The sequence below is a fragment of the Pyrus communis genome, chromosome 3 (assembly GCF_963583255.1).
Source record: "Pyrus communis chromosome 3, drPyrComm1.1, whole genome shotgun sequence".
In the NCBI taxonomy this organism is placed as follows: domain Eukaryota; kingdom Viridiplantae; phylum Streptophyta; class Magnoliopsida; order Rosales; family Rosaceae; genus Pyrus; species Pyrus communis.
This window is the reverse complement of record NC_084805.1, coordinates 3,438,899-3,507,962: the sequence shown is the minus strand read 5'-3', so window position 1 is coordinate 3,507,962 and position 69,064 is coordinate 3,438,899. Positions and strand designations below refer to the sequence as shown.

Sequence of the window (69,064 nt, the reverse complement as noted above, 5' to 3'; positions counted from 1 at the left end):
TGCATCACTGAATCAAATTCGAAACATATTAATGTCATTAGACATTTGGTTTCAAAATTTGAGATCATTGTTTACATATTTTGGTGTAAAGGATATAATTCAATTAAATAGGTTGAATGTAATGGTGTAAAAAGATGGATCATATATAGTTAGTTTGGTGTCTCTGTGTAGTACAGAGATATAGTTTGCTGAGTTATTTTAGCCTCCATTATTTGGAGAAATAATCATCATTTTCATCTTTTCTCTTCAGAGGAATCGGTTGCTACCAATTTATATATAGAGGCTTTCTTATTTTGATATGTTGTAGACACATGGCTAATTGGCTGGTTGTTCAATGAGGGGTTTGAGTTGGACATGCAAAAGTATAAATCTAGATGTTCCCATCGAAGATATTCTTACACATGCCCAACTTAACTCATCAGTGGGCAAGTAAGGAATTAGGCATATATTCAGAACAGGTAAAAAGAAGATAATTTGTACATATATTGGTAGCAGCCAATTCCCCTGAAGAGAAGGGTAGTTAACATTGAATTTAAACGCAAGACACCAAGAAAAGAGAGTTAAGAAAACATAACATTAAATCGTTCCATTGTGGTTGAGGATTTAGATATCATTAGGGGAAGATGTTAACACCTCATTGCATATCTAAAAAGCAATTATAAAAACTTTGTTTATTAGAACATGTTTAATCTCTTTAAAAATTCCTTAATTTTAATTTTTTTTGACAGAAAATTTGAAATGGATAAATGTCAAATGTTTTTTGCAAAATATTAAAAAACAGGATAGATAGAGGAAGGAAGACATTGTTGAAAAAAGGTACCTGATTTTGAAGATTAATATGATGAAGCAATTTTATAATTGGAATATGTAACGAAAATAGACCACAACAAGAATCGTCGTTGAAGAGTATATCACAGTGAAAGACAGAAAACACTCATAATCTTGCCTCCTTGTTTTGACATTGTGTCTTTTTAATCAAAGCAAACTCAAAAAGAAAGAGAGATGATTATTTTTATTTACGAAAGTATCCAGAGCGGTGCTAATAAGTTTAGTGTAAGTTGAACATGTGCAGGACAATTTAAATCAATGTTGCTGTAAAAATGAGGACATAGAGTGTTGAAAGATGGACCAGACAAAACTTATTCGATGTAGATAAACAATCATCATTTCCATTTTTCCTCTTCAGAGGAATGGACTATAACCAACTTATACACAAACATTTTCTTCGTTTTACCTATTTTGGATACATCTCAAATTACATGGCTAATTAGTGATGGGTTTAAGATGAACATCCAAAACCATGAATGCAGTTGTTGAAACTAAATATATACTGTTTTCACATGATTCAATTGAATTGAAGAACATGATAAGAATAGTGGAATTGTGAAATTTATCTAACTGAAAATGAGATGTTTCAATAAAATGCAACAATTGCTCTATTACTAAAGTGTTCTGTGGTTTTATTAAGCTATGTGGAATGGGTGTATTTGTTGTGATAGTGTGTTCACCAATGCTCTTGAATGTCCAGGTTAACTAATTGGTAGGGTGATAGGTAATTGGACATGCATTTTGACCATATAAAACGAAGATAGTGTGCACATACATTCGCAATAGCCAATTCCCCTGAAGAGAAACATTAATGCAGATAAGCATAAAACAGTCATAAAAAAAAGGGCAGAAATTTTTGAGTATTTTGATATACAGTTTGAACGGAACAAGTGATGAGCATGACAAATAACCTGGCAAGATGATTTTTAATTCAATATTTCACATGTTTGATCTCAACCTCAATTGTTTTGGAAAGTGTGAAGGTGATATGTCTTCTTAAGTGTCCATACGACATCTGCAAAAGAAAGAAAGCAATGGAAGATTTCAATGATAAGTGAAAAATCTTCAGTATAGTTGCAAGAAATAAATAGTTTACTCATAAATTTTGCAATACATCTTTAAGCACTTTGCTTGCAGTATAGTTGTTTACATTATTGTCTCCATCTAGAATCAAAATCTTCAGACATTCTTTTGATGTAACTCTATGCTACATATAATTGACGATGGGTGAAAACAGGTTCAAGAAGATATAAACCAACTTGTTTCAAAGATTGTCATTGACTTTTGTTGATGGTCATTGTATAACATGGTCTAACAGGGAATTGACGTCTTTTAAAAATAAAAGGCCACTTATTTTCTATTGCTGTTAGATTGATTCTTGGAATGAATACTTTGTAACCAATATTATTTCTAGCAAGTATTTTAGCTTCAATAATTGAGTAACCGCTAATCTAGTTCCATGCACAAACCCAAAGATTGATTTAAATTTCGTAACATCATAATTGACTTTCCTATTTTCAAAATTAGGTTATGTGTAGGTAAACCATTGAAATCGAGCTTATTAAAAAATTCAATAGGATACAATGTTTCTAAATTTTCATTATTTTCATTTGAAGAACACAAAGAATCATAGCTTAGAAACACATGTTCTTTTCCAGGTAAAAAATCGGTTATATAATTGTTTATATCTATAACAATTGTGTTTCGAGGTGTTATAATAGTACATTCTCTCAAGTAGGCAAAATCTTGATAAGAATGTTTAAAATTGGGATAAGTTGCAAGAAAATTTGATAAAATTGGGTTGCCAGAAGAATCAACTATCAAATCTTTAGGTATTTCAATTACAGATGTATCTTTATAATTTGAATTATTTTCACCAATTTTTCCATCACTTATTTGTAAAATCCAATTTGAAAAATCATTGATTCTTCTCTTTTCATCAATGCTTAACCCATTTTTTGATAATCTCATGTTTTATTTTATATAAAATATTTTAAAATGTGACCACAAATAAGAACTATTTAAAGAAGCATTTATTATGTCCTATCTGCTTCCTCCAAGTATAACATATAATATTTGTTGAAAATCACCACCTGATAAAGGAGGTTTATCACCAAATGGAGTATTACCTTGTGAATCATTTAAATGGGACATAATATCAGAAAGTGATTTATCCAATGCTTCAAAACAATGTTTGTGATTCATAGGTGCTTAATCCCATATAATCAAATCTGTTTTTTTTTTTTTTTTTTCAATTAATGTAACAGGATGAGTTTTATTTTTTATTGCACAAATTGAAGAATCAGTAACAACCAAGGGAATTTTAAATCTGGAATGTGTTGTTCTACCAGCTGGTAATAACAACGAAGAAATTCCTGATGATGCCACAGGTAAAGCAAATTTTCTTTCAGATCTAAGCTTACTTATGATAACATCTCAAAAGAAAGTTTTTCCAGTGTCTCCATAACCATAAACAAAAAACAAACCACCCTTTTTTTTTTTTTTTTTTTTTTTTTCCACAGCATCTATAACACAATCGTAGATAAGTTTTTGACTTTGATTAAGTTGCAATTTTAAATTTGTGTGTTTTTTTTTACAATTCTTCAGAATCATAGTTTAATTCTTCTTTTAGAAGCTTATTGTTAATTTCTAATATTTTCCTTGCATCAGGCATTGGTAAATGATAATTGGCTAAAGAACTTGATGCATTGTTAAAAAGCGATTCTAATTCAAACAAAACATAATTTTTTTAAATTCATTTTACGGTATGATCATATTAGGAATTGCAAAAGTTTTTCGCAAGCTGTACAAAATGTCATATATGTTTTGCCAATGAGCATAAAAAAGAATTTCAAGATTTACCACATCATAATATAAAATTAAATTAACATATAATTGCCTCAAATGAAGAGATGACGCTACATTTACAGCACTTGACAAAGCCTTAATCCATTCTTTATCATCTCCTAACAATCCTAATGATTGACATGCAACATGATATGAAGGATGTAAAATACCATTAACTATTTTGAGATCATCAAGGTTTAATGCATATTTTTTCAAGTTTCAAAAGCATTTGTAAATAATACAATTCACTAGATGCATGATGCATATACGTTATTCTACCTATTGAACCTTTTTGTTTTCTAGGTTTCCACATTTCTTTACGTATGTCATATAAGAATTTTGAAGGAATTTATGCATAAGTGAGTGAGCACGCTTCGTTATAAATTTTGTTGGTTTCAAACCAACTTGTTAACATTGTATATCAGAAGAGTTTTGTTTGAAAATTGATTGGAGTGATTGATTACCACTGAAGACAATGTTCTGTTCTAACGGTAAATGCACTGGTAATTGCTCTATATAAGGTTCCCTATAGTGTATAGAATATTGAAACAATCTCCAAGCAGCTTCGTGAGGATGTATCTATAGTTTAGATATGTTAATATTTCATCATTTAGATCTTGTTGGATAGTCAACCGTGCTCTATCTAAATATTTGTTTACATATTTGAACAAATATTTTATGAGCATGGATTGACAACGGATTCAATATTTACATGAGCATTATATCTCAAAAGTAGTTTAGGATTGTTAGCACAAAATGCTTCAGTGCTAGTTAGCGCAACAATTTGGTTTGTAATGTGAGGAAAAGTAATAAAAATATGGGAGCATGATGTGATTTGATGGAAAAGTCATTTCCAAGGTGCTGTGAGACCCTAGAGCAAAATACATGGAGAAGAGTGTCAGAGAACATTAATTGAAATAGTAAAGAGAGTCAACAACTAGATTTGTCTGTCACATCAAATAAAAGCAGTGAAGCAGCCAATTCCAAACCTTGTTAAAGAACAACAAAACTGTTATCAATTTTGAGTTCATTTTTTATAACAAAATTTGTATCATCATCCCGACGCCTATAAATTGGAAAAACATTTTGTTCAAAAATTGTTTCATTTTTGTAAGACTTATGAAAGTTTTTGGAGCACTTATTTTCCCCATGCACGGAAAATTATGATTAACGTGCCCACATGGACCATGAATCATAAATTGATTAACAATCTCATAAAGTCGAGGGTTAACAAATTTGTTTGGCAATTATGCACAAATAATTGAATTTATATCTGATGACACATTGATTTCAACCATATCAATGTATGAGAACAAGGCAAACTTCTTTTTTGAAATTCAGTTGTACAAATATCTGTTTGGAAAAGCAATTGAGACAATAAAAAAACGCAAAAAAGAAAAAGAAAAAAGGAAAGCAAACCGAGATAAGTAAAGTAATAATTTTTTAGAACTCACTTGCTTCAACTTGACCAAAATCAAGTTTCATTTTAAATATTCTAAAAATTATATTTGGTTTGTCTTTAGGTTTGTAGCCTAGCTTTTTTTCAAATTCTCTTATAATTTCTGTCAACTTCACATTATAGGTAAATGTTATAAACAAATCAGGATGTCCATGTTCTCTAAAAATAACCATAGCATCTTGATAATTAGTAATCATATATCTAAGATGTAAGATACCACATCGCCCAGGGGAGTGATCCTTGTTTGTATATTCTCATCCCTACCTAGCACGAGGCTTTTTGGAAGCTCACTGGCTTCGGGTTCCATTGGAACTCCGAAGTTAAGCGAGTAGCGCGCAAAAGCAATCCCATGATGGGTGACTTACTGGGAAGTTCTCATGTGAGTTCTTAGAAACAAAACCATGAGGGTTTGGTCAGAGCCCAAAGCAGACAATATCGTGCTACGATGGTGGAGTGGGCCTGGGATGTGGTGGACCTCGGGCCAGGATGTGACATAAGACTTCTTGTGTACGAAGTTGGCAAAACAATTTTTTGTCCCAAACTGTTTGCATCATTGTCACCTCTTGACATAGCGTCATAAATTCATCTGTAAATCTCACTTCTTAAATTTTTTTGATTCTGTCTTATGTAATCCAACCTATCTTCTTCAAGCGTCGCATAAGAATCTACTAAATACTGTTGAAAAAGTCTACCTCTTTTCAACAACGCAATTAAGTATGGATCTCTTTCTTGAATCTGATAAGCTATATAAGGTCTCATAGGTATTCTTTGTCTTTTTGTTTTCGGACCGTTGTAAGTTTTATTCCATTTTAAATCCGGCTTGTAACCATCTTCACCATATGGAAAAATAATAGGGTACTGAAGAGCCATAAATTTTGGATTCAATTTTGTAACATGTTTTAACCCTTCACTCTTGCAGTCTATAATAATATCTCTATTAGAGTTTAACAAACCTATATCACCAACTATTAATCCACATGTTTCATCGCTTGATGGTTGATCATATTGCTTGCTATCATTTGGTTGCATGCCCAACAACATCATTTTTAAATTGACTAAACCATCATTTTCAAAGTTGTCTCTCGTTGTTCGAAAAAGTTTTACCAGCTCATTTGACTCATCAAACATCTTAATCAAGTTTTTAACAATTCGTGATTCAAGTTTTTCATTTGTTCTATCACAATTAATAGCCCTTAGATGATTTTGTGTTTCATTATATGTATCATAAATTTATAATTGAGCAAATTTGGGTGACTTATTATCAACAAACAAAAGAGATCCCATCAAATGACAAACTTGACCACTAATTTTAAAAATGTGAGGACTTGATCCGTCATTAATTGAATTACCAACTTTTGCTCCCATTGAAGTAAATGAAAACATAGAGTTGTAAGTTCTAATATTTTCTCGAAATGATAAACTTTTTTTACCTCCGTTTGGATCAAGAAAGGTTTCTAAAAAAACAGGTGTCGACTTTGGAGTTGAAAATTCAATCTTTCATTGTCTGCAATAGTTTTGTTTCGTTTCACGGCGTTATTTGTTTCATCGTTTGCACATTTTTAAGACATCATGCAAACAAAAGAGCACACCTATTCGAAAAGAAACAACTGCAAAACAAATTAAAAAAAAAAAAGCAATAAGAACAAAATCAATAAAAACTGACGACATGCACAAAAACAACAATCATCACTCTAAAACCAATGACAGAACCAAACCAAAAATTTCATTTTAATGTTCCAAAATGCAAACAGTAGACCCATATTGATTTGAACCATAAAATACGAAAAGCGCATATCTAAACTCTTGACAAATAGTAGCAAGAGTTTCATTGTTTACCTTGAGGATAGAGCGCCTTGGAAACCAAGAATAAACACCCTGAATTCTGGACTAACAAAGATTTTTCAAAAGCTGCAATATATATATATATATATAACATTAGCCATTGTCACATATAATTTGTATTCAAGGCAACAACAAATTTGTATAAACACTTTTAACTCAGCACACACATAATTAATTAAAAAATATTAAGTGAATTAGATCTATAGAGCAGCAACAATACAATAAAAAATAGCTAAAAGAAAGTAGATCCGCTTGGTTATCTTTCTTAGCCAACCATTAAAAAGAATACAATTAACATGAAACTACCAAAGTAAATCCCAACAAAAGAAAGTGCTCGGCTAACCAAGCTTAATAAGCACTCATATAAATCTATTAATCACTATTATTGATTGTATATCTTTAGCCTCATTTTCGACTGGCTCTTTACTTTTTCAATTGTTTTCACACCAAAACCTCATTTACGACCAATGAATACACATTTTAGAGAAAGACATATCACATCTCATTCCAAAAAAAGAAGGAAACGACTTGATCACAGTACAAAAGACATAAATAAAAATACAACTTTAACGTATGATGATATTTGATATACATGAAATTTTAAAGGATGATACAAATACTAGAATATATATATATATATATATATATATATGTACAAACAGGATTAACAAAAATTTGTTAAATTCTAAAGTTTACACTACTTTTCAGTCACTTACCCTTTTTTCTTTTTCCAATTTGAGCAAAAGCATTTTCTAGCTCAAATAAATTGTTGCGACAATAATCTACAACAGATGACGTAGTTATAAATAAGACATACAAAACAACAACATTGTAATAATCCATTTTTTTATTTAAAGGAATAATTTTTACGGTTAATAAAAATTTATAAATTCTAAACTTAACACTACTTTGTAAGCTAACTAACCTTTTTTTTTTTTCAATTTCAACAAAAGCACTTTGTAGCTTATATAAATTGCTTCCATAATGACCTGCAATGGAAAATGCAGTCACAAATTAAATACTCAAAACACAAATAGTACTATAATGATCTTTTTCTTTTTCTTTTTTCTTTGAAAGCACTGCATAATTGGGGAAAGAAATGAAAACTTAAATTAAACTATCAAGAACCAAATGATCTAACACATTTTAGTTATTCTTAAACTATAACAACACAGTATATTAATCCACCACTATAACAATACAGTATATCCATCACAAATAGTCTGTAAAGAGAACCATTAAAATCTCTTGACCCCAATAAGCATCTTTTGCCTTACAAAAATTCTATGGATAATGACTTCTTTATACAACGTTACTATTCCAAATACCTAATCTCACACTCAGTAACCAAATTATTACATGCTTTTAATGTTACTTTCAAGTAACAGTAAAAACTAAGAAAAAAATTGAAATGCCAAGATCCTCATTGCTTGTAAAAAATACAGAAAAAAGAGCAACATTATGTTTTTGGTCCTTTATTTTAGACAAAAGAAAAAATAGTTGTTAGTCTTTGTACTTTAAAACAGATAACAAAGAGAAAGCATTTGCCACTTTATGTATAAAAGGTCGACACACCCTTTGTAGAAGAACTGGAACAAAGAGCAAAGAGTTGGACAAAACTTTGTCCAGTTAATGGACATCATGGTTTCTGCTTTTATTTAAAAAAGCCATGTTACTAGACCACAACCTCCCTTATCACAAATTATACATAAAGCTTTTCATATAAAATTGCACACACACATACACACACATGTATACAACCTCTATACAAATTATACACAAAGCTTTTCATATAAAATTGCGCACACACACACACACACACACACACACACACACACACACATATATATATACTAGGAGTGGGTTCAAAAAACCGAAAACTGAAAAAAATCGAACCGAGATCGAAAAAACTGAACCGAACGAAAAAACAGAACTAAATTGAAAAAACCAAACCGAACCGAATTCTTTTGGTTCAGTTTTAGTTTTAGTGGTCTCAAAACCGAATCGAATTGAACCCCACCGAATTAATTAAATTAATATGTTTTGGGTATTATTTTCTAAACCCAATTTGTAAGCCTAAATGTGCTAAGCCCAATGTGTTGCCAAACTTTGAACCCAAAATATTTATAAAAAAAATAAAAAATAAAAACCTTTAGAAACTCTAAACCCTAACCTATTATTTCACCCCCTTCTTTTCCTTCACCCTAGCCACACCTTACCATCTCTCCATCTTCTTTCTCCTTTTCTTTTCTATCTTTTTCTTTCATTTCTTTATCCTAGACTCCAGCCGCACCTTCATTCTGTTTTGCTCTCTAATCATCCTTTTTTTTTTTCTCCCTCTTTGTATTTTGCTGCATCAATAGCAACCCACAAGTTTTGCAAACCCTAAACTTTGCCCACACTTGTCGAGTGAAACCCCAAAGAAAATAAGTAAGCCAATTTGTAGATTTTGTTCGATTGTTGTGTTGTGGGGTTGTTAGTTATTTAAACTTTGATGTTTATTTTAAGCTTGGACTTTGGAAGACTTGATTGATGATTCTACTTGAACTTTAAATGTTTATTTTCATTGCCTTTGATTCTAGTTAGACTGCTTATGATTGTGTTGGAGATGTTAAAACCACAAATTTTTCCAAGATTAACGGACAAAACCACAAATTCTAGCAAGCCAAATAACAAACAAAGACAGAATTAGGAAGCAGTAGAGGCAGGAAACCATACCCAAAACAACAATTGCAGTTCGTGGGAAATTTCAGATCTGTTAACGGAGGACAGCAAAGTAAGAATCCGCTTTTAGCCCTTAAGGTCTCAACAACACTACAACTGACCACAAATCCAAATTGTTAGGGTTTCCTCAAAATCAACAAAAAAATCCAAAATTAACAACGCAAAACAAAAACCCAAAAACAATCATTATAAGCATGAGTAAAAGTCCTCTCCAAGCCGTCTGGAAACACGACACCCCCAAACTGGGCTGGAAATCAACCAAAAATGCAGATAGAAATTGAAAATCCCAGATGGACAAAAAAAAGACGAACACAACATATTGTTTTTCCAAAATCCACCCAGCCTTTGCTCTAAAGAAACAACGATCAACAAAGGGAAACACAGAACTGGAAGCAAGAAGGAGTGAAACGAAAACGACAAAACCCAAATGAATAAAGAGAACTGTAACCAGCTAACAATACTGGAAGTCAAGGGGAATAAGGATGGGGGACACGTGGAGAATAGGGGCAAAAATGTCTCTTCACTGTGCCAACCAAGCAAGATAGACGGAAACAAATGAGAACCGTGAGGGCAAATCCGTCCGGACACTATAGATCAACAATGCCAACCCCAAAACTAGGTTTTAGTATATATAATTTGGCAAATTGCTTAATGTAATCCGGTGACGGACATACTCAGACCACCAATCTGGATCAATGTAAACATTTTAAATATGATCTAGACGGCTCACAACATATTAGCTAAATTGAGCTCATTTTTTTTTTATAGGAAAGAAAATTCATTAAAGAGAAAACCCCTCACATAGCCGGAGCTGATACAATCAAAATGGAAGGCCAAGTTTGCTTTCACAAGAAGACAAGCATCCCAAATACAAAGGTTATTTATCTTAAGCCCAACAGACGCCATGGTATCTGCAATAAAATTTGCTTCCCTGAACACATGACCCTACTTGATGTCTTGGAAGGACGAGGCGCACCACCTGATGTCTCTGATAATAGATCTTAAATTCCACGACACTTCACAGGCACCACGGACATTATCAATGATAAGCTTAGTATCACCCTTCACAATCACGTGCGTCAGGCTCCTCCTCCTAGCCCAGATCAAAGCCTCACATAATGCTAGAGCCTTAACAATGTTAATGGTGGTAGACCCCAAGTTTATAGCATGAGCGAGGATATGTTTGCTGTTCTAGTTCCTAATAACGAAGCCTCCGGCAGCCAAATAGTTTGACACCGAACCGTCAAAATTTAATTTGACGTAAGGAGACATCAGACATTTCCACTTGATTAAGTTATTTTCAACAGGCACTTTTGCACTCTCTAGATTAGCAACATTATCCTTGAAGTAATCATTAATCGTAGCCATAACTCGAAGAAAAGATCTACTATGCAAAGGCTTTTCATTCCTGAAAATACTGCCATGTCTACCATTCCATATCTGCCAGCAAATAGCCAGAGCTTTACTTAAGTTACTTACAACATTCTTATTACAATGAGAGAGGTCTCTAAGCCAGTCACTTATCTTAAGGTTAGTATCAATATTTGATAATAATGTATCATTGGAGCAACTCCAAACTTGCTTAGCATACTAACAATGGAGAAACATATGATATTGATCTTCCTCGTTGTTGTTGCACAAAGGACATTGAGTATTTATATTTGTTATGAACTTGCTTAGTTTCTTCTTAGTTTGTAACTTACCCTTGATAAGGCTCCAGGCAAACAACTTTAATTTGGGAGGCAAGATTTGTTTCCAAACTCTATTGATAAGATCTTGAACCGGTGAAGGGCCAAGATCCTCCATTTAGAGCCAAGTTGCAGATTTAACTAAGAAGCTACCATTATTACTTGTGTTGGATAAATATCAACAATCAATGATAAATTTATATATGCTAATAAATAATAAATGCGAATAAATAATTTAACAGAGTATGAACAAAACGAAATAATATTAAACAAACAAATTGAAGATTGAGGCTTGCTTACCGTAATGTCCTTGAAACAGAAATTTTGTCCCTACTCAGTGCTTGTAGTTCTACGGACATCTGCTTCACCAGGATTCAACGATCTACGTCAGAATTCTACCACCGGAAAACTCGACTTCTAGCGAATTTCTTTGTGGTTCTCTTAGTAAGAATGTTTGGGATTGTAGAAGAAGAATTTTATTTCTTTGTGTTTGAAGAATGCAGCGTGGACCAAAACTTAGAAACAGCAACAAATTGTTCCAGAATTTAATAAAACAGAGAGCCTATGTTTACTGACACAAAACACTACTGAAAAACTATCAAAATGAGATCCCTCCCCAAAACTTGAATAACGCATTGTCCTCAATGTGAAGTTAAATATAGGGCATGCAATGAGTTAAATAATTAAGGAAAAGTAAAACTAAATAAAAATAAGATGAACAATAAAGAGTAAAGTTTAGAACTCCCTTGGTTAAATGGTTGCTAAATCGAGACTTGCCGCACACACCAGCTCCATCTTTCTTCTTCAAAAACTTGGGTTGCCTCCTAAGAAGCGCTAAGTTTTAAGTCTTCAGCCAGACATAACAATCTTTATTTAGGAGCATTGGGGTACAAAACCTCCTCATTCATTTGTGAGATAGGTTCCAGGTATTGCTTCAAACGATGGCTATTCACCTTAAATGTCAAACCACTCTTCATATTTTGAATTTCCACATCACCATGGGGATACTCTTGCACAACATGATAAGGTCCAGTCCATCTAGATCGAAGCCTAGTGGGAAATAACTTGAATCTTGACTTTTTCCACAAAACTTTTTGGTTTGGTTCAAAATATTTCCTAAGTAAAGCTTTGTCATGAGCAACCTCAAACTTTTCTTTCATTCGATCCACAACATCGATTTGAAAACAATCATGAGGATCCAAATGACTCTTCAAAGCTTCAAAGATCTGAAATTTTATGGTAACCTTTTACACAGTCATGGTTAGTAAACCAGCTTTTACATCAATTTTAGTACCTGCAGTAGCCATGAAAGGTCTACCAAGAGTGAGAGGTAGCTCATTGCCTGGAATTTCAGATTCTTCCATGTCCAAAACAATGAAGTCATTAGGGAGAATGAATTGATCAACCTTGACAAGTACATCTTCAATAATATTTTATAGAACGATCTGCAAGTTGCAAAGACATGGAACAAGGCTTTAACTCCTCCAAACTTAGATGTTTGTACGCAGAATAAGGCATAAGATTGACACTTGCTCCCAAGTCAAGTAAAGCTCGTTCAAATTTTCTTTCTCCAATAATGCACATAACTGTAAAGCTTCCTGGATCCTTGAGTTTTGACGGCAATTTTCGTTGAAGCACTGCACTTACTGTTTCTGATAACATCACCTCTTCATGTTTTCCATACTTTTGCTTGTGAGTACACAATTCCTTCAAGAATTTTCCATATGACAGAATTTCTTTGATGGCTTCAAGCAATGGAATGTTGATTTGAACTTTCTTGAATTGGTCCAATATATGCCCTGGGTACTGATCTTTTCTTCCCTTCTGTGCGCGCTGAGGGAATGGTAGAGGAGGATCATACACCACTTCCTTAACCGTTGGATCGAATATCGTTCTTTTCGGCTCAGATGGTGGTTGTTTTGAACTCTTAAAAGAATGATTTTGCTGCTGGTCATTCATATTCGTGTCCCTTTCCTTCTTTTTTTCAACTTTCTCATGCATCTCTACTTTGTTGTCGATCATCTTCCCACTTCTCAAGGTTGTAATGGCCATCACATGCTCATTATTTCTTGGATTAATTTCTGTTTGGCTTGGAAATTGCCCTTGTGCTAGCTCCAATTTGTTCAAAGTAGTAGCTATTTATCCCAACTGAATCTCAAAATTAGATTGAGCCCTTTCCAACACCGCATGACTTTGTCTAAGCGATACAACTTCCTGTTCATAACGGTCGGTTTTCTTTAAGAGTTGAGATAGCATGTCCTTGATAGAAGGGTCTTGTTGTTGAATTGGAGGAGCTTGATAAGGCTGCTGATATTGCTTTGTTGAATTTGATGGTCTCATGCTATTTTGCGAATCTCTCCAAGATAAATTCGGATGTTCTCTCCATCCCGAGTTATAATTATTGGAGTACGGATCATTTCGGGGCCTCCCACTAAATGCATTGACCTCTTGTATGCTTTCTAGATTAGGATTTGCTGGACAATTTTCCATGTCATGGGCGACGCTTGCACATAAGGTACATGGTTGCGTGGCTATCTTACTTACTAGTGGTGTGAGAAGCTTCGTGAGGGCAGCCACTTGTGCCTCTAAACCCATCCTTGCATCAACTTCATAAAGGCTGTTGTGCCTTGGCCCGTTCGTTAGTGCGGAACCGAGATTCAGATTACAACTCACCAAAATCACACACAGTTGAACAAAATAAAATACAAGAAATAAAGACACAGAGAAATTTGCGAGGTTCGGCAAAAAACTGCCTACGTCCCCGGAGAGATATTGCTCTTCACTATGAGAATAACAGTACAAGTATACATGAGTTAAATCGACATAACCCAATCCCATATCCCTTGTACACCCACTCACAGAATTTTCCCAAGAGCCTCACTCTACCCCAAGAGTTCTTTCACTAGAATACTTTTCACTCTAGCTCTCTTGATTTTCTCTCAACCCATGTTCAACCTTTTCCATGGGAGAGCCGAATGCTCTCCCCCTTGGATGCTCTCTTTTACACTACACAAAGGCATAACCAAATGCCTTAATATAAACAAAAGGCCCCGCCTTCTCTCTCTCCTCTTCTCTCTTTCGGCTCATCACACAAGGCCAATTCTTTGCCTTTGTAAAAGCCACAAATCAAGGGCTAGACATCATAATGATGTCCCCCTTTTTCTTTGTCTCTTTCTTTAGCCGAAAGTAGCTAGCACTCCACATGGTTGAGATGAAATTGTTGCCAACTCATAATATGAGCCAATCACAACAATCTCCACCTTGGCGAATACACCATGCAAAAATCCTTGCACCCATCACCAAAGCCCATTGGCCTTACGTACCAGCATGCACACTCTGAATCCACCTCGTTGGTCCTGTTCTAATTCAGTTACTGCCAATGCATGTGCAGCTGCTGCAAGCTAAAAAATCACCATTTAGCTTCAGACAGGATCTCAACACATCCTCGTCTCCTCCAGCAGGTTTTCCTCCTCTTCATTGTCTGCAACCTGGAAACTCGTCAGCGCGCCTATTTCCAGCAACAACCCATCGAGCCAGACAAAATTCCCACACTTCCTCCTACCTCAGGACCTTCTCATCACCTGTGAATCCCATAGCTCCACATGCTGCAAAACCCCTGCAACACTTGAGACTAAACATCACCAGGAGAAGTGTTGCTTCAAGTACCTAGAGGGCATACTCAAAGTCTTCCACCACAAACTTGCTAACCCGGCCTTGCACCCGTAGCACTGTGGACCCTTGCCTCCGGAACCGGATCCGAACCTGCTGTCTCTCTCAGATCCTCTTTCCAATTTTCTTCCACGATTTCAACCTTGAATAGCTTAAGCAGTCTTGTGCCCACCATCATCCATGGTCTCTTGTGTGTATCATTCCACACCAAAGAAGCTTGCACCTGCTCCAAACTTACTGTTTCTTTCCTTGCAGTAAAGTTTCACAAGGTTCTCGTACAAATCTGAAAGTGAGGTAAGAAGAAAGAGGCCTTTGTCTTCTTCCTCAACATCAACTTTCGCAGTTGATCCAAGCATTCCTAAACACGGCTTCCATTTCTTCAGGCTTCCATTACTCTCCTTTACCAAGAGCAAAACCGCCTCTCCCTTTAAACTGCTCAACTGAAAATTCCATGGTGAACAACAAATCTGGACCTCCAACGAACCAAAGCCCCCAACGATGCTCTGATACCAATTGTTGTGCCTTGGCCCGTTCGTTAGTGCGGAACCGAGATTCAGATTACAACTCACCAAAATCACACACAGTTGAACAAAATAAAATACAAGAAATAAAGACACAGAGAAATTTGCGAGGTTCGGCAAAAAACTGCCTACGTCCCCGAAGAGATATTGCTCTTCACTATGAGAATAACAGTACAAGTATACATGAGTTAAATCGACATAACCCAATCCCATATCCCTTGTACACCCACTCACAGAATTTTCCCAAGAGCCTCACTCTACCCCAAGAGTTCTTTCACTAGAATACTTTTCACTCTAGCTCTCTTGATTTTCTCTCAACCCATGTTCAACCTTTTCCATGGGAGAGCCGAATGCTCTCCCCCTTGGATGCTCTCTTTTACACTACACAAAGGCATAACCAAATGCCTTAATATAAACAAAAGGCCCCGCCTTCTCTCTCTCCTCTTCTCTCTTTCGGCTCATCACACAAGGCCAATTCTTTGCCTTTGTAAAAGCCACAAATCAAGGGCTAGACATCATAATGATGTCCCCCTTTTTCTTTGTCCCTTTCTTTAGCCGAAAGTAGCTATCAGTCCACATGGTTGAGATGAAATTGTTGCCAACTCATAATATGAGCCAATCACAACAAAGGCCTCCTTGTTTGTTGATGGTGCAATTGGCACTCTCGAATCTTTTGTAGGAAAATCCCAATGCTCAGAATTTTCGCATATAGTTTCAAAGGCATGTATGGAGTCTTCTGGAATTTTGTCCATCAAGGTTCCACCGACTGTTGAATCAACCAAACTCTTACATTGAGAGTTCAAACCTTTGTAAAAATAATGAACCTTTTGTCAAGTGTTGAAACCATGATGAGGACATTGAAGGAACAAGTCCTTATATCGCTCCCAACTTTCATGAAACTGTTCACCCTCTTGTTGCCGAAAGCTCATAATTTCATTGATCAGAGCATTGGTTCTTCGAGCAGGGAAGAACTTGGACAAAAACTTCTTGGATAATTCTGTCCATGTGTAGATAGATGCTTCAGGAAGAGAATCCAACCAACTGCTTGCTTTATCCCTCAAAGAGAATGGGAAGAAACGAAGTCGAATTTGTTCTTCAGTAACATTGGTGAAGGTGAATGTGGAACATAGCTTGAAGAACGCCTTGATATGATGGTATGGATTTTCTTCCTCCTTCCCAAGAAATATAGGCAGCAACTGAAAAACTAGTGGACGAATCCAAATCGCTGCGCAATTGGAGCCTACACAATGCATGAAGGTGTGTTGTACTCCGTTGGTTTTGTATAATCACGCATGAGACTTGGTTGTGGTGGTGGCAATGGTGGAGGATTGTCTCTACCATTATTGACTACTTCCCCCATGGCTGGTTCTTGAAACAATCGTTGTCTTCGTTGTTCTCTTAAAGTATGCTCAAGTTCTTGATCTATAGGAATCAACTCAAGTTGCAACGAACGTCTACCTTGCATATACGATCAGACTTTGCTCCTTGTTTGACCACTGCTGGTATTTTGCAAATTTCTTGCAGCTCAAATATCCATTCGTTGATCTGTTTTTTGGGTTGAAAACTAGACTTTTGGGGCTTTCCAACGGTATACAATTTGCCTGTAAAAAATTGAATAATTTAGTCCAAAATTGTGTCGAAACAGTGATACAGAAACTGAAATAAGACAGTGACGAAAGTTACTTCTACTCGTCTTAATAGTTATGACTTTTACTCGAAACTAGATAACAAACCAAAATCAATTTGAACAAACTACAATAAACGACTTATTAGATATGGAATAAGATATCAAATTGGGGAACTCAATTAAAGTCCCCGGCAACACCGCCAAAAACTTGGTGTAAACTTGCAAGTGCACAAGATAGTCGTAATATAGCGTTTTGCAAGTCCAAGTATCGTTCCCATAAGGATTCTAATTCAATCTCCAATTTGATAAACCAAACCAAATCTAATTATATTAAAGACACACAAATCCAAAAATATAAAATATAAACCCAAACAACGAACTAGACTTGATCTTAATTAATAAATCAATCAAAGGTGTGAAGAGTTTGTTGTGATGATTTTATAAACAAATAAAAACAGAACCTTGAATAAAAATTAAAATTAAAGAGAAGAAAACGTTGTGTTTTAAAGCAAGTGATGAAAAAGTCTAGGAATTCGGAATCAACCACAAGCAATCTAGTTTAGGTTTCAATGCATTCAATGGATCTTTCGATTCTTTAGATGATAATTCCCGTATCTAAGTCCTTATCAGGCACATTAGACCATATTTTTCCTTAAGTGAATGATTCTCTCCTAGTTCAGACAGAGGTTGTATATCCTAACATGTAACCTATCCTAGTTAAGGCATAAATTTAACAAATAGGACTCTTTACGCTCTAGAAAACAAGGGAACCAAGCAAACCATTATTCTTTGTCGAGCAACAATGTAATTTACCACACTTAACCACAAGGAGCTAATTGAATTATATTGCTAGTTCAGCCTCAAATTCATCTTCCAATCTTACTAGATGCAAAGTCCTAAGGTGATCAATCAAAGAACTCAAGCAAAAAGTTTCAATTCAAACAATGATTAAGCATTCATCTAAAAGAAACTAGAAATCCAATGAATAACAGTAAAAACCATAAACATCCATACGAGGGCATAATCCTAACCCTAGGAAAAGAGTTTAGTTACTCATAGAATACGAAAACATAATTAACAATCTTAAAAACATGACGAACTCCCTAACGATGAAGATGGATCTCTGAGTGGTCGATGGCCGCTGCTCTTGGATTCGCGTCCTTGCTGCGACCCGCTCCTTAAACTCTCCAAAAGCACGTTCCCAAAAACCCCCGTTATATGGTAGACAAGTCCTAACATAATTAGGTCTTGTGATATCCTTTGTATTACATGACTGAATGATGTGGCAAGTAAATTTCCCAATTAATTACTTCAAACCCATTTGAAATAGGATTAACGTCAGCTCAACACATTCAATCTTAGGCTTTGGGCTTCGACTGAATCATGACTTGACAAACCCAATAGAATTTGCAATTTCCGTGTAGACTTGGCTGACCGACATCTGGTACAAGAATCACTATAACGTCTTCTAGAAAACTCAGAATCACAATCCGTAAAATTCTTCGAAAGCTAACTTTCATATCTTTCCAATGGTATAAGGCTCAACCGCTAGTTTCTTCTGAGGAAGCACAGTTTAATCCGTAAAGTTGGCTGATCTGCACAAACAGCTTCTGCTTCTAGCATGCCAAACTCATTTCAATCGCAAAAGTGCTCATTTTTCTTCTTTCTTCCTCGTCACTCATCAAATCTAACAAAAACATAAAGCTAGTGAAACAAACTAAATTCACTCAAAAACATACAAAAATCTAAATAAAAGGGCATTAAAATGTATGCAATATTGGTCGTATCAGTAGTCCTTGAAAATAGGTTTCGCAAATCAATATGATCCTTCCGTCATAATTCTGTAAAAAAAATTGTTATGTGTTGATGTGGGTTTAATAATTAATTTAAAAAGTTGTCTAAATACCTTTTTGCACAATAGAATTTTTTTTCTTATAGTAGGAACTACTCCGAAGAGAGATCCCTTCCATAAATTCTCAAAGGCACAAGGGTTAACCAAGGCCTGAAATGGGGCTTGGAAATAGTTTTCAACTAATAATAGATGCACCTCAGTTATAACCTCGTTATCTCAAGGTAGACCTCACCGTTATTTGAGTCACCAGATCACCAGAAAAGTCCCGAACAAGCTCTCCAAGATTAAGGTTGTGAGGATGTTGATCGCCTAAATGTTAACGTTGATGTCCCATAAGTCGTTGCCCATCAGCCAAGCCATCACCAAAGGTGATCTCGATCTAGGTTCATTTCGGTGAAGGGTGTCGAAATGTGTATTGAGATTTTTTTTTGGAGGATAGACAGCGAATGAGGTAGAGGATGTGCACTGGGATCGGAGGTGATTATAGGACTGGATTTTTGGGTTCACAACTTTTTATTAACTATTAAATTATTAAACCTATTTGTAATTTTTTTTTAAATTTAATTAGACTCATGTGATCCATTTATGTGTTACATCAGCACATAATATAATTTTTGACAGAATTGTGACGGAAGGCTACATTGATTTGACACACTTATTTGCAGGACTACATTAATCGATTTTCAATTTCAGGGACCATTTTGATGTCGCGGGTCAATTTCAAGGACCACTTGTGAGAAAAAAAAAAAAAAAGACTTATGGGACCCATTTACGTGCCACATCAACACTTAACAGAATTTTTAATAAAATTGTGACGGAATGACACATTGATTTGCGACATCTATTTTCAAGTACTACATTGATTGATTTTCAATTTTAAGGACTATCTTGATGGTGAGGGTCAATTTCAAAGACCATTTGTGATAATCCTATATGAAAATCCCAAGTGCAAATGCATGAAATGTATGCATGTGATCATACCTTGAACTTGTACCAAGCTACTTCATTTCCCTCATGAAATCAACCTTCAATTGCCACTACCATATGTCTATGTCTATCATATTAGGTGACTGAGTGATAATAGCAATTACAAGTAAATATGCGTGTAGTTTTATAGTCAAGAAGCCAATAGACAAAAAGTCCTAACTTAGTACATTAGTTCTAGACTAACATGGACCTTCGCTCGATCGGGAACCCTAGCCGGCCATCTCACCAGGCTCCTCTTGCCGGCCGGCCTAAGGTAAAATGGTTTGATAGATGTAGATGAAATGTGTAATACAGGTACAGAAAGGGAAAACTAAAAACTATTCCAAGTTGTTTTGTTTTTATTCATTCTTCTTTATTTCTCTCTCCCTCTCCACCACTGTTCTTTCATCCATTTCGATACTTTCCTCACTTCTCAACAAAAGAAAATTGTTATCAAACGGGTTCTTAGCTATCTGAATATGGTGTATTTTGTATCAAAGCAATGTCAATTATATATATATATATATAGGGGACTGGAGGACGTTCTTAATTGATACTGAAACAGATGAAATAAAATGGAACTGCATTATTCTGATTATCTGAGTTGATACAATATGTGTAAAGAGTCAATCTAATCTATGTGATCATGAACAAACAATAGTTGCTTAAATTCAAAGTTATTATATCTGAAGAAGGAGAAGAAGGAGAAGATTACAAATTGATAATTAATGAATGTGTTAGTGCTTATTAGTATATATAGTTATGATACAGTACAGTGCCATGCGGAGACTGTAAGCAGATGCCTGTCTTGCCACCCAAGAGATATCGTCCGTCCATCTTCTCTTTCCAAAACCTTGAACCCAGCTGCAGCTCCATTACTCTCTCCATCAAACTCAAGGGAACAATAGTGAGTCCTAATTTTCAAAAGAAGTCTTGCTTGTATCTTGGACCTGGTGCTTAGATTTATTCCTTCAAAACCATGACTCTCCATCCTCGCCTTCCATGTTTCCATCTTTTCAATGTTTGGACAATTATCATCATTGTTATTGTCATAATTGAGCATGCTTTTGATCTCTTTTCCAAGGTGGTTCTTCTCAATGCTCAACCTTTCAGCACTCTCTAATGGCAGACATTCATCTAAAGAATCAAACATGGCTGCAAAATAATGCAAAGACTCCATGAATCTCGATAAGAATCTTCGAGGACTACTGGTCCCTTCTTGTTCAACCAAGATTACAATGGAAGGGTTAAGTAAATGTACAGATTTTAACAAGTCAGATATCTTCAAATTATTGCTCAAAGTATTTAAATGAAAATCCAAATTCACTGCCAGTGTTTCGTTCCTCTTTTTCCTCAAGTTTACGAGCTTTGAACCTCTCAACAACCCTTGAAATTCAAAAGCAAGATTCTGAAACCCCTTTGAGAAGCTTGTCAGTCTGTTCTCCGTTTCCCGTAGCTCGTCCACGCTTCTTCCAAACCCTGTTATTCTAAGCGATATTCGCTTCCTACTGGTTGCCTTCTCGGAGAGAGACTGTATAAGAGATGCCCACTGAAATCCATAGGAGACATCGAAATCAATAACATGTAATGCACGATTGTTCTTCTCTTCTTCCTTCTCAAAGGCCTCAATGATTGCTTGGATTGCCGTGAAATGAGCAAATTGGTAGTACGGAGACACCCGATAGAGAGCAGTGAACGCTACAAACTCTTCTTCACTCGTCGGTTCCTTCATGATGATGTCATAAAAGGGAGATCTTCGTGTGAGAAGCCTTGCAGCCAAGCTGTCTGCGAAATAAGCCACTACTCGTTGGATGGAGTCACCAGATAATGAAACACTCTTGTACAACTCAGTGAGATGCTCCAAGGCTGAGCCTACATTGTTTTCGTTGACTGCAGTGGCTGTTATGAGCAACATGTGGATCAAGTGGAGTCCTTTTCCGTTTTCATCATCGACATCAACCCCTTTCTTCTTGTGGTGGTCTAGGTTTTTTAGCATTTGTTCCCTCATTTGAAGAAGCCTGAATATCTTCCCTTCACAACCTTCATAAGAGTTCAGAGGGCTCACCGAACTATTAACAACACCATCATCTCTTGATCTCTTCCTTTTTCTAAATCTTTCCCTCCCCGAACTTGTAACAATCGCAAGGCTAAGATTCAAAAGCTCCTCCTCCTCATCTATGTCTTCCATGGATTTAGAGAGAGAAAAAACACAAAACCCTAAAAAATAATAGAGAGAGAGAGAGAGAGAGAGAGAGAGAGGGAATCTAGTACTAGATTGAGAACATGATGAAGGAGATCATGAATGAGCATTTATAAGGCAGGAAGGGATGGAATATCTCATTCTGAAAATTCCTTTCTGTCATTATTTTTTATTACTTTTTATTTTTTTGTTTTTTTATTTATTATTTTTTGTAACCTATGAGATGGAGAGACAAGAGATGGGTATCTTTATATTCTTCTTGAGAGAGAATTATGTCTTCGGTTTAGAAAACATATTTGATGAAGGCTGTTTTGGAAATTTATGAAAAGTGTTTGATTTTATATCCGTAAATTAAACCGTTGGTTTGATAGATCCCGACGGCTAAGAAGATGCCGTATGCATTCTGACAAAAAAAACAGCGGGAAAAAATTAGGGTATCAAACCTACCGTCTTGAAACATTGTCGTCGTCGGCAGCATTTGGCTACCCTAAATAGGCCGGGAGGGGAAGAGCTAAAACCTCAATGGAATTGGGTTCTTGGATTTTCTTTGAAACAGCCGTCTGAATGAGTCCAAAGATGGCCTCGAATCCTCAAAAATCATATAAAAACGTGGAAGCATCAAAGTTCTCTTGGTTGTTTTCGTTATGGAGGACATGGTTTAATAAATATGGAACTTATATTGTGTTGTTTACAAGTATTCTGTCGAATCGAGTCTGAGGTCGACATATGGCAGATTCCCAGATGCTCTTTCAAATACAATGCCAAATTTTAAATCGACATGATCCGCTAAAAGAGGCTTTTGCAGTCTCATGAAACCTGGAATTGTTTTTAGGAAGGCTGCATCATCACATAGCAGCAAGCAGACTCACCATTTTTACATGCCGGGTTATGCAGACCAGTTTAGCTCATCATCAACTGTACGTGATGTTCTTAGACTACGGTAAGTTTACCATTTCAATGATACAGGACCGTCTTTGAGATTTTAGAGGCATGTACGAGATTTATAAAAGTGCTCCTCCTTAAGATAGTCTTAAAAAATATAGGACAATGTATTGATATTAGAAAACAATCACTTAAATCAAATCAAAGTTTAGCACTCACTGATTGAAAGTTTAAAAATGTTAATAATAAGTAAAAAGAGCTACAAACATAACGTTCACTAAATAATCAAAAGCATTTCAATGTTAAACAACCAAACAAGAAAACAAACTTCAAAAACTTCAACTTTAAAGTTTCACTTGAATATGTAACATTATTATATAATAATATTGAAATAATACCATCTTTTATGATGTATTATTGGCACTCAAAATACCTTATTGTACTCTAAATTTTTATATTTAGAAAGGAAAAAAAAAATTATGCTTATAAGGAGTGTAAAATGAGATTTTAAAGTGCTAACAAAATCAATTTTTGAATATAAAACATTATTTCATAACAAAAGCAATTTTAAATATAGAATATTATTACATATAAATATTAGTGACAAAAATTTTGGAGGCCCTTCAAATTTGGAGCCCTGTGCAACTACACCTTTCGCATCCCCTCAACGAGAAATTTTTAGTTGTGACGGGAATAAGGATGGTACACCACATGTTTTTATGTAAGTGGTGGAAAATTTTAATTTTTAAGTTATTAACCTTTTAACACACATATCCCACAATTTATATAAAGACACGTGATGTACCATCTCATATGATGGTCACACTGAAAAATCTCTCCCCCTCAACGCCCCCTTTGCAATGGTAGTTGGTGACATACCCTGGCAGTATGTTGGGATCTCTCCATTTGGTGATCACCTGGTCAGATGCAATGAATTTACAGTATTACAACTCTTAGACCTACTCCAATCATTGGAGTAAAATTCAAATTTTAGGTTCTAAACTTACTCCAACTTGCTCCAATCCTTGAGGCAAATATGAGTTAAAACTCAAAACTCATTTCTAAGTCAAATTTTACCCAGGGTTAGTGAGGCTGGCCCATCATATATGTATATTTTTTTTAGTTTTATATTTATAAATTCATTGAATCCAACAGTTAAGATCTAATTTGATGAAATCCAACGTTAAAAAAAAAATCTAACGGTCTAAATTTAAATCCAACGGCTAAAGTAATTAAAAAGAAATTCTTTTATGTATTTTATATTTTTTTTCATAGTGTTTCACGAGTTTCATAGTGTCGGTTAGTGATTTTTCAATATTTATCAGAATCTAAATAATTTTAGGTTAAAATGTTCATAAAATTAAATTAGGATAGTCTACATAAATTTTTATTTTAAAAAAGTTACTTTAAGAAAATAAATTAGCCTAAATTCATTCTTTAATAATATGGGGCTAAAATTTTAACCTAGAAGGGTTGGAGCAAAATAGTTATTTCTGAGTTAAAACCTAAAATTTTAGGTTTTAACCCAAGGACTAAAGATGGTCTTACAATGTGGCTTTTTCAAATTGAACCCAGTTTGTAACTCTTACGTTTTGGGTCGGCTGTAACTCTTTTAATGTAAGGATGTAAAATTCTCGACCTTTTACTTTAATATCAACGAGAGTAAAGGTCCTGGATTCAATTCTTTATATTTTTTGTGATTAAACCGTTAGAATTTAGCGGAGGTAGTCAACCAAACCAAAACCATCCATCCTCCACCGCAGAAAAGATACAGTTCAATTTGCCGTTAATAGAGAAATAACAAGTCCAAGGCAGCAGCCAGTGAAACAATCAGTGCATATTGACCATACAAAACACATGCCCTCGTGTGAATATAGAAATAATTGTAAAATATTCAGTTTAAAGTGCAGACGACTGAAAGACGAGCACCAAAATCGCCACCGATAAAAATAATTCATTGGGTGGTGGAAACGTTTTGGAACAATCCTAACCTCCAGAACTCTGGTGCAAAGCATATATTATCTTCCCTTTATCATTTAACTCAACTATCCTAAGTGAAAAGAAACAGAAGAAATAAGCAAAACAAAATAGCAAAATTCAATTTATTCCAATACCACAGTGGCACCCAACTCCTTAAGCTTGTCAACAATGGGCCCCGCCTCCTCCTTGGTTAACCCTTTCTTCACCACAACAGGGACCTTCTCCACCAACTCTTTAGCCTCCTTCAGTCCCAAGTCAGTGAAGGTCCTAACCTCCTTTATGATCTTGATCTTTGCCGCGGCGTCGAATTTCTCAATCTTTATATCAAATGCAGTCTTCTCAGCGACCTTGGATTCTGTTGAAGCAGGCCCAGATTCAGAAGATGCCGAGCCAATACCCGAGACTGCTGGGCCGTACCGATTGAGGCCCATTTTCAGCCTGAAAAGGATGGAGTAGTCGTGCCTCTCGAGCTTTGTGAGGTCAAGGAGCTCGTCGGCAATGCGCTCAAGCTTCTGGGTCTGAGTCTCACTTGCTGCAGTGGCTGTGCTGAGGGCACGGGAAAGAGTGGAGGAGGCAAATCTTGATAAGGACCTGCAGGGAACTTTTGGTAGTTATGTGTTGGACATTCCGGCAACCTTTGATATAAAAAATATTTGGATACTCCGACTATTCATAACCTAGCAGCAATAAAATGTTGGCAGTTACACCCTCGTCAAGTAGTTTGGATTTGGTATTGACTCTAAAAAGAGCGGTTTGATTAGTCACTATGCAAAGAACTCAAGATGAAATATAAACACATATTTAGATAACTTCAGTAGAAAACATAAATATGATTTCTGACGGAACATTTACATTGTTTAGCAAATACCCTGGTGCAGAAGATTACGTTAAGCATAAAGTATAATACCTATGTACCACTATTAAGTTATTGATAATAACAGAAAACATCCTTAAGACAGTGACTTCTAGCTGATCATTTACACCGGTGAGCAGAACATCCAAAAACGGAACATACTTCCATTGATTTTCCACCTCTCAACTTACCCTGGTCCTTGTTGGGTTGCAGTTGTGGCAGGTAAGCCCATTACATGCTGTCATGTAACAATGAAAGAATTAGAAGAAAAGACAACAGACAACAGATATTACCAAGCAAAAATGCACAATTACTTTTGATAGCAAAAACTGGCTTGGTGACTATGCAGAACTTGGGAGTTCATGGAAAGAAAAATGTTCTGTCCTAAATTTTTTTATTTTCACAGGAATATACCAAATTGTGCAAATGCCCCCATTTTATTGCCATACCAAAACTGTTTCCCTAACATAGGAGATTACTTGATAAAAAAAATGGATTATGTGCCCCAATGGAAGACTCCGTAAAACAGATAATTAATCAGATTAAATTTTAGTAAGAAAGAGGTTGAGGGTCCACTATGACTATGTTCTTCTCAAAGCCAAGGATCATCCTTACCTCAACAGGTTTGATCTCGACAAATGTGTCCACCAAGAAAGGTTTGGATCCTGAGACAACAGTGGTTTGAGAAAGACGAACATGGCTGGAGAAGCGTTGCAAAGAGCTCGCCATCAGAAATTAACAAATCAATTGGAGAGTCAAGCTTGCACCCTGTTGAATGCAACATCATCAAGACATCTAAAAAACAAATCAATATATGACATTCTTCGTTCACAACTAATTGTAGATACTGCTTATCTTTTAATTTAGTGATAATCTGTACATAATTAACTCAAGATTCAAAAAAATAAGAGTTACAAATTCTAAGAGCTTGATGGTTGATAATTGGAACAGGTAGACACATGATGATGAATACAAGAAAGGAAGAAAAATCAACCATCCTCAAGGTAAATGGCCCTTCACAAATGAACCATTTATAAGGATGGTCCACATAACTACCACATAATTAACCCAATCAGTACACTTCCTCTAAATTGTCATGTCACATTAGTACTCCACTCAAAACATAAATCGCAAATCCTTTGAAAAAAGTTCGAAAAGAAAGATCAATTTTTTTCTAGTAGCCAGACAATTCTTAGAAACTAACATCACTCTTAGAAACTAACATCACAGAACAAATTTAGGTGTAAACCTGGCCCAAGTTATTGAAAACAAAATGGAACAGCCAACCAGTCTTACAAGAAGCATGGTATACTTGATTGATATTCCAATTTGATGGATGTTAATGTTTTACAAATAGAAGGTGGCTATACAAATGCAGCAACACAACAGTAATTTAATAGGACTTTGATAAAATGGATCAATGAAAATGCTTCGAAACAACAACAAAAAACCGAAGTTCCTTTAACAGTAGTTTACAAGCCTTTTGTAATGGGCTTATGTCTCAAGATAGAACGCCTACCGTTATACAGACATTGTGACTAGTAAGGTAAACGCACATTGTGAGCAGTAGTAATGCAGTCGCCAAGAAAATGGCAACCTATACCCTTTTTTTCAGAAAACTTTATAGCAAGTCCAAAGAACTGATTGCATTTCCAGTATTTCACAAATATGCATTTGTTTTAGTTCATACAGCAAATTATCAATACGTCAAAAACTATCAAAAGATACGGAAATTCAGAACCACTCCGAAATTGATTGACCTATGGTAGAAAGCATTGAACACAAAATCATATGAGCCAAATCTCAATTCAGACCATACCTACAATAAAAAGAGATACATTTGTACGAAAAGCCGCACCGATAAATGTAGCAAGAACTAAACAAACAACACTCATACACAATAACATCAGTTGGGTCCCTCTATACCCTTGAGAAAAACCCCAACTTGTTTTCTCCGCTCTACTATTGCAGGATCACTTACACAAGTAAGGTGTTCACACACTAATGCTGAGGAGGCAATTAAAACCAAGATATTAAAAAACAAACAAAACAGGGAAATGAACAACGTTTGAATACCCAGAAACCAAACATCACCAACCTTAATAGGAACAGAGCTCAGATAACATAATACACAAATTAAACGAGAAATCTTTGTATATGTAAATATATAATTCTTTCGTTTCCTATCTATGATTGGCTATTTAATAGCTTCCATATAATTTACCTCTGGAGTGTGGAGTGTGGAGTGTGGACTAATCTGTGGTGGCTCCGTGGCGGATGTCGGTGGTGGTGGTGGTCATCTGGGAAATGATTGCTAGGAGGGCATGAGACAACAAGAGAAGGTGTTTAAAGGCGGCGTCGGAATACAGAGAGTAGGGTCGCTGGGGAGGGGGCGAGAGGGTGAGACGGAGATTTAAAACCCATTGGTGATCAGGTGTTTGAAGGTTCATGTTATTTCCTCCAGTAACCACTGATGTTGTGCCACGTCTACAATATCATAAGTAGTGGTATTCACATACCCTTTTTACTCATTAGACACTCCTGTTGATTTTTATCCATTGATTTCTCCAATTCATTACACCCTTATGTCCACGCCCTAATCGCCACATGGAGGAATATGTGCTTCCCCCAATAGTCCTAACTGTAAACGATAGATAATAGACGTTGTGCATATCGATCCGTGCAGTGCTATAGCTAATGAGTTAAGTATCCCGCTTGGGAGTACGTTCGCGATAATGAAACTCAAAGAAATTGACAGGAAATCTTGGTGATCTTCTCTATCTAATGAATGGGGAGTCTGCTTTGAAATCGTCCACCCTGCACCCATCCCAAGTATATGCTTCAATAGGAATCACGACAGTCAGAAACACGTACCTCATCGTCAATTTAAGAAAACGTGCACCATCAATTGAGGACATACCATATTAATTGAGGTGCACCGTCGAGTGACAAAAGGTTTCAAAATATCATCGTAGTCGACTGATCCAGACTCAACTGGTTTATCATCTTCTCTAATATGTTTAAAACAATGTAAGCATTACAGCGACGATCTTCTAGGACGAAACAAGTTTCTTACATGTATTATCATTTCCTAAATTTCTCGGATATTAGGGGTTGGCAATAGAACCACCAAAACAAATTTCTGAGCTTCCTTTGCAAGACAATTTTAAGTGCAGAACCAACCAATGGCCAACTTGTGACGATGGAAACATAAACAAGTGATAGGAGCATGTGGTGGTCATTTTGTCACACATATGCATGTGGTGGTCATTTTGGCACACAACGCACTGCCCTCAAGGTTCTAGAGTGTGGTTTTTATTGGCCGACTATATTTAGGGATGCTAGAACTTTTTGTATGTCTTGTGATCATTGCCAACGAATGGGTAACATAGGTACCAAGGACCAAATGCCGCAAACCCCTGTGTTTAATGTTGAAATTTTTGATGTTTGGGGCATTGATTTCATGGGCCCTTTCCCTCCATCTTACGGTTTCACTTATATCTTGCTAGCCGTTGATTATGTTTCTAAATGGGTGGAAGCAAAAGCCACCCGTACTAACGATTCTAAGGTGGTTGCAGATTTCGTGAAAACTAACATTTTTGCTAGGTTTGGAATGCCGAGAGTAATCATAAGTGATGGAGGGTCTCACTTTTGCAATCGGACCATTGAGGCGTTGCTAAGAAAGTACCATGTCAACCACAAGGTCTCCACACCTTACCATCCTCAAACAAATGGCCAAGCCGAGGTGTCTAACCGAGAAATCAAACAAATTTTGGAGAAGACCGTTGGACCAACAAGGAGGGATTGGAGCTTACGTTTAGATGATGCACTGTGGGCATATCGTACGGCATACAAAACACCCATTGGGATGTCACCTTTTCGGCTCGTCTATGGTAAGCCATGTCATTTGCCCGTAGAGTTAGAGCACAAGGCACATTGGGCCGTGAAGACTTTCAACATGGACATAGATGCAGCGGGATTTCATAGGAAGCTCCAATTGAATGAACTTGAGGAGATTCGGAATGAAGCCTATGAGAATGCCCGGATGTACAAAGCCAAGACCAAAGCATTCTATGATAAAATGATTCGAACCAAGACTTTCACAGTTGGGCAGAAAGTGTTACTTTTCAACTCTCGCCTACGTTTGTTTCCTGGTAAGTTGCGTTCTAAATGGATTGGCCCGTTTGTTGTTACTAATGTTTTCCCTCATGGTGCAGTGCAAATCAAAAGTTCAAGGACGCAGCAAGAATTCAAAGTGAATGGGCATCGATTGAAGCCCTATTACGAGATGTTTGAGGAGCATGTCGTGGAGGAGGTACCCCTCCATGCCGTGGAACCTAGTCAAGCTTAAACGGAGGTACCGTCCGGCTGCAAGACGTAAAAGAAAGCGCTACTTGGGAGGCAACCCATGCATTCAACAAAGGAAGACTTAGAAAGCACTCCAAATCCAGATTCCTAAAAAACTCTTCTCTTTGTTGCTATTTCGTTTCTGCCTTGTTAGGTTGTTTAGTTGTTATTGTTTGTTTGTTTATTAATTGTGTGAGTCTATGATTGTAACATTAAGAAAATATTTGATTTATTGATAGGCACTGCTAAACAAAGAAAGATGGTGCTTCACAAAGGTTGTTTGCTTGAGGCCCCACTACTGGGCAAAACTCTAGAAGCAGGAGGCATAGATGCGGAAGGCATCGGAGCAGAAGGCATCGAAGCGGAAGGTATCGGAGCGGGAGACATCAAAGAAGAGGCCTCAATACTTGGCCAAACGCTGGATGAGCCCGGAAAAATGTGCCTCTGGAAGTAAGCCGCAAGCCTTTGACGGTCACTTTGACGGTCACTTTGCATTCGACCAGTGGATTCTTGCAGCTCATCAAGCTTCCTCTTCATGCCCGACGAATAGTTATTTGCAAGCACATGCAAACTTCTATTCTCATACTTAAGCTGCTGGATCTCCTGCTTGAGACTTTCCACCTCTGTCATCAATGATTCCACCTGACGGGAGCGGGCAAGCAGGCGTTGGCCCATGTTGGACACAGAACTCGCACACTGAACACTAAGTGCGAGGGACTCTTGAACGGCCAACTCATCGGACCGTCCTGACAGCAGCCTACTATCTTTTGGAGTGAGGAGGTTCCTAGCTACTATTGTAGCTGTTGTGGTGTCCTGCATCACGGAGTCTTCACCTGTGAGAGGACCGTTAGAAGAAAAGAAAGAAGGGCGCCATACGTTACCTTGACGCGGCGCGCCCGTATCACTGCTAAGGCTCAATTCCAAGCTAAGGTTCGATGAGTTTGCCATTTTCAAAAGTGTTCAAAGAGAAGGGGAGGATGAAGTTAAATTTCAAAGGGCCGGAGTCGGTTTTCAAGAATGGGAAATCTTCAGAGTGTGTTTGTTGTGGTGATCGATAGCTCAATAAAAAAGCCAAGGCGACGCGTCCACCAATTCAAAAAGTCGGAATTTCCGGCGTAATTTAGGCGACGCTTTCTCGGCTTTTCAGAAGGCGCGTTCAACTTTGTCAAAAGATTTCTTCTTTTCAGACAACACGTGGAGGCCATCATCACAACTACACATCTTTAGCCAACAAGCGCAAAGTTCGGCGACGCTTTCTCTGCTTTTCAGAAAACGCATGCAGCTTTGTCAAAAGGAGCCGCATCCGCACTACTACGTGTCGTTCAGAAAGCAAAGGGGCGCCTGCTCAGAAATCGAAGAGGCGTCGTTCAGATATCGAAGAGACATTTGTCGACAAGGGTAAAAACACAGTACCACCACTTGATATTTTCTCTATATATGTCGACCTTCGTCTCTTATGACAAGGCAAACCTGAAGAGAATGCCCAACTCTCCCTCACCTCTGAGGGCGCACTCCCAGCAAAGCCTTTCGAAATACTCAATTCTTTCTTCTTCCCCAAAGATGATACCAGATGCCTGGAGTACATATGACCCAGGAGGAAACGGCACAACAAATACATGTGCTGATTCATTCACCGCTTATTCAAAAGCAAAGGTATCTCATATCATCAAGGTCAAAAGCAAAAGTATCTCATATCATGCTCTTTCCCTGTCTTTTTCTTTGTCCTTGTTCTTACTTGCATGGCAAAGTAAAAGAAGCAATCAGCCGGCACTTGGAGTCAGTCTTCTGATCTGGAGCCAACTGCCTGGAATCTATCCCTGATTGCTTACCTGGCGTTGCTCTCGAGTAGTCATCTTCAACGGTTGATACACTTCCAGAGAAGGGACCACTCCTGCAAAGATTGAACAAAGAAACAGATAACAGGAGGAAGCTCAGACCTTCGGGGGAGACCAAAAGAACCATCCTGCTGCCCAGTTCAAGAAGTAGCACAAAGGAAAATCAACGATGGGCAGAAACCAGTTCAAGAGTAAGCCTGTGGAATCACAAAGATCAAAAGCCTCAATGCAATCAACAACGAGAAGAGGGAATTTACACTCCATAACCAGATTTGCGTCCCTAAACTCTTCTCTTTGTTAATTACATTTTGCCATGTTTAATATGTTTAAGTGCTTTTTGTGTGTTTACTTATGTTTTGTGTGAATCTATGCTTAAAACATTGAGGACAATGTTTGATTTAAGTGTGGGGGGGGTAACTAAGTATGTTGATGCAAATTCGTTGGATTTTATCACCCATAACTTCAAATGTTGTTCCTTACTGTTTCAAGATGTTTTTAAGTTGTTTTAGAGTGTTTTAGTATGTTTGTTTTTATAACTCCGAAAATCACATAAAAATTTGAAAAAAATGTTTTGAAAAGCTTAAAAAGAGTGTTTTGAGTCGTTTTTGTGTGTTTATGTCTTAGGGTACCTTCCAACACAATGATAAGGATTTGGTTTATAATTGCATGACGGTTAGAAAGAGTTATAAACATAGAGAAAAGTTTGATTTACTCTTGGTATATGCTTGGTTATGGTTATAATGTATGACTTCACATGCAATCATAAAAGAAAAAAAAAAAAAAAATTCATTTTTGTAACATGCTTGAAGGAAGGAACTCAAACAAACGCTACAACCCTGAGAGACTTGAGCCTATAACGTTCTTTGGAGAGTATAATCTGTGATTTCTTGTTTTCTAAAGTCGTTGCATGATCTCATTATTCTTTGCTTGGTTACTACTTAGAAGGCGTTTCATCATATAGTTCCAAATGCTAGAACTCATGCCCATTTCATCCAAAGCATGTTATTGATTTGCATAACATATATCAAGATGAAGTTGTGTAGTTGCCACCATAGCCAAATTGCCTCACTTCCCATATTTCGTATTTGTTGTAAGTTTTAACCCCGTTGAGCCTTGTTTAGCCTCTATTCTTTGTTTACCCATATTTTCCTCACCTAGCCTAGTTTAGGACAATCCACACCCTTGTTCTTAAAAAGATAGTGAGCATGACTTAATTGAATTCCTTTTGAGTTACATTATGAAAGAAAATAAGTGTGGGGGAGAGATTGTTTAAGTGTTTATGTTTTGAGATTCAAAAGAAAAAAAAAAAAAAAAAAAAAAAAAAAAAAAAAAAAAAAAAAAAAAGAGAAAAGAATAAGTGATTGAAGAAAGGTTCCAAAACACCAATTCTGGGCGTAAATTGTCTAAATTCCCCCTTTTTGTTCAAAAGTTGAGTTTTCATTCAAAAGTGAATTCTAAGTTGATTCAAATGCTTTGCTCACTATTTCTTTAAGAACCTTTGTTTTCCATATCCCTTCTTTGTTATCCACATACCCCAAGCCCCGTTACAACCCTTGACTTCTATCTTGAGTGTTGTGTATTTCAATTTGTGGAGTTTGAACTTGGTATGAGCTTATGGTGTCACTGGTTCTCGCGTCTAAGTAGTAGCATTCCATTCATGAGATCATATCTAAACATGCTTATTAACTCCAGAAATTGCGTTCTTTGTGATACTTATATGTGAATGTTCGTTTTCATGTTACATCAATCTTCTCACATATGACTAGATTAGGGTGTGTAGTTAGAAATTCTGAGTGAAAATCGAGTGCATATCTTGTAAGGAATTGAGCAAATTCTCTAAGGCATGTTACTACATTCAAAACATGGTTTTAAATGCTTAATTGTGAACTAGTATATGGTGACTATGATTAAGAATGTACTTAAGTGTGAAGGTGACTAAAATCTGTGAGAATGATGATTTTTAACATGTCATGTGCATTGGAAATCCCTAAGACGGTTGTTGGAAGGTTTAGGTTGTGTTTTACGTGTTTAGTGTCGTTTTGTTTATTTGTTTTTATTCTGTTTTGCTCGAGGACTAGCAAAAGCTAAGTGTGGGGGTATTTGATAGGAGCATATTCATGCGACTTAAATGGCTTGTTCTCGTGCATTTACGTTATGTTTCTCTCGTTATTTTAGTCCTTTATGTTTCTTTTGTGTGTTTTCAGGTTCTAAGGGCCTAGGGAGCAAGAAAGTGCATTTTGAGGCCATTTGGAGCATTTTTGGGCATGGATTGGATAGCTTATCCATGGAGCCAAGAGGATGGACGAATTTGAAGGCCTTGTATGCACTTGAAGACACAAAACAATGGCCCTAACCCAATTACATTCACCTTGCCTTGGGCTTAACACATTATGCCATACAAACCAACCTATTTTAGGCCCATTCTATGTACTTAAACCCTAGCCCTTTAAACTAGTTCATTTATCACTCACCACATATCATTCACTTATCACTCACCACATATCATTCACTTATCACTTAACATATCATTCATTTATTTCACTTCCATACTCCTCTTAATTCCACATGCATTCTCACACATGCACATCATTCACTCACATTTCCACCATTCATTCTTTATTCCACAAACAAGTCACATGCATTCACACATCAACAAAACAACTTCAATGTCGTGGGTTCCCATTTCCTTTCCAAACATCTCACATGCATTTCCACCTTCCTACTTCATCATTTCACCACATTCTCCCTCTTTAACTCACATGCATTCATCATAATTCACAACACAAAACAGCCAACACATGCACCAAAACCTTCAATGCCGTGAGTTCCCTTTGGAATTCCAGCATCTTCACATGCTTTTCTAGCTTTCCCTTTCATTTCCACCACTCATTCTTCATCATTTCAGCCACCTACATGCATTAATTATTAATATCTTCATCATTGCATCCAGAAAATGAGCAAGAAAGCTTCCCAAACACATGCATACACACACTATTTTCAGCACACACATGCAATTCCAACATCAATGCCGTGGGGCTTCCCTTTGCTTTCCAGATTTTCACATGTGTCCTAACTGTTTTCTCATCATTCCTCCACACAAACACATTAAACAAACAGCCATTTACACCTCCACTCCTCCTATAAATACCCTTGCATTCATTCATTTAGGGATCATCTCATTTCATACACTTCACACAACACAAACACAACCCTTGTGCCGCAAATCCCCTTCCATTTCTGTGCAGTTTTTCTCCTCCATTGCAGCCACTATCCAACCACTTCCCATTCCTCCAAAACACTTCACATAATCCCCAAAGCTCACTTAGACCTTGTGCTACAACAACGAGGAAGAAAAGAGTGCCTAAACGTTCATACAATTCAAGTTTGAGTTGTTGGAATTTTTAGGTGTTTCTTTGATTTCAAAGTTTAAATTTAATTCTCTTTGTTTTGTACGTATGAGAATGGAAGAGAAGAGTGCCTAAACGTTCATACAATTCAAGTTTGAGTTGTTGGAATGTTTAGGGGTTTCTTTGATTTCAAAGTTATGAGGAACTAAACCCCCTTTAGCTAGGGGGTGATTCGAAACTATGTTTATATTTGCAATATGAATTGATTACTTTTGGTTGGTATTTCATAAGTTGTGGATTCAATTCGTTTAACTGTTTGATTGATAAATTATTTATGTATGTTCATTAAGATTGCAAGCTTAATTTTCATGCATGAATATGACGCTAGAATATAAGTGAGTTTCACCTAATCGTTATGAACTTATATTCACAAGTAGTGGAGGTTGCTTATAAACAATCGCGTTAAACGAATTCTTGGCATAAGTTTCATGCGTATTCCATAGTAACGAATGCCTCGTCGATGTTTATGATTTCCGTTGAACTTAATGATCTTTGTTGAATGTCTCTATCATGCGTATTCCATAGTTAGGGACTTTGATTAAGAATAATTTGGTTGTAATGCGTATTCCATTCAATCCAACGAATCTAGGGAAATCTGAAAGTTAATTTAAGCGGACCTAATTAACTTGGAGCATTGAGTTTCACAACTTATCGAAAGACCAACTGAGAATCAATTTTGTATGCAAGTGTAACATGTGTGGAGAATAACCCCTTGGCTATTCCATCATCCATATTTTCATCACATTCATATTTACATTTTGCCTTTAATTATATTCTGTCTTTTTAATTTAATATCGTCCAAACACATTTCCCCCATATTTCGTTGAGTCTTAATCATTCGTATTTGTTTTATTTTTGTATCTTTAAGCTTTTGGAGTCATAAACACTTGCAAATTCGTCTAAATCAAGTTCTAGCTTCTATTTGAGTCAATTTGATTGTTTTAGACAATTTGAGTTTTTCAAAGCCATTCTGAGTCATAGTAGTCTTGTTAAGAGTATTTTAATTTAGTTTTTATGTTTTTAAGTCAATTTAGAAGGTTTTAGCAAGCCCTCCTAATCCCCGGTCTAAAACGATCCCTCACTTATCCATTCTACTACAATTGTCAAACGAGGGTTTAATTTGAGTGTCAAGTAAATCTCGCATCAACAAGCAACCACAATGACCACTTAGTCTGTTGGGATAGCTGATCTAAGCATCTTCCAACAGTAGTAGTTACATCGAGAGGCTTCGCATCCTGCATGCTCGTAACTTGTTCGGATGATTGTGGGAATTCTGCAAACAAGTGTGATTCTGCCTGAATCATCCCTTCATCTTGTTCTCCAGAAACCATTTCGTTAGTTACTCTGTAATGGATCTTTTGCGGTTCAAGTGTCCATCGCCTGTTCATTTCCCACGGCAGCTGCCATTCCATCTTCTGCAACGTTTACGTAGGGATTTGATGATCTATTGAAAAGTCCAACGACAACTGTGGGCAACTACTCACCATCTGAAAAGCATGAAGATCAACAATATTAATCTGCAAAAATGGCCCGTATCCTGCTGCGTACTAATAGTAGAACACAATGTGATGAGAAACTAAAACGCAGACTTCATGCACCCAATAACTAAATTACTTGGTTAAGCACTCGAAGACTAAGGAAAATAAAATTATACCTTCTGTACATGCATATATTGGCTAGAGTGTAGAATTTTGAGATATTCATCAACAGCCCTTACCCACCCGCAAGGGAAAGAAAATCAATCATGCATGTTACAACAAAGTTATGACGAGGTTGCCCAAAAAGTGCACCTACCAACCATATCAAAGAGAGTATTATGTGTTGATTATTGGCTCAAACAAAGTAGTCTAAAACCAACAAATGATTTCGGCTATTTTTGTGGTCAAAATTGATGGTTGGCATGCTACATGTGGGAAATAAAAAATGGATGCACTTACATGTGGGAAATAAAAAATGGATGCACTTATGCCTAATTTGTGGTCAAAGAATGGATGCACTTATGCCTAATTCTTTTTGACTTGATGAGAGGCCTTGGCCTATAAAAGGAGGTGTAGGCATAACTCAAATATAACAAGGAAGAAAGGAAAATAGCAAGAAGCCATTTGGCATAGAGAAGAATTTTCTCAAATTGTCTTGCTTTGTATTTTTGGTTTTCTCTTCCTATTGTAAGTGTGTGAGCTTGGGTTATTCGGGTCTTTGGGAAATTGAGTGATAAACACTATTGTATGTTCTCATTGATTATAGTAGAATACTCCGTCGTCTCCAAACTGGATGTAGGCATTGCCGAACCAGTATAAATCTTGGTGTTCTTGTTGGTATTGTTCCATTTATCTTTTGTCAGTTATTGTGGTTTATTTTCACTCACACTTGGTTGACGCTTCCGCACAACATTATGATCACAACAGCCGCAACAAACATATGATGACACAAAGACACCATACTACGACAAGCTTAAAAGGACAAAGCTATAAAGTAACATGGAATCATGAAGTACCAGATGCCAGAAGCAGTTAATCCTTCAAACAAAACCAGGTGTCCACCATGCTTTGTTGTAGCCAATACAATATTTTTGTTTGCCCTGTTGAAGACAAATACAAGGCATATGCTTAAATGATGCGAAAAAAAGAAACCGTTAAAAGAAAACAATTTAGGAGGTCCACCTGCATTCATCCCAAGGAATGGCTTCCCTGGTGCAGACTGGATCATCTAAAGCACTGATACAGAGTAACGGGACAGCTACATTTCCCACGTAAGTAGCACTGGTACAGCGCCTGTAAAATGTGTCCACAGTCGGTAAAGAAAAAACAGAAGCTTAACGCAATAGATAGAACAAAGGTAAAGTGAGAGGAATTAGTGAAATCTCAGACCTTATACCTCAAATTTCCCAACAATGCAGGTAGTATGCTGATCAAAATCACGAACGGAGCGTGACTATTGAAGAACAAGAACAAAATAAGGATTAAATAAATATATTAGCGAAGCACAAGAAGTGAGGCTGGTGTCTGCATTAACCATTCATGATTTGTCATAAATATATTTTAAAAAGGATAGAAACTGCTGTTTAAATAAATAGATCCCATTCCCACCTTTTGTATATTGTAGGAAACTAAATGAATATGGCGCATGCACGTTGAGAAAATATATATACATATAAAGTAGCACACTGCATAATGTTTTATGAGGTATTTACTACCCAAATTAAAAGAGAGGAATAGACATACAATTGAGCAAAGCCTTGAAGGCCAATTGTTAGAGCCTTATCATAAAACTTCTGCAACAGCCTACGGCCTATAAATCTATGACACATGTGAAAGGAGCAAACACCGTTTTTCAAACAACAGCATCAAATGCACAATTAATTTTCTTATCTAGCTGAAGGCAGACAGGTGTCGGGGGAGGTGAAGGCAACAGCAAAATGGTTTGTTTGCCCAGCAGTATATGGTACGACAAAGGATGACCCATATTTCTTTTTCCATTTTCTCAAACGGATGTCTAATATGTCTAAGATATGTAGTGCTAAATTAGAGTTGCTGCTACATTGGATGAGCTAAAAGAATAAGATTAAAGTTCAAAAGTTGACATGACCTATGTGACTACAATAGCTAAGGTCCAAAATAACAGTGATGTCCATGCAAGCCCAATGAAGAACATATATTAAGTCATTCTGCCATACCAGCATGTTCAACCTCTACACAATTGCTTTACTGAAAAGTACCTCTGCTTGGCTAACTAACATATTGAGCTCTTTCTAACAAAGTTCAGACCAAAAAAAAATGTTCAGAAGTTAAACACTCAATTCTGAAACCCACACCAAATTTTAACCCCCGAATCCATACTACTGAGCCATTATTAATATCCCCTGCTGACCCCCTTATTAATCACCATGGAGGCTTGGAGACACGCAATAGCCTAGAATGATTAATGGTAGAAAACAAAATTTGAGACAAAATCATGTACAGAAACTTGCCCACACATGCGGCCAATGCATTTAATCACAAACCAGAAACATTGCCCTTCTCATAACCATTACGTTGAGGCACTAACCAAAGGGTCCCAAGGGGAACAGATGGCTACAGCCCAATCAGCAGGAGTCTTCTCGCCATCCTCCCCAAGATTCTTGACCTAAAAATTACTTCATATATTTTATTCCTAGAGACATACACCAGAACAATAACTAGTAGAATTAAAGACACTAGGAAATTAAGGTACCAATAAGGGTTTAGTCAAGTAGCTATTTGCAAGAATTTCCTACCTTCTAAATTGCAGGGTTTGATAGGTGACACCAGTTTCAAAGCCCTTGATGTGGATTTGGGGAATTCTCTATATACAAAAAGGCAAATAAATAATGAAGCACGATAGGGGTGGTGTCATCTTTAGGAATAGCATTGTTTGTGCTAAAAGCACCTCCCATAACTGCAATACAAGCATACACATGGATCAGAATAGAAAAAGCATTTATAACTGCTACTACCATGAAATCAACTGAGTGTCATAGCACTTCATACAAGTGCATGATAAATACATAATAAGTAAAGACACCGTCACCAGCGCACGTTTTACTAAAATGATAAAGTAAGTATAATTTGGTTCCAACGACATTACACACCCTTGAAGTTTGGGGTGATTTTCAAAATGTACCATTAAGTTTCAATTTTCTTATTTAACACCATAAAGCATCAAAATATGCATTTGGTCGGATTGATTGCTTGATCCTTCATTAAATTGACGAAATAGTGAGTGTGAGATAACTATATGGGCTAACGTTTAAGCCACATTTGCGCCACATTGACAAAAAAATCATCAATTTAATAGAGGGTTAGATATTCAAAGAGCAAAAGGTGTAAATTGATACAATTTCAAAACTTAAAGGTGCAATGCAAGAAAATTAGAACCACATAGTCCATTTTGAAAATCACCCTCAAACCTGAAGGGTGTAAAATGCAGCTAACCCAAATAATAGTTACCATCAGAGTTCCTTAGCCAATCCAAAGCAATGGTGCCACCATCAGATAGATGAAAATTTTTCTCTGAGAGGGAATATGCATGGCTATCTGTTACTCAAAAGCATGAATCAAAATTCAAGAGGAAGAATAGTCAACTGATTCATTTCCCCAAATAGCCACATCTTATGTATCTTTACGGCTATAAATCACAGTGTGGTCGCTTTATATCTATCCTTGGGTGTCAAACAGGACAAAAACCACCTTATATAAAATTAAAGTCAGATTCCAGGAAGCTCGTTACGCTTCGGTTACAGCAGGGCTTAGAGACCTTTTTTTCTCTGATGGTTAATTAGATGGAGGGCAGCTGTGTGTTAATATCAGCTAGGATACGCTATACTGTTTCCCTCTAAAACCTTGTTCAACAACCAAAAAATTCAGATGACTGTATGCTAACCTTAGTGATTAGGTGTAGGAAGGTACATGGTGTTTCCTCCAATAACCGCTCATGTTTGTGCCATGTCAGGAAAAAATAAATAAATAAAGGGGCTAGTGTTATTCTATTATTTTTACTTCTCACACCCTTGTTAATTTTTATCCGTTGATTTTTTCACTTCATTAGATTCGACAGTCAGAAATTAAGAGGGCACCATCCAAAATAATAAAGCATGACTTGTATGTCGGGTTAATTTTATTGACACCTCAAAAGCTTATCAATTTTTACAAAAATTAGGTTTGAGAAATTACACTAACACATACCTCAAGTTTGGCAATTTTAAGAAAACGTGCACCGTTAATTGAGGAAATACCATGTTAACTGAAGTGCACCATAAATTTTTTATTTTTTATTTTATTTTTTTTAAGGGAACATCTGGTGGCAAGTTACATTTATCCACTCTTTTCGGAAGCCGGAAAGACTCACAGAGGCATTTCAGCCTTCCCTTGCCACAAGTTGCGTCAAAAATCTTGTTAGTCCAAAAATATGGCACAGACAGAAAAAGTTAAAAGACAAAGGGTACGAGGATGCTGTGCCTGAGATTCTGTATGGGATTTGTTTGGCTCTGATGAAGGCATTCACTTGTTTCATGGATGCAACGATCGCTGACAAAAAGTTTAAAAATGTCATCGTAGTCGACTGATCCAGACTCAACTGGTTTATCATCTTCTTTCATAACAGTTTAATACAATGTAAGCATTCAGCGACAATCTTCTAGGGCGAAACAGTTTCTTATCATTTCCTAAATTTCTCGTATATTGGAGGGTGGCAATAGAATCACGAAAATAAATTTCTGAGCTTCTTTTGCAAGACAATTTTAAGTGCAGAACCAACCAATGGCCAACTTGTGGCGATGGAAACATAAACAAGCAACCACAACGACCACTTACTTTGTCGGGATTGCTGATCTAAGCATCTTCTAACACCAGTAGTTACATCGAGAGGCTTCGCATCCTGCACGCTTGTAACTTGTTCAGATGATGGTGGGATTTCTGCCAACAAATGTGATTCGGGCTGAATCATCTCTTCATCTTCTTCTCCTGAAACCATTTCTTTTGTTTCTCTGTAATGGATCTTTTGCGGGTCAAGTACATCTTCTATCTTATTGTCCATCGCCTGTTCATTTCCCACGGCAGCTACCATTCCATCTTCTGCAACATTTACGTAGGGGCCTTGATGATCTACTGAAGGGTCCAATGACAACTGTGGGCCACAACTCACCATCTGAAAAACATGAAGATCAAAAATATTAATCTGCAAAAATGGCCTGTTCATCAAGCACTCGAAGACCAAGGCAATCAAAATTATACCATCTGTACATGCATATAATGGCTAGAGTGTAGAATTTTAAGATATTCATCGACAGCCCGTACCCACCTGCAAGGGAAAGAAAATTAATCACGCACACTAGAACAAAAGTTATGACGAGGTTGCCAAAAGTGTGCATGCCAACCATAGCAAAGAGAGTATTATGACAAAGATACTATATTACGACAAGCTTAAAACGACACAGCTATTAAGTAACATTACAGAGGTTGCTACTAGGCTAGCCACCTATAATAACATAAAGTTTACGGGAAGAAAATATATCAAGTTAATCTCCAATGTCGCGACTAACACAAAAGAGAAAGATATAGAAACAACATGGAATCATGAAGTACCAGATGCCCGAAGCAGTTAATCCTTCAAAGAAAGCCAAGTGTCCTCCATGCTTTGTTGTAGCCAATACAATATTTTTGTTTGCCCTATTGAAGACAAATACAAGGCATATGCTTAACTGATGTGAAAGAAGAAACCGCTGAAAGAAAACACTTTAAGAGGTCCACCTGCATTCATCCCAAGGAATGGCTTCCCTGGTGCAGACTGGATCATCTAAAGCACTGATACAGAGGAGTGGGACAGCAACATTTCCCACGTAAGTAGCACTGGTACAGCGCCTGTAAAATGTGTCCACAGTCTGTAAAGAAAAAACAGATGCTTAACGCAATAAATAGAACAAAGGTAAAGTGAGAGGAATTAGTGAAATCTCAGACATTATACCTCAAATTTCCCAACAATGCAGGTGGCATGCTGATCAAAATCACGAATGGAGCGTGACTATTGAAGAACAAGAACAAAACAAGCATTAGTATAAGGCTGGTAGCGCCACTAAATGAAGCACAAACACACACACACAGATTATTTCCACGCAACTGTTTCATTTGGATGTTTCTGTTTTTCATGAGTAATAGAAATCCACAATCAACTATTTTGTGGTGCATGGGTTCAAAAGTTGAAAATTCCAGAAGTAAAATTACTTGTTGCAGGTTTTAACAATATTTCATAATGTGATAAATCGATAATTCAGTGTTTCCTTTCAAAGCAGAAAGAATCACAACGTAAAAAAAGTTGTTTATTCTAATCAATTTGTTTCTAGCAGGGTACAGAGGTCTAGTATCAACTTTATTCACTGCTCTAACAATGATGCCAAGCTAAACCAAAAACTCTTAAAAACAACACCAACCTTTTTTATGCCTTCCCAATTAGCAAGGCGCAAGAAGTGAGGCTGGTGCCTGCATTAACCATTCATTATTTGTCATAAATATATTTTAAAAAGGACAGAAACTATTGTTTAAATAAATAGATCCTATTCCTACCTTTTTTATATTGTAAGAAACTAAATGAATATGGCGCATGCACGTCGAGCAAATATGTATACATATTAAGTAGCACACTGCATAATGTTTTATGAGGTATTTACTACCCAAATTAAAAGGGAGGAATAGACATACAATTGAGCATATCCTTGAAGGCCAATTGTTAGAGCTTTATCATAAAACTTTTGCAACAGCCTACGGCCTATAAATCTATCACCAAGCTGCAAAACAACAAAAAACATAGGATAAGTAACTCCATTCAGTATGAAACTACTACATAAACCAAATGAATAATTACAATTCCATGATACATGTGAAAGGAGCAAACACCATTTTTCAAACAACAGCATCAAATGCACAATTAATTTTCTTATCTAGCTGAAGGTTATTTGGTAACTTGCAGACAGGTGTCAGGGGAGGTGAAGGCAACAGCAAAATGGTTTGTTTGCCTAGCAGTATATGGTACGACAAAGGACGACCCATATTTCTTTTTCCATTTTCTCAAACGGATGTCTAATATGTCTAATATGTCTAAGATGTATTAAATTAGAGTTGCCGTTACATTGGATGGGCTAAAAGAATAAGATTAAAGTCCAAAAGTTGACAAGACCTATGTGACCACAATGAGCTAAGGCCCAAAATAACAGTGATGTCCATGCAAGCCCAATGAAGAATATATAATACGTCATTCTGTACCACACTATACATCCCCAAAAACCGAAGGCCAGTGACACTCTTATGACAAGCTACAATCTAGGTGAGGCCAACCCACTCAATGTCATGCTACACTGTGAAAGCAAGCATGTCTCATGCTATTATGCCATACCAGCATGTTCAACTTCTACACAGTTGCTTTACCGACAAGTATCTTTGCTTGGCTAACTAACATATTTAGCTCGTTCTAACAAATTCAGACCAAAAAAAAAATGTTCAGAAGTTAAAACACTCAATTCTGCAACCCAGATCAAACTTTAATCCCTGAACCCATACTACTGAGCCATTATTATTATCCCCTGCTGACCCACCAAGAATGATTAACAGTAGAAACCAAAATTTGGGACAAAACCATATACAGAAACTTGCCCACACACGCTGCCAATGCATTTAATCACAACCCAGAAACATTGCCCTTCACATAACCATTAAGTTGAGGCACTGACCAAAAGGTCCCAAGGGGAACAGACAGCTACAGCCCCAGCAGCAGGAGTCTTATCGCCATCCTCCCCAAGATACTTGACCTGAAAACAGTTAATTAAAATGGATGTTAACTTCAGGCGATTAAACGAAACAGAGGATGTTGAAAACTAAGTTTATAATGAAAATTATTTTAAAAGATGTCCTAAAACTCACATAGCTAGGTGCCAATATTAATGGCAAATGAGAATACAGAGAGATAATGAAATTGACTTTATAAACATTCTATAAGGATCCGTTTGATATCAGAAACATTAGAATAGTTCTAGAAATTGCAAGGCGAGCGCCTCCATAGCATAAATGAAGTTAAGATATGATAAAGGGATCCAGAATTAGAAAAAGTAGTGAATTCAAATGATACCATAAAAGATCAAATCTAACTTAACAAAAACAAATTGCTTACTAACGAATCTAACATGGCTAAATAGCATACCAAAACATTGGCACCTATACTTGTTCCAACAAGAAATAAAGGAGCCTTGGGGTATTCATGGTGGAGGTTGTTAACAATACTCCGTAAATCCTCTGTCCATCCAGCATTATAAAAGCAATCAGACTGAAAATAACAAAAAACAAAAAACTTAGATTACCAATATAATTCATTGGCTTAATAAGAAAACTGATTATTTAAAGAGAAATGAATAATATCCAGAAAGTTAGACAAGGAAGAAGCAACATACAACTCATTACTATAACAAAATGCTTGTTTGGATCCTTTTTTTTTTTTTTTTTTTTTTTTTCTTTTTTGTCTGTTTGTATTTGTAGAAGCTGTTTAATAGATGCTATTTGTACTTCAGTGGATAGCTTGTCCACTTTCATTCTTTTCTAGTTCATAGATTATGAATAAGGTGTGCTTCTCAGTAGAGAAATAACAAAAAAAAAAAAAACTAAATTTTAACAATAGAGAATTATCAGAATCTTCAAATATCATTAGCTTGTCCACTTTTGTTGTTTATAAAACAGCTTCTTACAGTAACTGAAACGCCACCCAGTCCTCTGTGATTGCTAACGACAGCATTCCATCCGTTTTTTGCTGTATTGAAAGCAAGATGCTTTATATACTGCAGCAACAAGTAACATCAGCTAATCATCATGAAAGCACACAAAGCATATCTTACACATGCAAAAGCTTATTATGGAATGAGTCTAAAGAAGATATCAAGAGGACGCTTATAGTTTTTTTTATAAATGAAATAGACTTTGTGATTCATATCATGGACTATATATTCATGAGTTAAATAGAAGAACATGAATTATTGATGTAAATCCTGCATAAGGGCGCGGAATTTCTTTAGATTCTGTGGTCGCTTGTTTATTGTAGGTTGTGGCCAGCTCTTTAGTTTTTATGGGCTGTTGGTCCACTTAGATTGTACATCCTTCAATTTAATCATTATGTTTTCTATATAAACAAATGAAAAATCGTAGTGTTTCCTATTGTAACGGCACAATGAATCAAATATGAAGCATAAAAAACAAAGTAAAAATAACTTTAAAGCTAGGAGTTGGGTCCTCTCCTTTTTCCATTTCCTCCTTTTGATGTAGTAGAACAACAGTGAGAGAAGGGAAGAGGAGAGATTCTTACCCTAAAACCTGAAATCTGGCCTTTACAATCCCAACAAATGTGTATTTTGTTTTTATAAGAAACAAAAGCACAGGTACATGAATAGTGAACAGGAAATCCACTTCTACTAAATCATGAAACCTAAAAATCAACTCTACACAAAAGAATAGATGCTAAGGTCAATGTCTGACTTTGTTACAACTGAATCGGGTCAACGCCTGACTTCTGTGTAAGTTAACATTCCATGTGTGGTGAGGAATGGAAATACGCTCTTAACTGGAATTCTAATACTCGACTTTGTTAGAAATTTAGAATTGACTGGAAATGCCAGCCTGACAATGTGCCAAACATCACATCTTGGTAAAATAGAAATTACTTTCCCATTCCTGGACTGGATTATGACAATACAAAATGACCTAACAGAAAGGGACAACTCCTCCAACTCTACAGATGCCCAAAAAGAAGCCCAAACTAAACACTTTTCCGTAAGCCCTCCACTTTCTCACCAATTAATTCTCAAGCACTCTCCTAATCCTTTCCACCTATACAACCCACAAAATTGCTAACATAGCATTTCCACAGAAATATGACCCATTTCTTTCCTTCAAAAGATTTAAACTTCTCACATTATAGCGCATTACAAGAAATTGGGATAGACCAACTCACGCTTCTCCTTCAGTAATCACGACCATAAAGGCCCCATCCACTTCCGGGTACATTAATGTCAACGTCTATGGAATGGTGTAGGCAGTACAACATCTATCATGATTACAGGGTGCGCTCTTGTTGTAGATCGGATGGCATGGTTTGGGCCAACTACTTCGGTTTGAAAAACCCTGGAGAATTTAATTCTATTTTGGCTGAGACTAGGACTGATGTTTCCATGGCCAGGTCTAGTTGTAGTTAGTTATGTGTTTCAGACATATAATAACCAACAGGAAAAAAAAAAGGTCCTTGCAAAGATCTTAAAGTTCCCAATGTAGTACTAAGTTTTTAACTGCCAGGGAGCTCTAGCTCAAATTCCATTGGGATAGGGTGGGAAAGTGGTAGGTCCTATCTTAAAGACTTTTTTCCTGAAGAAAAAGAAACCCAGTTGAGATTCCAAGATTCAACAGCTTTTCAGGTTTCTTGAGATATTTATTTTACTATTTTAACTTCTTGCTTCACTAAAACCAAAAAATTCTATTTAAACCAACTAAATTAGTTCATATATTTTATTCCTAGAGACTGACACCAGCACAAGAACTAGTAGAATTAAAGATACTACGAAATTGAGTACCAATAAGGGTTTAGTTGAGTAGCTTGCTCCCACGTGCTCAGGGGTTCAATTCTTTGTAGTACCAATCTAATCTAGCTATTTGCAAGAATTTCCTACCTTCTAAATTGTAAGGTTTGATAGGGGACACCAGTTTCAAACCAGAGCCCTTGATGTGGATTTGGGGAATTCTCTATGTACAAAAAGGCAAATAAATAATGAAGAAATAAAGATGAAGCTTACAGGAGATTCAGAATCGCTGGTTAATCCAGGAATCACCAGCACGATAGGGGTGGTGTCATCTTTGGGAATAACATTGTTTGTGCCAAAAGCATCTCCCAGAACTGCAATACAAGCATAACATGGATCAGAATAGAAAAACCATTTATAACTACTATTACCATGAAATCAACTGAGTGTCATAGCACTTCATACAAGAGCATGATAAATACATACTAAGTAAAGACACCGTCACCGGCACACATTTTATGATTATGAAAAATCTCTTTGTAACCAATGAAAAAATGGTTTTTATTTTATGATAAGAACCAAAATAATCTTTTCGGTGGGTTTGGGTATACAGGGTTTTAGAAGATAAAGGGGTTCGAATCAAGGAATATATATCAGAAACATAAAATTAAAATGATAAAGTATAATTTGGTTCTAACTACATTACACACCCTTGAAGCTTGGGGTGATTTTCAAAATGTGTCATTAAATTTCAATTTTCTTATTTAACACCATAAAGCATCAAAATATGCATTTGGTTGGATTGATTGCTTGATCCTTCATTAAATTGATGACATAGTGAGTGTGAGATAACTATATGGGCTAATGTTTAAGCCACATTTGCACCACATTGACAAAAAACTCATCAATTTAATAGAGGGTTAGATATTCAAAGAGCAAAAGGTGTAAATTGATACAATTTCAAAACTTAGGGTGCAATGCAAGAATATTAGAACCACATAGTCCATTTTGAAAATCACCCTCAAACCTGAAGGGTGTAAAATGTAGTTAACCCCTTGCTTTGCATTCATAAATGTCTATAAAAGGATATATGTATATGGTCATTAATTTCAGGTAAATCAAATAATAGTTACCATCAGAGTTCCTCAGCCAATCCAAAGCAATGGTGCCACCATCAGATAGATGAAAAATTTCTCTGAGAGGGAATATAAATGGCTATCTGTTACTCAAAAGCATGAATCAAATTCAAAATACAAGAGGAAGAGTATTCACTGTGGCATTTTATTATCTGTATTTTAAATAAACAATAGCAAACCTATGCGAGAAATCAAGTTCATGGAAAAAAGATGTAAAGTATCAGAGACCCCAGTCAACCTCTCAAAATGAGACAGAAAAACTTTAAGGATCAAAAGAGAACAATACAGAACAAAGTTACATTTCTCATTTTGAAAGCAGTAAATTAGTAAACTAACAAGACAACAGGTGCATTTCCCCAAATAGACACATCTCATGTATCCTTACGGCTATAAATCACAGTGTGGTCACTTTATATCTATCCTTCGGTGTCAAACAGGACTAAAACCACCTTATATAAAGTTAAAGTCAGATTCCAGGAAGCTTGTTAAGCTTCGGTTACAGCAGGGCTTAGAGACCTTTTTTTCTCTGATGTTTAAATAGATGGAGGGCAGCTGTGTGTTAATATCAGCTAGGATACGCTGTATTGTTTCCCTCTAAAACCTTGTTCAACAGCCCAAAAATTCAGACGGCTGTACGCTAACCTTAAAGCCCGCCGGAAAAGCATACAGAATTAAGTTTCCCCTTCTGCGTTCTTTCCTTTTACAAGGAAATAAATATATAAGCCCGATTTAAACAACACCAAACTGGAAACACAATGCAATTTATATACATCAAACGCCAAAAATGGCCATCTTATATGGTGTTTTTATATCGAGTGTTAAATGTGAAACAAATACGGTGGATGAAAAAACTTACGAAAAACCTTTATGAAACACGGTACACAGATTACTATCAAATTCCTATTCAAATGATCATTGTTATAACATTTTTAAGAATAATATATCGACAAGACTACGCCTGAACCAAATGAAATCAAACATATATCAAACAATATATAAAATCCACTGAACACTAAAACCCCCTCACACAATCACACTAACTCAAAGACTAAGAGCACTCTGGTTTAACATATCTACCAGACAGACAACTCATATAATACCTCACCATTTGCTTTGCAGTTTGCAGTTTGCAGCAAACCCCTTCAAAATTCAAAATAAGTCCAAGTCTGAAATTTTGTTTTAACAAACTAAAAGAATAGTAAATTAGTGTGTCTTTACTATTCTTAAAATCCTAATCCACATACGAAGATTTGTAGTAACAATCCCAGCTGAATTGGGTTTTGCAGTGGTACACTAATACTCTAAACATTTCACTTCGAAAAATGCACATTGCACACAGATGCAGCATAACCCATCACACAAAAACAACCACAAATTTCAAATCTCGAACTGACCCAGATGGCCAAATGCGAAAATATAAATAACCCCCTTTTGCCCACAGAATTTGATAATTGGGTCCACGAGTTAAAGACAGATGCAAGGGTACCTTCGGTAGCTGAAAGCAGGAGGCCGCCCAAAGAAGCCGACGAAAAGAGTCTGGAAATGGGGGCTCGAGAGCCACAGCGTCGCCAAATACCTGCAAATTAATCGACTCATTAGTTAATTGAACAACAAAATAAAAAATTTAATTGGTTAATCAGAAAGTATTAAATTGGGACCTGGAATGGAGAATCCGGCACTTGGAAACGACGTCTTGGTAGATGTGGGAGGAGGGGTTGAAGGTTAAGGAGACGGCGGAGCCTCTGAAGGCGGTGAAAAGGTCCTGGAAGAAATGGAATTCGAGGAAGTGGTATAGAAATGCAGAAGAAATCGCGAGGGAAGCGAAGAGGTAATGCCCAACGGGAATAAGAGAGAGGTCGTTGAGCAGAAGAATGTAGGGGTTGCCGGAATAGGAATCCTGACGGAGGAGGAGCTCCCTGCAACTGCAATCCATCGTATAAAAAGAATGACAATTCATGAATTTGATTGAAAGATTCTCGAATCCGCATAAAAAGAATGAATATGATTGAAAGCTCGTCAGATTCTCCAATTACAATGTACAATGAATGAATATGATTGAAAGATTCTCGAATCCGCATAAAAAGAATCTGACGAGAATCATTATGGGAATGGGATTGCCATTCAACCGTCTCTTGAAAATATAAGAGGGTGGAAGTGGGAACATGGACTCGTGGATTACATCAAAGTTATGATTCCAGTGTACTAGTATTTTTCGAGTATTTATCAAATGTAGCCAAATATTAGCATTTAATTTCAAAAATGTTAATTTTTATAAAAAAATTCAAATATATTCAAAATATCGTTTAAATAGACAGAAATACCCTTAATTCATACAAATAACTAGTTGTTAATATAAAGATTCTTGTACCATAATCAAGTGGTGCTTATGCACCCGAAGATTTTCTATTCTATAAACCTTAAAATATGCTTTTCGCACTTTCTAAGAACACAACAAATCTCTCGATTCACTACAACAGTCAATGATAATCTTCAAAACAGAATTCAGACACGGACAACACCCTTAATAATGCAAAGGTGGAAAATTAAATACGAAGCACATATAATCTAAAGGAAAATTGAGATAAATAATGTTACAAAAATTGACAATTCATTCTTCCATAAATATTCAATCGAAGGAAGAAACTACAAAAACAAAGAGAAAACGTAGACAAGGAAAAGGGCAAAAAATTAACCATCTACACCCATCTTCGTTTAGGAATGCACAATTCTTCACCAATAGTCGATGCCTTTACTAGGTCTCCTCCAATGTTAAGGTTTAGCTGTGAGAACTCTTCATCTAATAAGGTTTTGTTTTTTAATTTATTAGGTTTAAAGTTTAAGGGTATTTATGTCTATTTAAGTGATATTTTGGATATATTTGAAAGTTTTTATAAAAACTGATATTTTTGAAATTAAGGACTAATATTTGGTTATATTTGATAAATACTCGTATTTTTCTTCAATTGTAAGTAGTAGGTCGAATCTTCCATATTATTGTTAATTTTATTATGAGATTAAACCCATAAATAATATCGTTTGTTTGAAGAAAAAAAGAAAAGCAAAGTTATGAATTAAATCGAACCGTAGGTTAAATCGAAAGTTATGAATTGACCATCTAGGGAAGGTTCGATTTGATTAAAAAAAAAATTGCGTGGAGCCATAATTAATTTATAAAATTTTGAGGGTGTCACCTAGATTTTGACGAGAATATATTTATTTATTGGTGAGGCTCACACTCATTCTAATGGTTCAACCAACGAAGAAACATACAATTTTTCATGCTTCTTTGCCTATACTATGGCAAGGACATATTGACAAGGGATTTAAATGTAAAACTAATAACTAGTTTTTACCTTCCTAATTAGGAACATTTCTTTATTCAAGAAACACAATCAAATTTGTCAAGGATCTCTAACATAATTCATATATTATTATTATTTATTTAATAATATCTTTAAGAATTATTCTCTATCATACTTAAGATATTTCAACATCTTAAAATTCTTTTCTACAACATCCAACTAATAACACAGTCTAGCCAATTAGACCGACACATAGCATGAAAACTCTAAACATGTGGCTCCTACACTCTATAACTATCTCAATCTACACATTTCTCAAGTAAGTTAATTCTACGCAATTCAATCATAAATCAATCATTATTTCCGTAGAATTTCTTACTCAACCATCAACAATTGAATCTAGCAACTCTCATCAGAAATTGATAACATCACATATTCTTGAAAATGATGTATATAATACTATCTCAATTTACACACTTCTCAAGTAAGTTAATTTTACGCAATTCAATCATAAATCAATCATTATTTCCGTAGAATTTCTTACTCAACCATCAACAGTTGAATCTAGCAACTCTCATCAGAAATTGATAACATCACATATTCTTGAAAATGATGTATATAATACGATTACACCGTCATATATCATTATGTTAATCAAATTAAAATATTTAGACAATTATTTGCCCCGTACACCACGGTCGCAACGCCCAGGCGCCCGCACCACCACAACCGTAACGTGTTTTTATTTTTATTTTTATTTTTTTTTTTGTCGAATGCTAACCGTAACGTTTTATTCTTTCGCATAACAACGACCACTACCAGCCACACCCAAACCCACGCCGCTCCAACGTCTACCCACAGCAGGCCCCGTAGAACCTCCGTCTTCTTCTCTGGCTGCCAAAGCGCAGCTTCTTCGCGCCTCCTCCACCGTATTACAGCTGTAGTGGTGTGATTCTCCGGAATCAAAATTATCAACATAAACTCATCAAACACTTCCAAAACACAATAATCAAACTTTGGATTTGATAGCTTAGCTTTGTCAGGGTTGTGGGCGGCGTCTCTTTCCATCTCGATCGTACTTCTTCTTCTTCTTCTTATTTTCTAATTATATGTTGTTCTTCCTCTGCAAATATTTAGTTTCCTTCTTTTAATTATACAGTTGTTATGCTCTGAATTTCTGACTTTTAGCTGCTTTGTATTAGGGTTTGGGATATAGGAAATTAGGACTGACGAATTTAGAAAATTAGGGATTCAGATTTCAGCTTATGTTTCTCAAATTCAGTTTTCAAGTTATGGGCTGGAGAGTTTTCTTTTTGTTGTGCTCTGAAACTTCAGTTTGGTCCAAATTAAAATTTAGGGAATGCCATAAAAAACGAACTCTGAAATTTTTGATACTTTCCTCTTAAGTAGATTTGGCTTAAATGTTCAGCTCACCCCAATTTCAAATTATGTCTCTGCGTGTGCAGCCGCGTAATTTATGATGTTCCTCATATAGGGTTTAGTAGCTCTTATAACAAAACAGATGGTTTTCATGATTCCTGCTTAATTTTAAAATGAAACTAATTGAAACCTGGAAAATTCAACTAATACTTTGGAGAAAAAAAAAAAATTGTTACAGAAAAACCCTTGAGCATGAAAATAGTGTGCGAAGAGGCTAATATGCAAGAACGGATAGACTTGAATATGTGAGTGCTTAAATTGCTTCTTTTATAGTTTCTAGCTCTACATGAACTATTGTCAAATTGAGCTGTGTGATGTTTGATCAAGATAAGGTGGGAAATGGCAACTATTTCTGTGAATAAATGGCCGATAAATTTCGGTTGGATTGAAATTTGGTGAATTTCTTGGATTAGTTATTAGAATTTCAATCAATGAATTTAAAAATCTGTCTTTGCTTCAGATATATTTCAACAGTGGGAACATAAATCTAATTGTGAGTCTTCTGCATAATTGGGAAGATGTCAACTGCACGGCCTTTAAAGAAATTGGTGTCCTGCATTATCCTTGATTTGGATGGTACACTACTGAACACAGGTCTGTGCCCTTAAGAGAATTTTCAGTATTACTTTAACGTCAGTTTAGTGTGGTATGTGATAAGGGCCTGATGCTTCTTTTGGCTTTTCTGTGCTGGATCAATTTTGATTCTTGCATAGGGCCTGATGCTTCTTTTGGCTTTTCTGTGCTGGATCAATTTTGATTCTTGCATATAGCTATTTTCTTTCTACTGGTGTTGGTGACTCTTTTTATTTTCATTGTTTTAATTAATCACAGATGGTATTGTAAGTGAAGTTTTGAAAGTTTATTTGGGTAAGTATGGAAAGCAGTGGGATGGGCGGGAAGTTCAAAAAATAGCTGGAAAAACACCATTTGAAGCTGCAAGTGCTGTTGTGGAAGATTATGGGTTATCGTGTACAACGAATGAATTACTTTCAGAGATTACCCCATTGTTCTCCAATCAGTAATTTACTACTATACTTGTTCTTATGTCTGTTTAGAAAGACTTTTTGTTGCTAGTACCAAGTTATTTTGTATTGCCTGTTATGTGTTGGAAAACTGTTGATTGGATTTTGACAATTGTCACTATAGGTGGTGCAACATTAAAGCGCTTCCAGGTTCCAATCGGCTAATTAAACATTTGAGTGGTCATAGAGTGCCAATGGCATTGGCTTCAAACTCTCCAAAGGAAAACATTGAAACCAAACTTTCTTTTCATCAGGGTATACTCCTGTTCTTGAAAAGCATGCAGTGTTTGCTTATGTCTTACATGGTTAATTGTCTAGTATCAGATTTATCCATGATATTCTGAGTTAGTCTTATCGTACCAAACAAGTACTTATTTGCTTATTGTTTTCATATGCAGGCTGGAAGGAATCTTTTTCAGTCGTCATTGGTGTTGATGAAGTAGGTTCGGGGAAGCCATCTCCTGAACTGTGAGATGCAAAAATTTGTGCATATTGACTTGAGTGTTTTCTATCATGGATGAGATATATAGTGTTCTAAAACTGTAAATATTTGTTTTGCATGCAGATTCCTTGAAGCTGCTAAAAGGCTCAATGTTGAACCTTCCAGCTGCCTTGTCATTGAAGATTCTCTGTACATATACCTACTCTGGTTCTTTTACTAGAGTTAAAACAACAAATGTGGCAGGGAATATTTTTCTTTGGAGTGTTATAGTTTTCATCATGTTCTCTTTAACTAACCTTGTTTACATTACATCTAAAACTTCTTGATAGAGTAGTGAACCTGAATGAAACCTTTATTTTTGCCACTTTTATTTTATTCTATATACAAATACTTATTTCAAAAAAGTTATATGTAGACTAAATTTGATAAGGCTTGTGTATGCTGTACTCGAATATAAATCATATTGCTTTTCTCGCTCATATATAAACTATTTATCTGTACTTTTGTTAACGGACTTGAAAATGTAAATTGTGGCTCTTTCACATTGATAAATCCAATAATTAATTTGAATACTAGGTTAATGAATTAATTAAACCCACTTTATGGATACCATTTATTCTCTCCCAAATTCTAGTTTTTTGTCTTCTTAATGCGTGTGTCACTCTTCCATCACAATGCACATGACATGCACATGTGTGCAGTGTTTCTAGCGAAAATTAGTAATTTCAGTTGTAGATGGCAACTTGCTTTGATGTTCTCTCCTTCATTAACATTCTTCCTTTGATAATTACAATTTAGATGCTAAATTTCCTCCTAATGATGTGTTTATTGTCTTCAAACTGATGTCAGTTTCCTTTGAGTTTCTTCCTTGAACATTTTCGTATTTGGGTTTTGTCAGACCGGGTGTTACAGCTGGAAAGGCTGCTGGAATGGAGGTGGTCGCTGTACCTTCCATCCCAAAGCAGTCCAATCTCTATACATCAGCGGATGAGGTGATAAACTCTCTACTTGATTTGCGACCTGAATTGTGGGGCCTACCTCCTTTCCAAGACTGTAAATCCCAGTATCTGTGTCTCTGTTCAACTGTGGAGAGTTTCTGCTGCAGAAGTCATTTTCATTTTATTTAATTTGTTGTTGCAGGGATAAAAGATACTTTACCAATAGAACCTTGGCATATTGGTGGTCCAGTTGTTAAGGGATTTGGTCGGGGCTCAAAAGTACTCGGGATCCCTACAGGTGTGTTAGAGTGTAGCTTTTGCTGTCAGCCTGTCCGGTTACAATCTTCTACTACTTGTCTTAGGATGAATTAGCTATAACTGGTGTTCTTATTTAGAGACGACATATACCAGTTAGTTGTATTTCATAAGTAGCACATTTTTTGTGATAAAAATAGGTAGCTAATATTTTGAATGCTTCTGATATAACTGCTGTTCTCTCCCTGTTATGCTCAATTAAATTGCCCCCTTTCCTCATTTTGTATCCTTATTAGTGCACTGCATCTTTTCTCCAGCAAATTTATCCACAGAAGGATATGCATCTCTTCTTTCCGAACATCCCTCGGGAGTATATTTTGGTTGGGCTGGATTATCAACACGGGGTGTCTTCAAAATGGTCATGAGTATTGGTTCGAATCCTTATTTCAACAACACCGAAAAGACTATAGTGAGTCTTCCAAGACACTTACGGTTGCCTTTGCAAGTATTTTTCTTCTTGGCTTGTTTTCTTAATTTAGCTTGTAATGCAGGAGCCATGGCTGCTTCATGACTTCGATGAGGATTTTTATGGGGAAGAACTGCGTCTTGTTATAGTTGGCTACATACGGCCTGAGGTATTTACTCTAACTTGTCCATTTTCTTGTTCCTGTCCTGACATCTATCCTTTGTTTTAATTTTCGGGTATGGACTGAAACAGGCGAATTTCTCATCGCTTGAGAGCTTGATAGAAAGGATTCATGAGGACGGGCGAATTGCGGAGGAAGCTCTTGAACTTCCATTGTACTCAAAGTACAAGGACGACTCGTATCTCAAAATTTCTACCTGAGGATGTTACTGCCTTACTCGAAGCGCGCTTTCTCTACACATGATGGGCTAAAACAATAACTGAAATTGTACACTCACTATTGAGGAAATTTTATGTCCGTCTCATGAATGTAATATGAATATACACATATTAGTCACAATCAGTGCTTAAAATATAGTTATCATTGGAAATATCGATGGATATATTGATATTGATATCAGCTACCTTTGATGGAAATGATGAAATTTGCTAAAAAACGTGAAAATTAAAAGGAATGATATTTATCCGATGTCAGAAATTTGCATAAATATATCGATTTTAGTCGAAATTCAGGAGTTTTTTCGATATGGATGAAATATAGACTTCATCCCTCATTACATCTCTCTCTTATGATTGGTTTACCTATTTATGTCTTTCTTTTGTGATTTTTCTCTAATGCACAACACTAAAAAAACATCGTATACATTGAACAAGAACCGTCACACTAAAATGTACGGACAAGCTAAAGTATACAAAAAATATGAAGGGCAAAAAGAAGTGTGATATCATTGGCTCCTATATAGTCAACTCGTACTCCTCTCTGAAAAAATGCAGGAGATAAAAAACATCATATATGGAGAAGCGGCATGATTACTTTTCGTGAGCGCTAATAAAAAGAATCGAAACAACAATGAAAACTCAAATGCTCTTCCTCATTATACAAAGCTAAAGATTTATGGGTTCAACCTTGACGTCTTTTATCACAAACATAGAACCTTGACGGAAATAAATACAAGAAAAGAAGAAAAACTGCGACTAAATATATCCTGCTTACGCTTGGATGCATACAGTATTGATTTTTTTTCTTAAGCAGTTAAGAGGTAGGGCAAGCAAATCAATGGAAGGCAACAACAGGAGCTCTTGCATTTTTGTTCGACGGAAGATCGGGTGGCGGAGACGGTAGCATAAAGAGAGCCAACATTCCACTTGCGACGGCAGCAACCGCGCCGGCGACAAATGCCGGTAAATTACCACCTCCAAACAAATCATCCCACGGTCCACTTACGACGGACACAAACATCTGCAAGTTCAATAATTTAGTAATTAACTATGTAGTTAATTTGAATTAAAATTTAAGATAACATGTATTTTTCCAAGGAAATTTTACTAAAGAGATGAAATTAGGGAAGCATTACGTACCTGTGGTACGACAATTGCAAGATTTAGGACTCCCAAAGAAAGCCCTGTTTTAATTTAAAGATACAAAATAGGAGAATTCAGAAAATATTAATCACCAAAACATAATGGTTTATGTCAGGTTTTGGAAAATTAGTATAATTAATACGTGTAAAAATTAAGTTAAATAACCTTGGCCTGCACCAGAATTGCTGGAAAATATGGAAGCCAGAGCAAAGGGAATACTGTACGTCACCTGTGTAAAGATAAAAAAAAAACATGATTAGGTGGTGGGCAAAATTCCAACATGATGCTCTACGGATCCTTTTGGTTAGGATTCTAGAGATCCGTGAATCATGTAGATTTATTGTATATCATGTATTCAGTTTTTATCAAGTACTGTTTGTGTTTAATTTTAAATAAAAATATTTAAAATAATTTCTAACCACACGATGTACGACGAACGGATATGATTCATGGATTATTAGAATCCTCACAAAAACAATCTGAACTCTTTAAAATTAGCAAAGGTCAATGAATATTGCTCAACTTAATTGTCACATCACATATATACAAACGCATCACATATGGATGGATTTATTTAATTGTAAAATTGGATTGCATCTAACTTTCACTTTGCCTTCAACTCAGTAAATGCTTGAGAATTATGAAAGCTTGTTTTGTTTAATTTAATTTTGAGGATGGGGAAAGTTGTTGATTAAATGGAGAGATTCAGGGTGTTCAAAACATGAATATGTCGATATATAAGTGAAAGTGAAGGTATAATTGTGGAAAAGGAAAAAACGTTTCTCAACTTACGGAATAATATATGACGTAATGTCTCGTGTTCCGAACACGTTAAAAAAAATCTTCGATATAAAGAAGTAGAATAACATGGGATGTGGGCCTTGACAAAAAGAAAAACATGGGAATTGTACCGACAAATACAAAATAGGAAAAGTGAGCTATTATTATTGATGAAAAGGATGGCATCGGAAAGAACAAGGAAAACAAAGTAGATGCTGCCGGAGAAGAATAATTTGTATGTCATGTGACGTGAAGTGAATTAAACACTCTTTCATGTTTTTATTTTATAGATATGAGATGCATTTTAACGATGTATTTGTGCTATACAAGTCGTTTTCATATTAGCGGTAGAAAGAATATTCAAGCACATAATTAATCAATCCCCTTAAATTATGAAAAATTAATTTGTAAAATAAAACCGCAATTGAGGAGTTGTTCAAAGAAGCAAAATAGTTTTCCTTGTCCTAGTAAATGTTCCTAGTAAATGCATGGTGAAACCTTTTCTGCATGCACTAAAAGACTTCGGATAAAAACAAACAAAAACACCTTCTGGATAACGATAACCCCTTGGTTCTTGAAAAACAAGGCAAAATATGTGACCACCAAAAATTAAAAGGTAAAACAATGAAACTAATTAGTCCCCAAGCTCCCAAGTGAAAATCTGTTCTTTTTTTTTTTTTGGTCGAAAGAAAATCTGTTCTAATTAATAAATAATTATTTGGTATCAGATATCTTTTTTTCCTTTTGTGTAAGAAATCGGTTGTGAAATTAATTAAGAAATAATAAAACGTGTCAAAAAGATTTGCAGACTAACCGCTAGAGGAATGCCAAGCGCGGCGAACAGAGACAATGCGCCGGCCTTGATACCGGCAGGTGGCGGAGGCGGCTCAACTCCGATGTGGCCGTGTCGGCTGGCTTCAGCCAATTTAGTGATTAAAACAGTCAAGGCCATGCAGACGGCGAGCAAGAAGTTGACAATAGCCCACAATCTCTTGACCCCGCCAACCCAGCGGCCGAGATGCTCGACCCCGAGAGACATGAACCCCAAAACGACAGAGTTTAACAAGAGGCCGAGCGAACCGGCTCTCACCCCCAAATCGTACAGTCGCCCTTTACCGACCTGGCCGCCGTACACCTCCTTTCCCATCCAGTCAGTGTCGAACAGCAAGAACGGGAACCACGCAATCCAGTTCAGACACGTCACCAGAAGCAACACCAGCATTGGCCTCTGCAACTCCTTGAATGCCCCAATCATTTGACCAAAAAAGGGCACCTTTGGAGCTGTCGTTGACTCCTCCTCCGGCTCGTCTCCAGCGACGTCGGCGGGGGTTTCCTTGACGATGGTGAGGGCCAATACGGTGAGGGTGATGAGGAGGGCAATGGAGAGGAAGAAGCAGCTCTTGAGATTGGCGCAGTAGATGTCGCAGGCTTTGGTCTTGGTGAAGGGGAACATTTTGTGGAGGTTGTTGTAGGCCCCGGCGGCGTAACCGAGGATGTTTCCGACAGCCATGAAGAAGGCGAACAGCGCGTTGGAAGTCCGCATTCTCTTCGGGTCGGATCCCGAGATGTCGGCGAGGAGGGCCCTGCATGGCCCTTGCAGCGTGTTGTTGGCGACGTCGAGGATCCAGAAACCGACCACGAAGACGGAGACGGCACGGGGCTTGGTGGCCTTCTCAAGGGAGTCTCCAGTGAGGTGTCCAAGATCAGCAGCGTAGCCAATGAGGAAGACGGCGACGGCGACGAGGGCGGAGCCAGCAGCGATGAAGGGGCGACGGCGTCCAAAGCGGGAAGTGCAACGGTCGCTGTGATAGCCGACGATGGGCTGGACGAGCAAGCCAGAGATGGGGCCGCAAAGCCAGATGAAGGCGGCCCAGGTGTGGGGGACGCCGAGGAGCTGGACGTAGGGAGTGAGGAGGGAGAGTTGTAGGGCCCATCCAAATTGGACTCCGGCGGCAATGGAGGCGACGAGGATGATTTTTTTCAGCGGGCTTGCCTGCTGCTCCTGCTCGGCGTGAGGATTCTTGTTGGCGTTTTCAACTTCCATGGCTGGATGGCAGGACACACACTTTCTGTCTTCGTGACTCTCTTTCTCTCTTTTTCTATGTCGATGTCGCTCTGTTGGGGAAACGGATAACTAATCCTTCTAGAGAGAGAGAGAGAGAGAGAGAGAGAGAGAGAGAGAAAGAGAGAGAGAGAGTTAATATGAGGAGAGTTGCGATGACTTATCTGGAATTTATAGAGGTGGTGATGGCGGTGTTTGCATGGAGGAGGAGGAGGCAACTGGTGAAATTAAGATGGATTGGGTTTATCCGTTTGGAGTTGAATGCTACTGAGTCAGTCAGTCTCTCCCTCTCTCTGAGGCTTTTAAAAATTTTCAAAAAAAAAAAAAAACCGACAAGACTTGGTTTTGGTGTCAGCAAGTCTGCAAGTCAAACCTCTCATTCAATTATTTCTTCTTTTTTTCTTTTCTTTCATTAATATATTTCTTTTTGAGAAGCGTACAATATTCATTTATGGAAGAGATTTTTTAATTTAATCGTCACACGATGATATATCACGTGTCGTTATATAAATAATGAAATATATATGTTAAAAAGTTAATAACTTAGAAAATAAAATTTTCCACAACTTACATAAAACACATGGTATACCACTCGTGTTCCGGTCACAACTAAAAATTTCCACATTTATGGATAAAAGAACGTACAGGAGAACACGGTGTGATTCGTTACAAAATTGGCACTTATGTGTGTTAAAAAGTTAATAACTTAAAAAATAAAATTTTCCATCACTTACATAAAAACACATGGTATATCACTCGTGTTCCGGTCATAACTAAAAATTTCCACATTTATGGATAAAAGAACGTACAAGAGAATGCGGTGCGATTCGTTACAAAATTGGCACTTAGCTTTTTCTTTTTGTAAATTATAAATCTTAAGTTCGATTTTTCTGTTATTTAGTATTATAATTTAGTGGTATATTTTTTTATTTGTAAGTGAGAGGTCTTAGGTTTAGTTTTTGCCAAAGACGAATTTGTACTACATTATTGCGAGCCCATTGTAAAACTAAACCCCTTATCCTCCTTTTTAGTGTAGATAATATTGTTTGTTCAAACAAAAAAAAAGCTCGATTGTCCTTAATAGCAAGTTTGATGCTAAATTATTTTTATAAAATTGTGTGACTTAGTCCAGTCTCTCGCATCTTCTTTAGTATAAATAATATCGTTGTATTCAAAATATATAACAACATAAAATGTTATACTATCCTCTGTTAAAACATTAGAGATCACACTGGGTGGTTCTTTAAACCAAAAACAAAATACACCAAATTATATAACGCCATAGAAGAAAAGTCATTTTTCTTTGGATATTTTTCTAAATCTGATATCCAAAAATTAAATGTCGTTCATGATAATTCAACCCGTTTAATGTTCAGTCACTTGGTACTATAATCCAATGATATTTATCTTCACTAGTAGATGAGAGGTCTTAGGTTTGATTCTCGCCACATGTGAATTTGAACCACATTATTGCTAGTCCATTGTGAGGCTTAACTCACTCCCCACCCATTTAGTGAAGATAATATCTTTTGTTTAGAAAAAAGAAAAAAAAACCCAATGTTAATTACAAATGTACACATTAAACATAATTTTTGCATCAAATAAAAGGATCAAATTAAATTTATTTTTAAATTATTTTTTATTAGGGGTAAGGAGATAAGTTCCAAACAATAATAGGAGAGGGGAAGTTTCGAAGCCAGACGTATAGATAAAAACCCAACATCTTATCTACTAAAAAATTGAACTATGTGCCAAAATAACTTCTTATTTCATGTTAAATTGTGTCATTCTCATGTTAAGCCACTTGACCAAAAACACAAACTATTTAATAATCATAACACGAACACAAACTATTTAATGGCAGTGCTAAAAATAGATTCAAGAACAACATTTTTGGTAAATTAATTTACAAAGTCATGAGTACTTCTAATAAAGCGATATATTATTAAACAATAATACAATGCAATGTGACATTTCACAATCGTCTCACAACTCTTTACTCGTAAATGAAATCAGTTAATAAAATTAAAAAATACAATACGGCTTTGCAATTGTCACGTAACACATGTAAAAAAAAAAGAAAAAGCTGAAAACTTAATACAAAATTTCATATTTTTGAAAAATTTATTAAAATAAATAAATAAATACCAAAAATGCTAATCCAATGAAAATCAAGTTCTATATATATATATATATATATATATATATATATATATATATATATATAAAACGTCGCACAGCAAAACTACCATAACTTGGAAATATCACATTCATAATTACATATCAATTATATATTCTTCTTCAGAACAATTATATAAATTTTCTGGCATGCCGAAAGGAAAAAAAAAAAAAAGAAAAGAAAAGAAAAGAAAAAGCAGTTAGGTATATATGCTGAACTGCTGAGCTGAGCTGAGCATGCATTGTGGTCAATGGAGGAATGCTCGTGAGGGACACGGGGGTGGTGGTGAAGTTCCTTTGACCTTGACGTGCCACGTTATCCATATCATTTGTGAGCGACTAAAGCTCCCGAACCCCAAAAATTGCTGCAAAAACAATTAAAAATCCGCAGAGATCTGTAAGTAACGTTGGAAGAGATGACCCGCTTGACTTGAATTGATGTTACCCTCCTCATTGGATCATCATATTGCATTGATTGATTTATGACTCGAACATTTGGTTGTGTGAGTGTGTACAGAGTAATGCTTGAAAGACTTAATTTATAGATAAAATTTATAAATTAAATGATATATATCACTTATAGAAAATGAGTACGTTTATCAATACTTAAGTAATAATTCAATCATTAACTTATATTTCTTTAGTTTACAAAATTGTCTACAAATTTAGTGTCTGTATTATTACTTATATATATAATTGCTTTGGAAGATGTGATACTACTTATTTCTGGGGACCAAGCTCATATCATATCCATTAATTTGTTGAAACCATGCATGCATATTCCTTTACTTCAAGGACATAAATTAGAGTTCAGATTTTCTTTTTTCTATTTTGTTTCTTTCACTCAAGGCATGTCATTAGTGAAAGAAACATTTAGGCCAACGGAGGAAAAAATGAATCTCAAAAAGTTAGATAAAAGAGGGATTAGAATGCAGTGCATGAGCATTAATTACAAAGACATATGAGTGAAATTTGTAAAATACTACTTGGTAGGAGTTATTTGTAATGATCATGTCATTTATTTCTAATCTGTCCTATCTAATGTTTTGTAGTGCGTGTTTTTCTTAATTTAATTTGCATAAACATCTTGAAGCTTAAAAGTCGCTCACACAAACAAAAGTTTTTTAAATTCTTAAAATATTACAAAAAACTTATGGAGCTCACAATTATCATCGTTGTTGTTGTTACTAGGAAGTATCCATAAGACAAGAAGAAAAAAAAAAAAAAGTATTATTTCTATTTTATTGAACATTAGCTTCCCACTGGAAAATAACCCATTTGACTTTATTCAAGAAGAGAGAAAAAAAAAAACAAATTAACCTCATTTTTGTCGATAAAGAAATCATTCTTCTCCAACAAATTAACAAGAAGGAAAGAGGAGAAATTATTCTGCTGACTATTATATATATTATAGTACGTCGTACGTAGTGCCATACCTTGGTTTCCCTTTGTCGATCTGTTTATATTCCGAGCCAATGCACAAAGGGAGAAGTACGTACCTGGCATGGAATGTATTCTTTGCCGGCAAATGAGCAGAAGCATGCCAGCATGTATTCACGTCGGCGAAAAACCGAAAACTAAAAAGAACATATTGAACCGAAAGCTATTGGTTCGATTCCAGTTTCAGTAGCTTTCAAATCAAACTAAACCGAACCGAATCGAATAATCTGTCCTTTTCATACACCCACCAAATTGTTGTCGTTTTATGGTATGATATGACCTGAACGCTTCACCCTCCTCTCCTCAATTTGTCGCGTCTTCATTTTTCAAAGGACTAATCAATTGGTGATTAAAACATACAAACTTCGATTCTCTTAGTAAGCCAAGCACGGACGTGCCAATACAGTAACACACAGGGGGTGATCAACAGTGGGTCAGTTGACCCCGTGGTCGCTAGAAAATTAGCTGGGAAGTCTGTCGAATCCCCTGTGATCATCTGGACAGCGGGCATTTTGTGCACACTATGTGTTTGATAAAATGCTCTATCCAAAACTAGGCGGCAACGGGAGTTGCGCAGCGCCCAGTGCCGCAAGATTTTTTTTTAACACCTGGCCAAAACGACACCGTTTTGATCCAAATTAAAATAACCAAAATACAAAAAACACAACAAAGGCGTAGAATAGAAAATTCAGAAATGAAAGTAGTCACACAACTTTGTCCTCTCCTCTGTGTCCATAAAATAACTCAAATGCTGGACGGAAAAAAACCTTTCTCTACGCGAAAACCTTCTAACAACCCTAAATCCCAACTCCTTCATCAGCACTTATTTAGTTCGATTGAACATCACTGGTTGACAACCAGCAATATACTCAGTTCAAGTGAACATCACTAGAGTTGTATAACTAATCGGTCTAGAAGTACATTCAATTTGGTTAAACAACACTACTTCTAGTTCTATTGATTCTCTATCCAAGTCTTAGTCAGTGAAGTGCTTTCAATTCTTTCGTCGAAAGGATTCACTTCATTAGTTTTCCCAACAAAGTGATGTGTTATATGATTAGTTACTCACAAGTACATTTTAGAGTTCGGCACCACCACCACATCTACTTTACTCGCTCGATCAATCTCGGTTACGAGTTGGCACATCCGCATTCACAAGAAGGACGTAGTTAGCTCAATATTTGCTCGACATGGGCGCTGCATAGGTCTTGTAATTTTTAGGGTCAACAGTTCTCCTCTCCACCTTCAACCAAGGTGGCGCCACTCTATCCTCGCCTCTCTCTCCCCATCTGAGCAAGTTGTAGGTTGAAAGAAAGTAAGGATTTGCAATTTTTTCATAACCTAATTAGGGTAATTTCGTTTTGAGTTCGAATTTTATAATATAACTAGAGTTTGTAAATTGTAACAAGGGCCAAGGGGTCAATTCCATGATCCATAATTAGAAATTAAAAGTGAACTGTTATTATCACTCTAAAAATGTCATTCTACATTTCTCTCAATTGTATTTTTCTTTCTAATTATAGAAATTTTGGATTACCAACAATAATTCCCATTTCGAAATTGTTGAAACTTGAAAGAAAAATGGTGGTGAAGGTGCTTCCAATGATTGTTGATGATAATAACAATGATAGTGTGGGTGAAGAAAATATGTTATTGTTGGAAATACTAACTTTTGAGTTTGTGTTTAACCTATTTTCGTTAAGATCCATCTTAAGAGTGACAAATGATTTGTCACAAGCATTATAAATAAAATATCAAAAGATTGTGAATGCAATAAATTTAGTCAATCACGTAAGCCACAACTTCACCCCACAAGGAATAATTAGTTTGATCTTTTGGTTGATTACACATCTTCTTTTGTGAGAAACATCATATCCATGTTCCTAAACTTGATGCCATACATAAATGGAGGGAGGTCATAGCGTAAGACTCCAACAATGACCAACCATCACCATTATCTTGTGGAGGGCTTTTTTTATGTTATCAATGGGCAACTTGCAAAGTTAGATAATCGTTTTGATGAGATAAATTCTGAGTTGCTTACTTAATTACTTGGTATGTTTGAGGTATGTTTGAGTCTAAATGAAAATTATACCATAACTAAACAATAATATATGCTTGGAAAATATGTTTTTTTTCTTTTACTATCATGCAACCTTTTCAGTGTTAAAATATGAGCACAAGCGTAAGTGTATTTAAATAGAGGCCATTGCTCTCACATAAAAAACCATAATGCAACGTTTTGAAAGGGATGGTTTGTCTACATGAACAACGACCACTACTCTCACAAAAAAAAACTGTTTCATTATTAGATTTAAACATATTGTAAGTTGACTATATTATTTTTGCAAGGGAGGAGAAACTTACTATTGAAATCAGTTATGACTTCATCATTTGGTTTTTCAAGGTCAGATTATTCTAACATTTAGAATATGAAGAATCGTTATGAACAATTATAGCTTATAATATTTTTTGGGGTGTGATATCCACACATCCCTTTTTATTTCTCTCACACTTTTTTAGTTTTCGGTCGTCGGATCGGATGAATTGAAGAAGATCAACAAACATAAATTAATAAGGGTATGTGAGAAGTAAAAAGGAGTGTGTGGATCCACACACCCCTATTTTTTTCTTAAATTATGAATGAATGTATTATCGTTTAACTTGTCATTGTTATGTCCTACTAAATTATTTTTAATCATTTTTACATCTTTGACGCCGTACTATGAAAATCTTGAACCCACCCAACACGAGTAACACGTTTAATTAGTAAGAAAAGGACAAATATAAAATGTTTTTGTATCAATGATATATAGATTACAATTTTTGTGTCTATTCTATTACAACAAAAAAGAATCTTATCTGATTGGATCCGACTCTAACATTTGGTTTAATATCCAAATGCGATGAACACGTGATGAGTTGAAATTGGACAAGAACGTCAAGGGCTGTCACATCGGGGTCACGAGAAAGTATAGTGTCGGAGCCGCGTAAGGACCAGGAACTCTTACAAAACCTCACCACTTTTTTTTCTTCTTAATATAACTAAATATTTTACATTAAAAATAGAAGGAATTTGATTAAGTTATATAATAGAAAACTTATTTTAGTATCAAATTTATTAGGTATTTAAAAGATTCGAATCTAAAATATCTTATTTATAAATAAAAAAAATACCACCAAACGTAATACTGGCAACTCAACCACTTTTTAAATTGTCTGAACTCTACTGAAGGTGCAACATTCCGTCAAAAGTAAGGTCCATTATTGCTATGAGCGTGACTATATGTTTTCAAAGTTACAACACCTTAGTCTTGCCCTTAAGTTTATGCTATAATTTTCTCAATACTAAATGTCACGTGAAATCTCTAAATTTCGCTACAGTTAATTATCCATGCTAATACCTCTACTCACGAGTATTCATTTACACTTATAACTAAGATCATCTTCAAAGGAGATATCAAATTTTAAACATAAAATTTAAATTTGAAGGCTTATGTGGCACATTGATCTTTTTTTAAATTTGGTTCTCCAATCGATATGTCAAATTTTTATTAAATTATTTACTTTTTATAGTTGTTTAGTATTTTAAAACAAAAGATCAGTATAAAAATTATGAAAAGCATTTATTAATTACTAAAAATAGATTTGAAGCTGTTGTCAAATTTGACAGCAACTTCCTCTGCTGCCTTTTCATGTCATGCCACATAGGAATTGACATTTCTGTTGAAAAACACTAATCATGTCTTTTTCTTACCGTTATTATTGATATGGATTTTTTTACATTTCCTTTGAAGATGCTCTAATACGTCCCAAGTTTAATTTCTATTTTTGGCTAATTTGACACCAAATTGTAATTTTTCCAAAACAATTTTTTCAAACTATTCAACTCCTTTTCATAACTTCTCAACCCTTTTTTTTTTTTTTTTTTTAATTTTATATTTTTATAGATAGGAAATGGATCATCTCCGGATACCTTCCTCATAATCCATTAAGTTCGGAGATCCGAGTTGTTGAAATTTGATCCAACGGCTACAAACAGAGACTCATTTTAAAAGTTAAAATAACTTTAGTCGTTGGATCAAATTTCAACAACCCGGATTTTTGGACTTGGTGGATTAGGAGGAAAGGATCTGGAGAGGATCCCTTTCCTTTTTTATATATGAACCCTTAGTTTCTCATTAGTCTCACTAAAACAAAGGTGTATCTTTGTACAAAGGAAACTGTTATTAGCACTTCAAAAATCTTATTGTACACTCCTCATACGTGTATTTTTTTTTCTTCTAATTATAGAAAGTTTGGAGTGCCAAATGAGATTTTTGGAGTGCTAATAACAATTCTCTGTACAAATTGACAGGAAAAGAAGTTTCAACACCATTTATTTTTAAGTTTGTTTAGTAACTTCCACATAGCTTTTTCATCAAAAAAATATGTGCTTTTTCAAAGGGATTGTTATCACGAATGATTCATGAAATGACCTAT

At 36.0% G+C, this 69,064-nt stretch overlaps 7 protein-coding genes and 1 non-coding gene across 8 annotated transcripts; 2 read left to right on the top strand and 6 right to left on the bottom strand.

Moving 5' to 3' along the window:
* Positions 1 to 12,810: 12,810 nt before the first annotated feature.
* Positions 12,811 to 13,440, bottom strand: LOC137727684 (uncharacterized). The gene has a single exon (XM_068466509.1). The coding sequence runs from the start codon at positions 13,438 to 13,440 to the stop codon at positions 12,811 to 12,813; it is 630 nt and encodes a 209-aa protein (XP_068322610.1).
* A 2,978-nt stretch (positions 13,441 to 16,418) lies between these two features.
* Positions 16,419 to 16,525, top strand: LOC137730377 (small nucleolar RNA R71). Its single transcript, XR_011068138.1, has one exon. It is a non-coding gene; the product is annotated as a small nucleolar RNA R71 (small nucleolar RNA).
* Positions 16,526 to 20,783: 4,258 nt separating this feature from the next.
* Positions 20,784 to 22,211, bottom strand: LOC137727682 (GRAS family protein RAM1-like). Its single transcript, XM_068466508.1, has one exon. It carries the CDS (start codon positions 22,209 to 22,211, stop codon positions 20,784 to 20,786), a length of 1,428 nt encoding a protein of 475 aa, XP_068322609.1.
* A 2,723-nt stretch (positions 22,212 to 24,934) lies between these two features.
* Positions 24,935 to 28,321, bottom strand: LOC137729723 (uncharacterized). Its single transcript, XM_068468733.1, has 4 exons — positions 28,163 to 28,321; positions 26,554 to 26,706; positions 26,130 to 26,176; positions 24,935 to 25,676 (listed from the first exon to the last, which is right to left on the bottom strand). Exons 2-4 carry the CDS (start codon positions 26,665 to 26,667, stop codon positions 25,208 to 25,210), a joined length of 630 nt encoding a protein of 209 aa, XP_068324834.1. The 5' UTR covers positions 26,668 to 26,706; positions 28,163 to 28,321; the 3' UTR covers positions 24,935 to 25,207.
* An 8,333-nt stretch (positions 28,322 to 36,654) lies between these two features.
* On the bottom strand, positions 36,655 to 40,977 carry LOC137727681 (uncharacterized). Its single transcript, XM_068466507.1, has 11 exons — positions 40,971 to 40,977; positions 40,492 to 40,578; positions 39,882 to 39,940; positions 39,565 to 39,649; positions 38,721 to 38,827; positions 38,400 to 38,458; positions 38,188 to 38,316; positions 38,023 to 38,105; positions 37,182 to 37,249; positions 37,012 to 37,074; positions 36,655 to 36,942 (listed from the first exon to the last, which is right to left on the bottom strand). The coding sequence occupies exons 1-11, from the start codon at positions 40,975 to 40,977 to the stop codon at positions 36,655 to 36,657; spliced, it is 1,035 nt and encodes a 344-aa protein (XP_068322608.1).
* A 626-nt stretch (positions 40,978 to 41,603) lies between these two features.
* On the bottom strand, positions 41,604 to 50,775 carry LOC137729774 (embryogenesis-associated protein EMB8-like). The gene is made up of 14 exons (XM_068468798.1): positions 50,374 to 50,775; positions 50,202 to 50,291; positions 48,713 to 48,774; positions 47,853 to 47,953; positions 45,765 to 45,854; positions 45,227 to 45,349; positions 44,760 to 44,837; positions 43,735 to 43,820; positions 43,467 to 43,515; positions 43,004 to 43,060; positions 42,790 to 42,920; positions 42,625 to 42,708; positions 42,274 to 42,340; positions 41,604 to 42,187 (listed from the first exon to the last, which is right to left on the bottom strand). Exons 1-14 carry the CDS (start codon positions 50,670 to 50,672, stop codon positions 41,741 to 41,743), a joined length of 1,764 nt encoding a protein of 587 aa, XP_068324899.1. The 5' UTR covers positions 50,673 to 50,775; the 3' UTR covers positions 41,604 to 41,740.
* Positions 50,776 to 52,813: 2,038 nt separating this feature from the next.
* Positions 52,814 to 57,229, top strand: LOC137727568 (bifunctional riboflavin kinase/FMN phosphatase). Its single transcript, XM_068466408.1, has 11 exons — positions 52,814 to 53,092; positions 53,918 to 54,051; positions 54,289 to 54,475; positions 54,604 to 54,734; positions 54,878 to 54,947; positions 55,045 to 55,110; positions 55,820 to 55,974; positions 56,062 to 56,157; positions 56,432 to 56,583; positions 56,666 to 56,749; positions 56,833 to 57,229. The coding sequence occupies exons 2-11, from the start codon at positions 53,976 to 53,978 to the stop codon at positions 56,959 to 56,961; spliced, it is 1,146 nt and encodes a 381-aa protein (XP_068322509.1). The 5' UTR covers positions 52,814 to 53,092; positions 53,918 to 53,975; the 3' UTR covers positions 56,962 to 57,229.
* Positions 57,230 to 57,596: 367 nt separating this feature from the next.
* On the bottom strand, positions 57,597 to 61,267 carry LOC137727567 (sucrose transport protein-like). Its single transcript, XM_068466407.1, has 4 exons — positions 59,717 to 61,267; positions 58,288 to 58,351; positions 58,120 to 58,163; positions 57,597 to 58,000 (listed from the first exon to the last, which is right to left on the bottom strand). The coding sequence occupies exons 1-4, from the start codon at positions 60,944 to 60,946 to the stop codon at positions 57,815 to 57,817; spliced, it is 1,524 nt and encodes a 507-aa protein (XP_068322508.1). The 5' UTR covers positions 60,947 to 61,267; the 3' UTR covers positions 57,597 to 57,814.
* Between the last annotated feature and the right edge of the window lie 7,797 nt (positions 61,268 to 69,064).

Excerpts from the sequence above, each read along its gene's own strand:
- LOC137727682 (XM_068466508.1), bottom strand. The coding sequence starts at position 22,211 with ATGGAAGACATAGATGAGGAGGAGGAGCTTTTGAATCTTAGCCTTGCG.
- LOC137727681 (XM_068466507.1), bottom strand. Across the intron at positions 39,650-39,881 it reads AAGATGACACCACCCCTATC|GTCAAGAATCTTGGGGAGGA; the intron begins GTGCTTCATTAT and ends AGTAATTTTTAG. Across the intron at positions 38,317-38,399 it reads ATTGTTGGGAAATTTGAGGT|TGTGGACACATTTTACAGGC; the intron begins ATAAGGTCTGAG and ends TTCTTTACCGAC.
- LOC137727568 (XM_068466408.1), top strand. The coding sequence starts at position 53,976 with ATGTCAACTGCACGGCCTTTAAAGAAATTGGTGTCCTGCATTATCCTT. Across the intron at positions 54,476-54,603 it reads ACCCCATTGTTCTCCAATCA|GTGGTGCAACATTAAAGCGC; the intron begins GTAATTTACTAC and ends TTGTCACTATAG. Across the intron at positions 56,750-56,832 it reads TTGGCTACATACGGCCTGAG|GCGAATTTCTCATCGCTTGA; the intron begins GTATTTACTCTA and ends GGACTGAAACAG.
- LOC137727567 (XM_068466407.1), bottom strand. The coding sequence starts at position 60,946 with ATGGAAGTTGAAAACGCCAACAAGAATCCTCACGCCGAGCAGGAGCAG. Across the intron at positions 58,164-58,287 it reads CAATTCTGGTGCAGGCCAAG|GGCTTTCTTTGGGAGTCCTA; the intron begins GTTATTTAACTT and ends AAATTAAAACAG. Across the intron at positions 58,001-58,119 it reads TTGCAATTGTCGTACCACAG|ATGTTTGTGTCCGTCGTAAG; the intron begins GTACGTAATGCT and ends TTGAACTTGCAG.
- LOC137729723 (XM_068468733.1), bottom strand. The coding sequence starts at position 26,667 with ATGGCGAGCTCTTTGCAACGCTTCTCCAGCCATGTTCGTCTTTCTCAA. Across the intron at positions 26,177-26,553 it reads TCGAGATCAAACCTGTTGAG|CATGTAATGGGCTTACCTGC; the intron begins GTAAGGATGATC and ends GTTACATGACAG. Across the intron at positions 25,677-26,129 it reads GCAACCCAACAAGGACCAGG|GTCCTTATCAAGATTTGCCT; the intron begins GTAAGTTGAGAG and ends AGTTCCCTGCAG.
- LOC137727684 (XM_068466509.1), bottom strand. The coding sequence starts at position 13,440 with ATGGCCATTACAACCTTGAGAAGTGGGAAGATGATCGACAACAAAGTA.
- LOC137729774 (XM_068468798.1), bottom strand. The coding sequence starts at position 50,672 with ATGAATTGTCATTCTTTTTATACGATGGATTGCAGTTGCAGGGAGCTC. Across the intron at positions 50,292-50,373 it reads TGCCGGATTCTCCATTCCAG|GTATTTGGCGACGCTGTGGC; the intron begins GTCCCAATTTAA and ends ATTAATTTGCAG. Across the intron at positions 42,188-42,273 it reads ATTATATGCATGTACAGATG|ATGGTGAGTTGTGGCCCACA; the intron begins GTATAATTTTGA and ends CATGTTTTTCAG.